The sequence below is a fragment of the Budorcas taxicolor genome, chromosome 11 (genome assembly GCF_023091745.1).
Source record: "Budorcas taxicolor isolate Tak-1 chromosome 11, Takin1.1, whole genome shotgun sequence".
NCBI classification, from domain to species: Eukaryota; Metazoa; Chordata; class Mammalia; order Artiodactyla; family Bovidae; genus Budorcas; species Budorcas taxicolor.
Window position 1 is genome coordinate 31,944,851 of NC_068920.1, and position 71,764 is coordinate 32,016,614.

General features: G+C 44.6%; 2 protein-coding genes across 3 annotated transcripts; one reads left to right on the top strand and one right to left on the bottom strand.

The window, feature by feature from the left end:
- Positions 1–11,105: 11,105 nt before the first annotated feature.
- TRIM26 (tripartite motif containing 26) lies at positions 11,106–29,021 on the bottom strand. Of its 2 annotated transcripts, none has more exons than XM_052648506.1 (8): positions 28,906–29,021; positions 20,595–21,082; positions 20,335–20,430; positions 18,842–19,072; positions 14,590–14,612; positions 14,027–14,142; positions 13,754–13,786; positions 11,106–13,162 (listed from the first exon to the last, which is right to left on the bottom strand). In XM_052648506.1, exons 2-8 carry the CDS (start codon positions 21,030–21,032, stop codon positions 12,474–12,476), a joined length of 1,626 nt encoding a protein of 541 aa, XP_052504466.1. In that variant the 5' UTR covers positions 21,033–21,082; positions 28,906–29,021; the 3' UTR covers positions 11,106–12,473. The 2 variants fall into 2 exon arrangements, with proteins under 2 accessions (XP_052504466.1, XP_052504467.1); XM_052648507.1 differs by lacking the exon at positions 28,906–29,021 and adding an exon at positions 23,594–23,610.
- An 8,330-nt stretch (positions 29,022–37,351) lies between these two features.
- LOC128055590 (tripartite motif-containing protein 26-like) lies at positions 37,352–58,374 on the top strand. The gene is given in 10 exon segments (XM_052648191.1): positions 37,352–37,425; positions 48,265–48,787; positions 50,608–50,703; positions 50,941–51,171; positions 52,696–52,718; positions 54,951–55,066; positions 57,193–57,225; positions 57,685–58,131; positions 58,134–58,283; positions 58,286–58,374. Coding segments are annotated over 10 exon segments (1,782 nt in total).
- Positions 58,375–71,764: the final 13,390 nt, after the last annotated feature.

Consider the following 71,764-nt stretch of genomic DNA (forward strand, 5'->3'; position numbering starts at 1 on the left):
TTCTAGGAACATAATCATCCCATGCAAGGTCTTCTTGTTTTATTTATATTTTCTTATGTATCTCCATTCTCACATTGTCTTCACCCCTGCAGGCAGTTACTCTCTAATGTTTTCCATGTATCTTTGGATACAGAAGAATCTTTGAATATATTAATAGTACTGTACTAGATCTGTTTCTTATTTTTTTTAACCCAGTACTATTATTTTTAAAGTTTAAAAATATGTTGTTGTTTATACATCTAGTTTATAGGTTCTAATTGCAGAATAGTATTCTACAATACACAGTACCATATTTTATCATATTTTATTTTGGCAAAGGGTTTCTGGGTTACCTCCATCTGCCTTTGACAATAAGCAACGTATGATGAACTTCCCTGGTGGTCCAGAGGTTCAGTCTCCGTGCTTCCATAGATCACTGGTCAGGGAACCAAGATCCCACATGCCGCAGTGTGGAGGAGGGTGGGGAAGCAATACTGGGATGAACAGCCTAATACTCCTCCCTGTGTAAGAGGCCTCAGATACAGCCTAGAAGAGGATGGCCGCTATTTGCACACTTAATTTCTTAAGTACCACCAAACTGCTCCCTAGATCTGTTACAGGGAAGAACAAAATCTGATTCCATGTTGGATCTGCTTCTTTTCATTTTAACCTTTGTTCTCCATTGCTTTTGTTATTATAACCACTAAAAGAATGCTGTCTATAGCTGTAAACATACATAATGCCCTATTTTGGGAAACCCAGCCCTTCTGCCTGAATGTTAAGCTAAAGTGCCTTTGTTCAGCTCTCAGGGAGACATTCAGACCCTGCCCACCTGTAAATGGTTGCAGAAAAGAAGAAATCAACACATTCCCTCCTTTATGCTGGTCTGGCCAGGAGATATTTTGTAAGATTTATGGCCTTTATATTTCCTCACCTCTTCCAGCTCTGTTCTATAAAACAGACTGGTGTCCAGACCCTGATAAGATGGTACTCTAGGACGTTAACCTTCTGGGACACCCAGCTTTCCAATAAAGTTGATATTCCTTGCCTCAACACATCATCTCCTGATTACTGGCCTGTCTTGCAGCAAGCAGACCAAGCTTCGATTTGGTAACATAACCGTTTACACTTCCACCGGAGGAGCTCTGAGAGTCTTGCTCCCCCATCCTCACCCTAAAAACATGTGCTATCAAACGTGCTAATTTCTGAAAATCTCCTGACTGTAAAGTGATCTCTCACTATTGTTTTTTTTTTTTTTTTTCTCATTTTCTGACTGCATGTGAGGGTGCCTATCTCTTCTGGAATTTTCTCTCAGGTCTTCTACTCATTTTTCAGTTTTCCATCTTTCTTCTGTTGATTTCCAGGAATTCCTTGCATATTTGAGACATTCATCTCCTGCTCATTTTAGACTTGAAACTGACTCATTAGCTCTGATAATGGTGTTATTCATTTGGTTAAAATCTTGAGTTTTGGTAATACATTTCATAAATTTTCACTTTGCGATTTATGTTTTTAAGGTCTTTTTCATCACCACAAGATCACAACTCTTACTCTTCAGGTCCTACCTGAGCTATTCAAACTCCAAATTCCAGAGAAAAGCTTTTTTGATTGGCTCAGTGCTGAATTTTGTGCCAGATTGCAGGTCACTGGAGAGTGTGTCTGGATGACCCTTGATAATGTTCGGGGAAGCACGCTGACTGAAACCACCCACCCTGGCCAGACTCTGCAATAACCATTCGCACGAGTTGTTTTACAACAGGAGGTCCTGGTAAGGAATACGGAATTAATTAGCCACCAACCAGAAGAGTTCAGGAAAGGTCAAAAGGAGACGCCACGTGTCCGTCCACTTCCCAGAATCCCTCTCACTAGCATCCATCTTGACTGAGCAATGCGTGTGCCACCAGGAAGGACTCTGAGTCAGAATGATTGGCCAAAGACAACCTGGAAACCCATCCCATCACCATAAAACCCAAGACTGCGAGCCACATGGCAGAGCAGTTCTCGTGGGTTCCCTTACCCTAGTGCTCTCTGCCCAGGTGCCTTCTTCCAATAAAGTCTCTTGCTTTGTCAGCACGTCTCCTCGGACAATTCTTTTCCTAGTGTTAGACAAGAGCCCACTCTTGGGGCCCTGGAGGGTCCCACTCTACCCCCCGCCTTCCTACAATAATAAGATAGCCATTCAGGGCCAATCATTGTAGCCAGGTCCCTGGTACAGTTCAAAGCCCTTTGGCTTCATTATTAAGAGAGTCCAAACTCTCATTCTGCCAGATGCAAGTTACTTAAGGCCTCTGAATCTTAGTCTCTTTAAGTGAAATAGATTTTATTTAAAAATGGATTAACAATATAATATGATTCTGGAATCTTATTGCAATGTGAAGTAGCAGCAGGGGTTTCAACACATCAACAATTCTCTGGACACCAGCTAGGTATCCTACAAGTTGGCTCAGTTCTGACACTATCTACCTGGAAATAGCATTGAAGGAGGAAACAGACAGAACAGGCTCCATCTTGAAAGCAGGACTCCATCTTGCGCCAGACTGTGGACTTTGAGATATATGCCTATTATCTATGGAAATGACATACCAATTGGCGAATCAGACCCCCAGGTTGGAAGAGCCCCAGGGCTCGTACCTAGACTCTCCATTGGCTAAAAGAATACCCTAATTATCTGTGTAACTGAATAGAATCATAAATTCTATTTTGCTTATTGGGGTATGACCACAGGTTGGTCCACTGTTAACTATCTAGGTTTAAGGCATACGAATCACGGGTTAACTTTGATTGTATCTTTCTTTTCCTTTGTTCAGACTAGTTTCAGAGAATTTGGGGAGATGGGTTTAAGCACATACACTTAGGGTATATAAGGTTTTCACAAAAACTGGTCGGGGTCCTTGGCTAACAGGAGAATCTGCCTTGGGCCCACTGGTGTAATAAACTGCACTCCACTATCTGCATTGTCCTTCTGAGTGAGTTTGTTTCCAGGAACGCGTGGCTACAACACTGCAAGACTGAAGACCCTTTCACTTTACTTCCCCGCTGCATCTCCCTCTCTATTCTGCCTCTTTAGTTCCTCTCTGATCTATATAAGCACGTGGCATCCAGACTCCAATAAGATGGTTATTTTGAGGCACTAGCCTGCCCTCTTCTTGGTCTGCCAGCCCATGGATTAAAGTCTCTTCTTTGCCTCAACACCTCGTCTCTCGGATTCAGTGGCCTGTCGTGTGGCAAGCAGAGCGAGTTTGGACTCAGTAGCATCACCAGTGAATATTATTTTTGTACATTCTCTCCCTCCCACCCCTCATTAGTAAGAAGACACAAGAGCTAATTATCCTTATGATGACAATAAAGCCATTGCCTCCAGCATCATCCCCTCATAGCAGTCTCTTTGTATAGGGATTCTGAGACTGGGTGAAAGGCCCCAAGAAGAGAAGAAACAGTGAATGCAAACAAGTCAAGGTACCCACCCAGGGAATGTGAAGGTTTCCTGTCCTGGTCTTGGTTCAGCCAATGACTTTGATCTTGGAAAAATCAACCAATTTGCCCAGGGCCTAAAGAGCAATGGGACCCCTTCCGAGACTTCGTGACTTACCTCTTATCCCCAGGGAGCTGCCAATCTGAGGGAGAGAAGAGTGAGTGCTGATTCTACCCCTTGTTTCTCATAGGAATGGGGACAGATTTCAGATTCTTCCTTCTAGGTCTCTTGGGAAAGCAATGACCTCATACCTTTGTGCTCAGTGAAAACCATGGGTTCTAGAAACAGGGACACCCCAATTCAGATCCTGACTCAGGTTTTAGCTGTGTGACCTCAGGGAGGTTTACTTTATCTCCTTGAGCTTGTAGACTCCTGGTCTGAAAACTGGGAACAAGAACCTGATTTCAGACGTAGGCAACGGCAAGCAGCAACGAGCAGTAGCTGGAAGACCTTTGTTCCCTGGACCGGGAGTCCTTACCACTGGACCACAGGGGTCAGCAGTTATGGTGTGAGTCTCTAGTTCTTGCCTGCTTTGTCAAAAACAAATGCAGGTGAGGAGGCAGAAGGTAAAGAGTTAAGTAGACAGTTTATCAAAAAGAAAATTATATTGTAGAAAGATAGGCGAACTCAGAGACAGAGACACACCTTTAGGAATTTAAATCTCTTATTAGGAGGCAGCTTTTCATATATTTGTCTTCTTTTGGCCAATTGTATTTTTTTGACCCCATGGTTAATTTGCCTATGGACCCTCCCCTGGATATTCACGCATCCTTCAGTTAAGATGGATCCCCTGGTTGGGCCAGTGAGGGCTACTCTTTAGTTGCAATACACAGGCTTCTCATTGCGGTGGCGTCTCTTCCTGTGGAGCACGGGCTCCAGGGAGTGTGGGCTTCAGTAGTTGCAGCTTCTGGGCTCCAGAGCACAGGCTCAATAGTTGTGGTGCACGAGCTTAGTTGCTCCATGGGATGTGGGGTCTTTGCAGACCGGGGACTGAACCCACGTTTCCTGCCTTGACAGGCGGATTCCTTACCAGAGCCACCAGGGAAGGCCCTGTTGCTGGTTTTTATATTGAGGGGTAGCTTGTGGAACGCTGCACCAAGGTCACAGGATAAAAATCTCTGGAACTGACCAAGCCCCAAAGCAACAGTTGCCATGAGCCTCCAGATCAAAACCAGCCAGTTCCCTGACCCCATATTATGTAAAATACCCATGCTACTATCCACCCTATAGCATCCTAACCAATCACCTGAAATTTTCTGTCTTGAGGCTATAAAAATTGACTGCAAGTCTTTGAAAGTGTTAGCTCTCCTTTGAGCCGGCCTGCTGTTCTAATAGCCTCTCCCACTCTAGTAAACTTTATTCTCCTCTTATTGTGCCTCATGTCTGGAAATTCTTTTCCAACCCCTACACAGACCACAACATAGATCTCAAAATATAGACAGGAGTTCAGTTACAAATACACAGTCCTAGGGCCCATTTGAAGCAGAAGTGCTTCAGGATTTGTAAACAGGGGGTTGCTGATGAATGGACAGCCTGGGACTCATCTTCTTCTCACCCCAGGTGTGAACAGGTGGCCAGTTGTAAATACCTAGCTTGAAGCCCATCTATCTCCTACCTCAAATCCACTTTAGGATTATCATCAGAAATCAATACATGTAAAGGTGCTGGGCACATTGCCTGGCGCAGTGTAAGTGTCAACAACGCTGCTGTGTGCGCTCAGTCATGTCCAACCCTGCAACCCCATGGACTGTAGCCCGCCAGTCTCCTGCCAGTCTCCTCTGTCCGTGGGATTTTCCAGGCAGGAATACTGGAGTGGGTTGCTATTTCCTACTCCAGGGGATCTCCCCAACCCCAGGGATTCTAACATCTGCATTGGCCAGGGAAGCCCTGCTGCTGCTAACAATGACTTAAAATCTTGGAGCTGGGAAGAACCTCAAGGGATGATCAAATCCAGGCTTCTATCTTCAGCCACAATCTCATGTCCATTTTACAGATAAGAATTGAAATAAAGAAAATTTAAGCGCTGAGAAAATGGGTATTTCCTCCAATAAATGAGACCTGTTGGAAAAAACAAACAAACAAACCTTTTTTCCCCCCTAAGGAAGTCAAGAGCTGTCGGGGCTGTGTTCCTCAAAGGCCCCCTTCTCTCCCACCTGGAGCACACACCATGATCATAGGGGCACTGTGGAATTGCTATGGGAGTTTTTGAAATTTTCATCTTAAATTTACACCTGATGAGTAGAACTCATCCTGAGCTTCACCATATTGTAAGCTAACCATTGTGTTAAAAAAACAAAAATAACATTTCTTCCAGTTGAACTGTGAGTTAAGTGGTCGGTTAGAACTGTTCTTTCAGTTTCACAAGAAAATAGATGAGTACACTGACATGCTCAAAGAATTTTCATTTTGCTCTTTAAATCCCTGGTGGCTGTGAGAAACGGAATATTTCCTGTCATATCAGTAGATAAGAATGTCAGTCACCAGTGACTACAGCCCTCAGATGTGAGCTGGTGAGCCCTAAAGGAACTCAGGAAGAATATCTGCTGTCTAGCAGCAATCAGACTACAGTCGCTCCCTGAAGTGAGCCCTGAGGAAAGGAAGCTTAGGATGTGAAAACGGGATAATGGCCCCAGACAGCTGAGGTGTCTATCAAAGGAATGATTTCAGTGAGTCTAGACTCTCGCATCTTTCTTTACTTCAGAAAAGTGCTAAATTCCTTAACTTGGGACATCTGGTTTTCTTTCATTAACAATAATCTTTTGATGTTCAGACTACTTGCTCTTTGTTATAAAACTTCTCTATATAACCTGGCTCTTCTCCTCGCCTCTCTGGAGCAGTCCTCTCAGGGTTACCTGAGATCCTGTCTCCCGGGCTTGGAGTCCTAAAAATTCCCATAGAATAAAATGTAACTCTCAACTTTTAGGTTCTGGAAAACTCACACTTAATGTCTCTTAAAATATTACTTCTCTCAATTTCTCTCCTCCCGGAACTCTTGTAACTTGTCGACATCTCTGGGAGGAGAGAAAAGAGGAATTGAGAGAAGTTAATATTTTAGGAGACATTAAGTGTGAGTTTTTCAGAACTGATAAAAGCTACCAAGCATAGATTCAACAAACACAGGTGCTAAACAGGACAAAGACAAACCTACCCCTAGAACAGAATGTGAACAAAAGACAGACAAGGAAATCTGAAAAGCAGCGAGAAGGAGAACATATCCCAAGGAGCAAGCAAGTCAAATGTCAGCAGACTTCTCAACAGCAACAAGGGAGTCTGCGGAAGAGTCCCTGATCTTCTGAAAGAAATGCCATTAAACTAAATGACCACTCAGTTAAACTCTAGCTCCAGAATAAGAAAAGAAACTGTAGTTTACCACAAACCTTTGCTGAGAGATCTCCTAACATTTTCCTCTTGGGAAGAGCAAAGTTAAACCCAGGAGGAAGAGGGAGGTGATACAAGAGGCAGCCATAAGCAGAGACAGAAGCAGAAGGAAGCATTAACTCTCTAGTAGAACAATGACATGGTGACTAATTAGGGGTATATTACAACAAAGTGTGTACAAGATTGTCTTCAGACATCACAGTTTAATTTCAGACATCAAAATATCAAAGAAAACCTGTATGGGAAGCGAAAGTATTCCGTTTACCTTATGACTCAGGTATAGAATCGCTTGGACATAACGTGATAAAGAACATAGTTAGTACTTATCTAACTGATGTTAGGCCTACACTGAAGGGATGGGAATAGGTGGTGAGTTTGTGTGTGTGTGTGTGATGACGAACAAGGAGAACAGAGCTAAATCTTCCTTCTCCACAGTGGAAAGCTAGATAGAGCCCCAAATCCATGCTGTTTACAAAAAATGAAGATGAACAGTGAAGCAGTCTGCCAAAAAGGATGAACTGGGTGACTGGGGAGAGGAATAGGGCAAGGCACTGTTTCATAAAAAACAACGTAAAAGTAAGAATACAAAAAGTTAAAAAATTCAAAAACAATCTGTTGAGTAGATCTTGCTGGCAACTTTCTGTACTAAGATGGCATCATACATTTTTATTATCACACATTTTTATTATTTTGCAAGGGTCTTATATACTGACAATTTATTTCCTATAGTTTATTTTAGACATACGACACTCATTAACTCATTACAACAACAATGACCTGAAGGCATTAATATTTTGCTCAAATGGAAATATTCCCTATTTAATAAGTATTAGCTTTTACATAGTAATCACTTTAGAAAGTTTCAAAAGCCTCGCATTGTATAAAAGCTCTTTTTAAAAGAGGATAAAAGGCATTTTGAGAATGATGAAATTACTTTATAAATAAAGGATCAGTAGTGTATTTTAGGGGACAGTTCATATTAACCAACAAAATTAATTTAAATTTTCAAGGATATGCTAGTAATCAGAGAAGACACATATCATATCATTTGCATGTGATTTCAGTTCAGTTCAGTTGCTCACTCGTGTGCGACTCTGCGACCCCATGAATTGCAGCACACAAGGCCTCTCTATCCATCACCAACTCCCAGAGTTTACTCAAACTCATGTCCATCAAGTCGGTGATGCCATCCAGCCATCTCATCCTCTGTCGTCCCCTTCTCCTCCTGTCCCTAATCCCTCCCAGCATCAGGGTTTTTTCAGATGAATCAGCTCTTTGCATCAGGTGGCCAAAGTAGTGGACTTTCAGCTTTAGCGTCAGTTCTTCCAATGAACTCCCAGGACTGATCTCCTTCAGAATGGACTGGTTGGATCTCCTTGCAGTCCAAGGGACTCTGAAGAGTCTTCTCCGACACCACAGTTCAAAAGCATCAATTCTTTGGTGCTCAGCTTTCTTTATAGTTCAACTCTGACACCCATACATGACTACTGGAAAAACCATAGCCTTGACTAGATGGACCTTTGTTGGCAAAGTAATGTCTCTGCTTTTTAACGTGCTATCTAGGTTGGTCATAACTTCCCTTCCAAGGAATAAGCGTCTTTTAATTTCATGGCTGCAATCACCATCTGCAGTGATTTGGGAGCCCAAAAAAATAAAGTCTGACACTGTTTCCACTGTTTCCCCATCTATTTCCCATGAAGTGATGGGACCAGATGCCATGATTGATCTTCATTTTCTGAATGTTGAGCCTTAAGCCAACTTTTTCACTCTCCTCTTTCACTTTAATCAAGAGGCTTTTCAGTTCTTCTTCACTTTCTGCCATAAGGGTGGTGTCATCTGCATATCTGAGGTTACTGATATTTCTCCTGGCAATCTTGATTCCAGCTTGTGCTTCTTCCAGCCCAGCGTTTCTCATGATGTACTCTGCATAGAAGTTAAATAAGCAGGGTGACGGTATATAGCCTTGACGTACTCCTTTTCCTATTTGGAACCAGTCTTGTTCCATGTCCAGTTCTAACTGTTGCTTCCTGACCTGCATATAAGATGATACAAATGAACTTCTTTACAAAGGCAGACTTATAGTCTTTGAAAACAACCTTATGTTTATTAAAGAAGGGATGGGGATGGATAAATTAGGGAGTTTGGGATTAACATATACACGCTGCTGCTGCTAAGTTGCTGCTAAGTCGCTTCAGTCGTGTCCGACTCTGTGCGACCCCATAGAGAGCAGCCCACCAGGCTCCCCCGTCCCTGGATTCTCCAGGCAAGAATACTGGAGTGGGTTGCCATTTCCTTCTCCAACGCATGAAAGTGAAAAATGAAAGCGAAGTAGCTCAGTTGTGTCTGACTCTTAGCGACCCCACTCTTAGCAGCCTACCAGGCTCCTCCGTCCATGGGATTTTCCAGGCAAGAGTACTGGAGTAGGGTGCCATTGCCTTCTCCCATATACACGCTACTATATATAAAATAGATAACTGGGACTTCCCTGGAGTTCCAGTAGTTAAGACTCTGCTTCCAATGTAGGGGCTGCACGTTTGATCCCTGGTTGAGGAACTAGGATCCCCATGCTGCAGGGTGTGGCCAAAAAAATTTTTTAATTAAAAAAATTAGATAATCAACAAGGACCTACTGTATAGCACAGAAAATCTACTCAATATTCTGTAATAACATGGGGAAATAATCTGAAAAACAAATTTATGTATAACTGAATCACTTTCATGAGAAACGCTGGGCTGGAAGAAGCACAAGCTGGAATGAATCAAGATTGCCAGGAGAAATATCAATAACCTCAGATATGCAGATGACACCACCCTTATGGCAGAAAGGGAAGAACTAAGGAGCCTCTTGAGGAAAGTGAAAGAGGAGAGTGAAAAAGTTGGCTTAAAGCTCAACATTTAGAAAACTAACATCATGGCATCTAGTCCCATCACTTCATGGGAAATAGATGGGGAAACAGTGGCTAACTTTATTTTGGGGGGCTCCAAAATCACTGATGGTGACTGCAGCCATGAAATTAAAAGACGCTTATTCCTTGGAAGGAGAGTTATGACCAACCTAGACAGCACATTAAAAAGCAGAGGTATTACTTTGTCAACAAAGGTCCGTCTAGTCAAGGCTATGGTTTTTCCAGTAGTCATGTATGGATGTGAAAGCTGGGCACTGAAGAATTGATGCTTTTGAACTGTGGTGTTGGAGAAGACTTGAGAGTCCCTTGGACTGCAAGGAGATCCAACCAGTCCATTGTAAAGGAGATCAGTCCTGGGTGTTCATTGGAAGAACTGATGTTGAAGCTGAAACCAATACTTTGGCCACCTGATGTGAAGAGCTGACTGACCCTGAAAAGAGCCTGATGCTGGGAAAGACTTTGAGGGCAGGAGAAGGGGACAACAGAGGATGAGGTGGTTGGATGGCATCACTGATTCAACACACATGCGTTTGAGTAAACTCTGGGACTTGGTGATGGACAGGGAGGCCTGGAGTGCTGTGGTCCATGGGGTCAAAAAGAGTTGGACACAACTGAGCAACTAAACTGAACTGAAATGAATCACTTTACTGCACACCTGAAACTAACATTCTCTCAAGATTCCAATGTGCATTAAGACTTTACTATAATTAATGCATAACATTTCTAGTAATCAAGACATTTTGCATATATGTATTTAGAAAGAAAAAATAAATTCTTTTAAAAACGAAAAACATTAATGAGTCCACACATGAGTTCAAGGAGAAAATATGGTCTTTGCCATTTAGTATAATCTTAGAGGTACTTTCTGTAATCCTCCCTTTCCTACCTTTAAGATGACAATTTTAAAAAAATCAAAAAAGAACAGACAAGAAATGGTGAAACAACTGAATGTCAGGAGGGAGAATTGGTTCTGTAGGTTATATCTCCGTTGGGGCACTCTTATTTTTCAGGGAAGGATTGTGGGGGTGCTGTACTGGACGTCACCCTTCTCATGGGAGCCCCTGCTCTACAGAAGCTGGATCTCAGCACCGGGTCACCACTGCAGGAGAGGAAGAACAAGCTGGAACCTTGGCATTGGCTGGTCTGTGTCCCAGGCGAAGCTCTTCTTTGGGGACTTCCAGCAATGACAGCATGTGTGTGCAGGCTGAGGGCAGTGAGCAAAGCTGCAGAGTTTTAAAGGACCCAGAAGGGGCACCGTAGAAAAACCCTGGCCTACTGCTATCAGTGGAACCTTTGCGTGGCCACAGACTGTGAAGGTCTGGTGATATCTGAGTCACAATTAAATATATATGAATCCAGGCTGTTCATTCAACAAGTTTTTATTGAGCACCTACTCTGTGCGCAGCACTGAACTAGGTGTCGTGGAGAATACAGGAGAAGTAGAAGACGTGGCATCCGTCCTCGATGAGCTTACAAAACCAGAGGCAGAACCAGAATGTACACGCGACTCAGGCAGCATGTGAAATACACAAAGAGCGCAACTTCAGACAACGAGGCAGCTAAGAGACCCCGAGATCCACAGCAGCTGGGAACAGTCTCCTAGGGCAGGGGAGGGGTTAAAATTAGTCAGCGGGAGATTGGCAGAATGCCTGGAATGGATAAGAATAAAGGCTGCGAGGTAATCCGGCTGGAGCACGAGCTTGTGCTAAACTGTGGGCCTGAGCGGAGCCTGGACAGAGGCTGGGACTGGGGGCTGGGCCCATGGGCAACGAGGATATGCTCTGATCCCTCCCTTGACAGGCAGACCTGAGGGGTTACGGGGGACCCTTGTTGCCCTTCTCACAGCCTCACTCCTAGGAAAATCTGGATGTTGAGGAAAGCTAGTGACAGCTTAATATCCTGCTGTAGCACCCACCAGGGCCTCCAAGGCAGGGGAGGTTTTGTTTGACTGAATACTTGCCTCGGTGCTTCTATATGAACTGACCAAGAGCAGGATATTCTGGATTCTTTTAGAGACTCTCCTCACAAGGACCAACTCACAGAGGTAATTTACTGACCACCGACCACAACTGTTAGCCCAAAGACGTATGTATCTAGATTCGTTCCGGAGACCACAGGTGGCTTCAGGGAGCCCCGCCTCCTAGTGATGGAAACCTCGGCCCTGGTCTCAGAGAAGCATGGACTCTGCCCTGTACCTTACAAGGAGATGCTTTCTACTTGCACTCCAGGCGGCTTAACTGACCTGGGACATTTTCATGTACATTTAACTCCGAGTTGGGGTGGAGGTACGCGTGCTCAAAGTGCTGCGGAGGCAGGCAGCAGAAGGGGATTTGGGCAACAGGGAAGCCATGGGACTGGAGGGCTGTAAAATGGCCTAGGGGTAACAGTCAACTGGTCTTTCCCAAGAACAGCTGGTACGGGATGCCATTTGCGGCGAGGGAGGGCAGAGCTGGGTCAAAGGCAGTGGGGAGGAGGAGGGAGGAGCCCTCGCGGACTTCAGGGTCAGAGGTCAGCACAGGAACCCCAGGGGCACGGAGAAGGGCCCCAGGGCAGGATGGGTGGAGGAGCACTGAAAGAGCGCCCGAAGGGACCACAGCCACAGGGAGGGAACGGCAGCGGACACGCGGCCCCTTCCCTCGCCTACTCCAGGTGCTCTGGCCAGACACCGCCTCTCCTGTCACAGAGCCCAGGGTTCCAGAGCAGAGACGCGTCGGCGGGTGTGGGGCCGGGAGCTGGGGCTCAGGGTCTCAGCAGGAGGCGTGTTCCCGGCCACTTGAGCCACAGGAAGGGGAGCAGGCGCCGGGTGAAGGTGGCAGTGAAGGTGTAGATGAGTTCTTGTGACTCCGCGTTGGTGAAAGTCACGGTGCCCCCTTCGTAATCCAGGGCGATGCCCACTCTCCGGGGCCGCAGCGCTGGGAAGAGCTCAGCCTCGGGGCTGGTGTTGGCCCAGATGCCGGCGGAGGAGAGGCGCAGCGCCCACACTCCGTCCTCCGGCCGCAGGGAGAGGTCTCCCTTCCTCTTCACCGAGTCTCTGGCCACCCCCACCAAGCAGCTTTCCAGAACTTCCTCCTCCTCCTCCTGCTCCTCCGCTTCTTCCTCTTCATCCCCCAGCGACTCCTCATCCTCGTCCGTCTCCCAGTCGTCGTATCCGTCCCGGTAGCCGGCCTCCTCTTCCTCCTCCTCCTCCTCCCCTTCTTCCGCCTCGTCCCCCTCGTCTTCATCCTCGGACCAGCCCTCCCTCTCCACCTCCACCTCCCAGTAGACCTTGCCCCAGGTGAAGCCCTTGCTGCCCAGCACCCCCGGCTCACAGTCAAACTGCTGGGGGTACAGGTACGCGCCCTGGTACAGGCCGCTGTAGGTCACGCACTTCCAGTCCTCCGACAGCTGCAGGTACCCGCTGGCCGACTGTGGGTCAAGGGTGACGCTCACTGTGGGGACAGAGGAAGAAGCAACGGTGTCACCAGCCGGCCGGGAGGGGACCCCAGTCTCCACGGCAGGGCTGCCACGCTGCATGCTCCAAGGGGTATGTGCCACACCTGCGGCAGGGTGAGCAGGCCCCTCGTGCGTCTGCAGCGAAGGCAGGGCCAGAGGGAGCACAGGTGGGGCCTGGGGCAGAGAGGTCGCTGGTCTTACAAAGCCACGGCAGTTTGCTCCGAATACAGGAGCCACGTGATCAGGCAGATGAGAAGTCAGTCACAGCGACTCAGTCAAAGGCCTGGTGGCAGGACCTCCGAGGACAAAATAACCAGCCTTGGGGCAGGAGGGGCCAGACTATCAAGCGGAGGCCTCTCCTCCCGCCTGAAGAGCAGCAGACGGGTCAGAAAATACAATCAGGGCAGTGTCCTGCTGGACGGGAGGGCGGGCGGGCGGGGGCAGCGGGACGCCGCCCTGCTGGACGGGCGGGCGGGCGGGCGGGGGCAGCGGGACGCCGCCCTGCTGGACGGGCGGGCGGGCGGGCGGGGGCAGCGGGACGCGGTGGGGAGAGCACTCTGTCTGAGAACAACCCTTTGGATACTCACCGGTCTTATATTCTAAGTCTCTCAGCAGCTTCCCTGGGGAGGAAAAATGGACAGCAATGACCCTTGAGCTCAGCAAACTTAGCAGCCTATTTCTCACAGTATTTGTCAGTACTAATTTTGTGCCAAGGGTCCATCCGTGAAGAAGACAGAGAAAGAAAACCCCAGGAGACCTCAGAGGAATCAGGTCAGAGACACACAATAAGGAGCCAGGTACCCTTTTCTCAAAGCAGCACCCAATCCTGATCCCACCACAAGACCCTCCCCAACCCTTACCCTGGAATTCTCGCAGGCCTCGCTGCAGAGATTGAAGTTTATCTGAGAACTCTCCTGTCTTTTTTTTAACTACTCGAGCAATGGGTTTCCCAATCCAGATCTTCTTCCGTGGATACCTGAGAAGATGACAGACAAGCCTGTTACTTAGCTCCTCTTACATTTCTCTCAATCTTCGTGACAATTTGTGAAGGAGGAGGGAAAGGTATGATTATCCCAGGTAACAGAGAAACAGGCCCTCAAAGGTACTCAGTCCAAGGCTGAGCCAGGACTCACGACCACCAGCAGACTCAATATCCAGAGCCCTTCTTTCTACCAAGGTGTGTACTCGCATGATCCTGTCCCGTCACAGACACGGCTAGTGGTCCCAGGAGTGGAGACTATACAGAGAACTTCTCAAGGATGTGTACTTGATTCCAGGAGACAAGGTCATTGTGATGAACCCTGTGATGTGGGTACCTCTGACCCCATATCACATGCTACTAATTCGGATCATGGCCAAGCAACAAGGGAAGGGACACGGGCACAAGGGAATGAGGTGCACCGTGAAAACAAAACTCTGTTACCTGTTTAAGAAGTCTCTGGTGTCCTGGAAGGGAAGAAAGCACAAGCATCAGTGTGAATTAAACACTTCGTTAATATGTATTAACACTATTAGAGACCAGGCTGCATCAATGAACAAATACGGTTTTTTCCTTATGAGGCTGACATTCTAGCGGCAGCAAAGGATAAAACAAAAAGAAAACAAACAAAATAATCACAGTGACAGAGCGAATGGAGGGGGGCCAGGGGATGACTGAGCCAGCTTCTCTGAGAGGATGACACTGTGCTCATATGTGAAGGAGAAGGTACTGGCCAGGTGAAGAGTGGGAGGAAAGCAGGGTGAGAACGGGCTTGGCAAAGGTGGCAGGGGCCGAATCATGCAGGGCTGGGCAGGCACAGTAAGGAGTTCAAACTCTGTGCCACATTCAGAAGAAAGCCACCAGAGCTTCAAATAGGGCAGTGATTGTATGTGATCTGCTTCACTGTGGCTGAGACTGCTAAGAACCCTCTACAATCCATTCTCCTTTCTTCCTTGTAGTAATAAAATCTGTGAAATAACAGCTGGGCAGAGCATTACCAAAGACTACATTTCCCAGATCCCTTTGCAACCAGGTATGGTCATGTGACTAAGTTCTAGCCAATGGGATGTAAAAGGAAGCAATGGCTATAATTTTGGGGTTGTGTCCTTAAAAGAAAAAAAATCCATTCTTCTTCCTCTTTTTGCTTGGTTCAGTTTTGGAAACAAGGGTGAGCCCAACTTTGGCTACACAGCTAAGGACAACATCCCTTGAGGTTAGTGAAGCCACCAGATGGAAGTAACCAGCTCCCTGGCTGACCACATGGACAGCTGCCCTGACAGCTCTAGACCCCTCGTGTCTGAACTGTCACTGGGAGAGAAATAACTTGTTTGGTATAGCAGCTAGCCAAAATCCTAAGTGATTAAGCTCTTGGCCATCCTGTACAGAATGGATTAAGAGAAGCAATGCCAACATGGGGGGCAGTCTGGAGACTGTTTTGTGGACCGGCAAGAGTTAACGATGCCCTGACTAGAGCAGTGCAGTGTGGCCAGGGAGGCAGCACACGCCAGGTGTGGGACAGACTGGGCATTCTGGTAAAGGACAACTAAGGACAGGCCAGTCTGTGCAGGAGGGAGAATGGTGCTGCCTGAGTGACGGGACATGGTAGAATGGGGAGGGGGTTCTTGTGAGAGGCTGGTCATTTCCTTTTTGTGAGTCTAAAGCCTCCAAAACACTTTGTATTAATTTTTGCTTTCCTTTCACATATTCCACAAATATTAAGTGCTTCCTGTGTGTCAGGTGCCACTCCAGAAGTGGGGATAGAGCAAGAAAAAAAAAAAGAGAGAGACACAAATCTCTTAACAGGGGGAAGCAGAGAGCAAAGAATCAACCTAACAAATCCATTAGATGCTGCCATTAAGTGTATAGGAAGAGAGGAGCCTGGAGGGGGACTGGGTAAGGGTGGGGGCAGAGTGACCTCTGAGAGTGAAATCTGGGAAACAAAGGAAATCACTGAATTGTGCCTACAGTGGACTGTTTCAGCAAATTCTCAGGAAGAACTTGGGGTCTTGCTCCCAAGAGGCCATCAAACGGGTGAGAGCTACATCGGTGTGCCACCGTGAAGCAACTTGTTGCCCTTCTACTCGGCCCCTCAAAACAAGTCCAAGCCAGTTCCAGAGTGGTGATAAATCTGAGACAGTATATGCCAGCAACTCTGCCAGGAAAGTAAAAGTCGCTCAGTCGTATCCGACTCTTTGCGACCCCATGAACTATACAGCCCGTGGAATTCTCCAGATCAGAATACTGGAGTGGGCAGTCTTTCCCTTCTCCAGGGGATCTTCCCAACTCAGAGATCGAACCCAGGCCTCCCGCATTACAGGAGGATTCTTTACCAGCTGAGCCACAAGGGATACGTGGCATAAAAAGGTAAATAAATAGGCAGGAGGTAGGCAAGATTAGGGAGCTACGAGGGTGGATGGCGGGACACAGGAGTTACTACTGCAGTCTCACAGAGAGAGACTGGGCTCATCTAAGGGCAGGCTGTGAGCCGCCCAAAGAGGACGGGACCCAGAGCACCAGTGCAGGAACCCTTTTCCCAAAGGCTGCACAAGGGGAGACCTGGGAGTCCCGAGATGACCTGCAGCCTCACACCCGGGGCTCCACAGGGAAGCAACGTGCCCACGGCTCCCGGAGGCCTCCCCCACCACCTCCAGTTCCTGGGGCTGTGGTGAAAGAGGCAGTCAGAGCAGCAAGCTTGGGGCAGGAATCACAGCAATGCTGGGTAGTAAGAATCCGAAGGTTCTTCATGGGTGTGGATGGTGCCCAACAGTGGAAGGCAGAGTCGCCAATTGCCACTTGACCCTGCAAGGCCCACCCTGGACTGAACCAAGGAGCTGGTTCCTGGTACCCTCGAGGTGCTCCCCACTCCCCCAGCTCCCTTAAACCTCCTCCTGACAGTGCTGCTCAAGAGATCTTTCCTGTTCTATCACCTCTGTCAAAGGCCTTGTATTTATCTCCTGTCCTGCTGCTTGTCCCTCACCTGTATTTATCTACCACATTTTGGATCAGGACCCCCATCTTAGTAGGGCCTCATCCTTACTGTCCACTGACAGTCAATCTCTGGAGAAATACTAACGCCAGGGCAGGAGTTAGCTGTCCAATTCCCTTCAGCAAAGGCAGACCCAAACAGACACTGACAAAACCCACCAGCGCCACCCTCCCACGCTGACCTCCAGCAGACACCCACTTTCTCTCCCTCTCTCCTCCCACCCAGCCCTAGGGGGGCCCTCCATCTGAGTGGAGGCTCTGAAGGCTGGGCCTCTGTCAGTCCACAAAGCTCTTCCAGGCAGACTGGGGAGAAGCTCCCCTCTGGGCAGATGCAACCGGATCCCCGCCCCCCAGCACCCTAGCTGTGCCCCTCTGTTCCACAACAAGTGCCCACCCACACGGTGGCAGGGGCTGGCGGCTGTGGGGAGAGGAAGGATGTGCACCCCTGAAGGGGAGGGGGGGAGGGAGAGGGGAGACAGCAAGTGACCTAGTCAGAGAGACAAACCTGAGGGAACAGAATGACAGAGGAGGAAAGGAAGGAGCCAGACAGACATTCTGGACAAAGTGAGAGAAAAGAAGACCAAGAGGCCGGAGGCCTGGGAGTCAGGACGCCCGGGCTGGAGCTCTGACTCACTTCCTGATCTGCCCCACAGCCTGGGATGAACTCTTCCACCCTCTGGTGCTCTGAGACTTCATCACTGAGGGCTGGAGCAGAAGAGTTCCCAATGCTTGAGTCAGAATCCACAATGACAGAGAGGCAGGCAGAGGCCACCTGTGTGGCACACACACCTGGGGGCCTCACCATCTCCCCCTATGTCCCGCCATCGGCTTGCCCTGCCACAGGCCAGGGCCAACATTTCCCTAGACGTCCTGGGTGGTCCCGCTGCCGACAGACAGGCCAGCCACCCCCCACCATGCAAGTGGAGGAGCTCATTATACAGGCCTTCTCCTGGCCTGTGGGGCGGGGGGCAGAGGGATCACACATGCTCCACCCAAAGGCAGTTCAAAGCCCTGTTGAAGGCAGTGTGACTCCTTTGGGAGGCTCCCGGTGGAGGGGGTTGTGGTGTCATTTCAACTTAGCAACCATCCATGATTCCAATCCATGACCCTCCCTTTTTCAGCATCAAAGCTGCCTCCTCCAGCAGGTGCTCCAGAGGCACCCTGCCTGCTTGCCACCCGATTCTCTGAGGCTGATGCCACAGGCTCAGAGAAAACCTCTGTTTTCTGACTCTCTTCCCCAGCTGCCCATCTCCTCCAGATCCTCTGGGTTCTTAAGTGAAGCCGCCCTTCAGCCATCCCTCAGCCACCCCCGACCCCACAGGCTTCTTCATCTCCAGAACCATAAAAAGCCTCCCCGGACCAGTATCTGCCAGTGACTTTGGAAGACAGGCTCGTGCCGGCAGTAATGAGAATGGAGGATAGTAATGAAAATACTAATAAGCTTCTCTTCCATTTCTACAGCACTTCTCAAGACTGTAAACTCTTGCTCGTAGAAAGTTTCCTTTTTGAAGGGACACCGTGCCAACGGTCTCATTTTACGCTCATGCAATCGCTGCAGTGAGTGGTGGGGATAAGGAGCATCGTCTCCATGCTTCAGATGAGAACACGGAGGCCCCAGGAAGAAGAGACTCTCCAAGCTCCCCTGAGGGAGAGGCAGGGCCATGGCCGCCGTCCTGGCCTCCCGGCTCCCTGCCCCGGGGAGGTCTCTCACCTGCATGAGCTCCGCAGCCGGCTGCTGCACCTTGCCCTCCAGCTCGGAGATGACCTGCGCCAGCCGGGCAAGCTCCCCGACGCCCCTGGTCTTGAACTTCTCCCTGCCCTCTGTGAGCTCCTGCTCCAGCTTCGCCAGCTGGCCCAGCAGGTGCTGCTCCCGCTCCCTCAGGAACTGGTGGCCCTGCTCAAACTCAGCCACGATGCACTGCCTCTGGTCCTGGAGCTTCTTCTGCAGGGATGGGAAGGGGGAGAAGGGAGTGGCACTGCCGCCCCAGAGGGGAAGGCCCCTCCGGGATCCGGCGTGGGGTGCACACGCTGGCTCTTCGCCCTCGCTGACCCCATTCATGAGTTCTACAGTGTCCAGGCTGGAAGGGGCTTGGAGCCTTCCTGGGGCAACCTCCTTTCCTCAGGGAAGACAAGGTAAGTCAGCCAGGTCAGTCCCCTCACGGGACTGGAAGCATGAGTGCCTACCATCAGCTGTTCTAGGTAAACCAGTATGTTCCGGGGCCCTCTGAGGAACACTATGAGCCAACAGTTTCCAACTGGTGTGTGCTGCCTCTTCCAGGACGTTTCCCTTGATTAATTTTATTCAAGCCTAACTAACCCTCTCTTCAGCATCCTCCCCAGTATGTGTAAAATACGTGCATACTATCCTTGCCACTATCTCCTCTTTCCTCAGTGAAACTCTGGAAGGTCTATGACCGGGACCACGTCCTTTCTTGTCTCCCAATCTCCCTGCTGGGTCCAGGCTGGGACCTGGTCAGCATCCTCGCACACAGGGCGCCTGGAGGCACTGCTCGGGTTGGGCCATGTCCTGCCTCACCATCCCTCTCCCAGGGCCCACATGCTCACCGCATGGACTGGCCCCAACATCCCTCCACCCTCCAGTGCCCGCTTCCCCAACAGACTTTGCCCCAGAAAACTGGAATCTTTATCAGTTTTTTCCCTTCCTGATCGCCTCTCTAACCAAGCACTCGATGCGCTGTCTCTGTTTCCTAACTACAGGCAACCACGGACTCCCTACACACAGCGTCCTCACAGCTGGCCAGGCCCGGCCAAGCCCACCCCTCTCAGTTCTCCTCTTGGAGCCAGTTCCCGCCTTCCAAACCCTCTGGCTCCCCTCACTCGCAGGAATCATGCCTCTCTCTCGCTCTTTGAAAGGAAGCATGAAGCCAGGCCTTCCTCAGTTCCTCACACCCTGACTCTGCTGAGCAAACAGGCCCTGCAGCTGAGGTGAATCACAGAAGAAGGACCTTAGCCGACATCCAAACAACCCCTTCACTTGTGAGATAAGGAAGCAGGCCAAGCCCGCAGACCTCAGCCTGGCAGGGTGTGGGCCAAAACCCAGGTCTCCCACTGCCAGTCCAGTCGGGGCTCCTCTCCCAGGGAGCCAGCGGCCGCCCAGCTCTGTCTCTACAAGCTCAAGAGCTCCTGCTCTGCACGGCCGATCGCCTGCCTCAGGGCTCTCTCTCCCTCGACAGCCTCACTTACCAGCGCAGCCAGGATATCAGCTTCGCCCTTGGCCTGAAAGCCCTGAATTTTGTCTCTGTCTCTCCTTAGGATACTCAGGTGGTTCAGGATTTTTTCCTGCAGAAAGACAAGCAGTGGGGATGCTCTGGGCTGAGGCAGGAGGGTGGGCTCGGGCCGAGTCCCGGGCCAGCGAGAAGCCTTCCGAGGGGCCTGCGCCAGGCCTCGCCTGCGGGTGGGCGCCGAGCAGAGGTTCCCTCCCTGCGGGGGAGCGGAGGGCTTACCCTGTGGGGCTGGGCCGCCTTCTCCACCAGGACGGCCGAGTGCGGCCTGTGCTCGCGGGACTCCCGGCACATGACGCACAGCAGCTTGCCGTCGTCCTCGCAGAAGTAATGCAGCTTCTCCCGGTGCCGCTCGCACAGCCTCGCGTCTGCCTGCTCCTGGGCCACCTCCCCCGGCTGCCGGCCCCCATCCACCTTCAGCCGCTCAATGTTCTCCACCAGGCTGGCCAGCTGCCACACCGGCCGGATATTCTCCTTCTTAAAAGGCTTCTTGCACAGGGGGCAGGCGGGGCGGCCCCCTGAGACGGGGCGGATGTCAGCGGTACAGCTGCGGCAGAAGACGTGGCCACAGTCAATGGTCACTGGGTCCCGCAGGTAATCGAGGCAGATGGAGCAGGTCACCTCCTCTTCCAGACTCCGCAGCGGTGCTGACGCGGCCATGGTATCCCGAGCTCAGAGGGGCCCCTGTTCACTGGCTGGGACTTCTCCTCCTTGGGGACCAGACATGGAGTCAACAGCAGGCCCAGCAGAGGGGCAGGAGTGGCAGCCGCACATGGGGCTGCATGCCCAAGCAACCGACCAGTCAATCGCAGCTCCTATGAGGCTCCCCCAGAATCAGAGGGAAAGGACCTTACTGATCCTCAAGTCCAACGCCCTCATTTTACAGATGAGGAAACTGAGGCCCAGAGTGTGTAGCCTGGAAGAAGGGAGAGCAGCACAGGTACCAGCCCATGCCGTACTCTTGGGAACACACTCCTACCTCCAGACCCTGTCCTTCCATCTGCTGGAAAATTGCTCTAATGTAGTGATTATGAGAACAAGACCCCAGATAACTACCTGCTGAACTGTCATAATATACAAATCCACAACACCTACTATGTGCACAGTGCTCCCTGACTTTGCTGCACATAGCCTGCACAACTGTTCATGAGGGGCCTTGACAGAGTCAAGAGACTCCTCTGTTTGCCCTGCAGACTTCAGGCTGCAAAGACTAAGTGCACTGAGGTTCTTTACCAAGACTCAAGGAGCATCAGGAGGTTGAGTTCCGGTGTCCTCCTTTATAGATGTTTCCTTGGGCTGTGTGAGTTTCTGACTGGGTTCACTTGCCCCAGAGAGGTGGTCCCTACCTAGACTCAGTCTGCTGGCAGAGCACTGCCAGGCCACAATGGACTCGTTCTCAGCTGTGCCCCTCCATGCAGCTGGCCTGGCCGCTCTACTGCTAACACGGGTGACTGAAACCAACGTGGGAGGAACCTTCAGGTGGTTCTGACAGGGATGTGTGGATGACAGCGTGGCCCTCAGAGGGAGCACATAAGTTGAGCACAGAGGACTTTAGTTCTGTTTACCTCCGCAGCCTTGGCGCACCTCCTGTCTGAGGTTAGGAACCTCAGCACACCTAAACCAACAGCTGCCTCCTGCCCTTACACTGTGTGACAAGAGAAAACTCATTTAAGTACTCTGAGCCTCAGTTTATCCATCCATAAAATGGGGAGTCATACTTACCTTCAAGGGGTTCCTACATGGATTGAGTAAAAGAATTATGCTAGAAGTATTAGGCATAAGCGTGATATTGAGGGGGAATCTAGAAGAGAATCCAGAACCCTTGGCTCCCAAATCCAGTGAGTATTCAAAGCACAAGTAAAGCAAGAGTGGAAATTTAAAGTGGCAGCAAGAGAGGAAGTAAGGATGAAACGCCACGGTGACACATGGGCTCCAGAGTTAGTCTCGTGGAGAGAACCCATGGTAGGCCACCAGAGCAGTCTCTGGGAAGACAGCCAGCAGACAGGGCACACAGGTAACTGCCAGGCTGGAATGAAGCCCTTGGAACCATAGGCAAATCAATCTGATTACTTATTATGTATGTGACAGTCCATTACAACAGAGTTCAGTGGCCTGGCCTTCAATTTCTTTCACGTACTGACATGAATGAGCTAGAAATAAAGCCCCAAAGAGAAAACAACACAGGAATACAAAGTCTATTTCTTGAGGATCTAATGCAGCAATATATAAAAAGTGCTTTCTAAAGTGAAAAGTACTGTACAAATATAAGGCATTATTTTACTACTGACAATGAACTCCAACCAGAAGCTCCAACAGATTTAGAGATGCGTGACTTTAAGAGATGTAACGGGTGTGGAAAAGACCTGTACCTACAAAGCTCAAATGAAATGATTATAATTTAACTGGTAAATGCAGGTAATAAACTTTTTAGTATGTTAATAAGGATGGTAAAAAGTCTAGGAAGTGCCTGGTGCAACTCCCTGGTTTGTCTGTTGAGGAAGTGAGCCTAACCCCGGAAATGTAACACAAGGTTCAGTTCAGTTGCTCAGTCATGTCTGACTCTCTGCGACCTCATGGACTGCAGCATACCAGGCTTCCCTGTCCATCACCAACTCCTGGGACTTGCTCAAACTCACATCCATCAAGTTGGTGATGCCATCCAGCCATCTCATCCTCTATTGTCCCAACACAAGGTTGGGACCGGTGGGCGGCAGTGTTGGTGATTCCTGTGGGCACTGGAGCCCTTCACCAATCACTTTGCTAGGGGCTTGAAAGTTCAAAGGTTGAGGTTATTTGTTTCTTTTGTTGTAATGGGGGATGGCATGTGTTTATCTTCAGGGTTGGGAAATTAATTCTGTTGCAAATGACTATGAAGAGCTTAGCTATGGCTCCCAGTCCACACAAAACCTGATACCCTCATCACCTGGAGCAGGGGTTCTTAACCCAGGCTCCATGCTGGACTTTGATGCATCTTTAAACCCCCAACATTATATGAATGATCGCATATGTACTAGACAAACCAACCTGTCCAGGGATTATGGAAGAACACCAGTGAAAAAGTGTAGGAGGGATAACAGAATTAGAAAAACATCATCTTGCAACCCTCACTATATAAGACAAGGATCATCATCTGACGCTAAAACCATGAGATGAAAGGTACTAGGGGACAGGACGGTTCCACGGTGCCAAGGTACCACCCAGTGGGTTACTCCCTAACGTACCTTGATAAGGGGGATCTGGTGATGGCTTCAGCCAGTGACCAAATCCAGCATATGGGACAGACTGGCATATGTTTCTCAATGTGGTGCCACATGAATTGAAAATGTCACCTTTGCAGCAGTCCTGCCAAAAATGTTTGACGACAATGAATCAAATCTTTCGACCTAACTTTCAGTTTAGCAAGAATACAAGGGATAGAGATGAGCTATAAACCACATCATCAGGAAGTAATCAGATAAATAGAGAACATGAGACATTCCCCCAAGACAACTGGCATGGTCTTCTAAAAAGTCAAGCTATGAAAAATAAAGCAGGATTGTTCTTGATATAAACAGACTAAAGGGAAATAACAACCAAATGCAAATACTTTGATTGGATCTGGGCTTTTAAAAAAAGTTATAAAATAATTTGGGGACAATTAGGAGAAACTTGACTAAAGACTGGGTATCGGATCATATTGAAAAATTATTATTGATTTTTAATGGCATTTATTCAAGTTATGTATGGGAATGTCCGTATTTTTAGGCTATGCATGCTGCAGGACTTAGGACTACACAGGGGCTTTCCAGGTGTTGCCAGTGGTAAAGAACCCGCCAAGAACTTTGCCAATACAGGAGACATAAGAGATGCGGGTTCGATCCCTGGGTCAGGAAGATCCCCTGGAGTAGGAAACGGCAAGCCACTTCAGTATTCTTGCCTGAAAAATTCCATGGACAGAGGAGCCTAGTGGCCTACAATCAATCCATGGGGTCACAAAGAACTGGACATGACTGGGCAAGTGAGCACTCATGCATATATGTATATAACACCAGTACAACTTGCTTTTAAATAGTTCAACAAGAGAAAATAAAAGGCAGAAAAATTCTGAGGTGAGGGGCTAGAATTTTCCATCCGTCTTAAAGTCATTTGTACAAGGGTCTGTAACTACCAAAGACCCTGAAAATCATAATAGAGAGATGTTTGTGTCTGACCCTTTGGAAGCTCAAGACACAGGTGCTGAACAAACGATCAGATTCAGAGGACCAGAAGGCAATGCTAATTGCACATGCATTTGTTTGACAGTCTGCTGAAACTAATAAAAGAAACACGGTACATTTCCATGTTCAATCCCATTGCTTCATTATATAGTCTCCATCGCAAATGCATAACAAATATTGAAGACAGCTTACTCTGGCATTGCTGAACACATGTAAGATCCAAGGTGTAAATCTTGGGTTAAATCCAGATTCGGGTTTGGGTTCAACAGCCTGGTGACTGACAACGTCTTGGTGACAGTATTTCTGTAGGACCCACCTTACTGGCCATTTACACACCTCACGTTATTTAACGCTCAGGATACTCTTCTCAGGAAACTGAGGTTCACGGAGGGAAGCAACTTGCCCAACAGCACGTGGCAAGGATGCAGTGTCTGGTGCTGATGCCTCGGCCCAGTCCACTACACTCTCTTGTTCGCCCAGGCAAACTGCAAAACTGGCCCTAATACCAGCTCCTTTGTCAGGAGGCACCGATGAGGTCATCTCAATGGAAGGGCTTTGTAAACAGGAGTGTGCTGACAGAAGTCAAGGGGCACGTGTTACTGCTGATGCTGATTGAAAGCGCCCTCTCCTCACACTCGACAGGCAGTGCGGTTCCTGTATGAGATGCGGGTGGACCTGAACACCTACTCACAACTCATAGCCAGCCCTTTCGAGCCAACGCAAAACTGACCCTCTCGCAAACCCCTCCCTAGCTTATCACGCTCCCCTGTGACTCTGCCCCTTCTATCACTTGTGCCTTCAACATAGCCTGGTGATCTCAACAGGTTTCCACAGTAAGGGGTAAAACTATCACTCTCCTTGCCATTCCCGGCTCTCGGAAGGACAGAACCATAGAAATAAGAGCCAGAAAAAGTCCTCACAATGACATGGTCCACCCTACTCCCTTTACCCAAATGAGGATTCTGAAACCTGAGGAAGTCATTTCATGATCTACCTTCTACCAGAGGCCATTCACCTCTGCTCAGGGTGGACAGGTCCTCTGTCCCTTCAATAAACCGTAAGCTGGCTGTGATTCCACCCAACCAGGTAGGACTGGAGATACCAGCGTTTTTACTGCGCAACATAAAGTCACTGCTGAGATCAAGAGTCACCAAATTGGTTTCTTTTGTTTTGACAACTGGCTATTAGGCAGGAAAAAACCAGTTTAACAAATTTAGTTTTTTCAAGATCATAAATGGAGTCAGTGAAATCAACAACTATGGGTTAGTGAGATGGAGACAGTCTTATTCAACCTCCAGAGGCAGGAGGGCCCTAAGCCACCAGCTAGGGAGTTACTACTTTACATCAAAGTTGAGACACCTATGTCATCACATGTTTGCATCTTTCAAATGTGGTCAATGACATACCATAATATAACTGGCAAAGATTTTTTTCTATGTGAAACAAAACAATGGATGACATCATAGATTTGATGAAATGTAGCATTTATCTTGTATAAAGTACTGCCAGGGTCATCCAACATGTGCAATTCATCCTGTCACCCTCCTGCTTCAAAACTCCTGAGGTCAAAGCTGTACTGCAGGACACTCAGGCCCCCTAGAATCTGGGCCCCACTTAACAACCAGCCCTGAATCCTGCTTCAGCCTAATGTTAGAGACAGTGAGCCAGAAAGACAGCCCCTTCTTCACCATCCCCACTCCCACCCCATGCTCCTGTACATGAGTTTGTCAGCTCCAGCTCATCCTTGAAAGCCTGAATTAGATATGCCCCAGTATCTGTGGTCCTTTCGGTGACCATCCCACCTCTGAGCTGAATGAATTCCCTCCCTCAGGAAGCTCCTACAGATGCTGTTATTATAGCTACAGTCACACTGCTTCCTAACTGATATTTTAGCCATCTTTCTCCCAACCAGGATGTGAATCCAAGGGTCACGCCTCACTGATCTTTTCCATATCTTCAATATCAAACACAAAGTCTGTAAATGTTTGTGAGGCTAAATGTTATCCTATGATTCCAGAGTCCCATATCTTCTTCATTCTCCCATCAACACACACCTCTTCCCACTTTGCAATCTCATTTCAGCAGGAGGCTCCAGGGCTCCCCTCCAATTAGACACTCCTGGCCACAAACACTGCCCAGATTTCCTCTCTTCACGCATATAGTTTGGGAGTGGGGGGGTGGGGAGGGTCACTTCTACCAACCTGGCAAATTTGAACTCACTCTGAGTGAGTGAGTGAGTGTTAGTTGCTCAGTAGTGTCCAATTCTTTGCTACCCCATGGACTGTAGCCCATCAGGTTCCTCTGTCCATGGAATTATCTAGGCAAGAATACTGGAGTGGGTTGCCATGGTTGCCATTTCCTTTTCCAAGGGATCTTCCTGACCCAGGGATCGAATTGGGTCTCCCGCATTGCAGGCAGAGTCCTTCATCCTGGATGCCAGCCAATAAGCCTTTGCTTTCCAAAATTAATTTCTTCCCATTCTCCATGTCTTTTTCTATTCAGAGCCTAGTCTGAAGTCACCCCAAGAAGCCTCGATTCCAACTATGGGCTCTCCACTAGCAGTCATAAGGTCTTCTGCAACAGTCTGAGCCCAGCCTGTCACTCCCTCCTCCCTTTGCGGGAAGTGACATCTAAGAAGCCACTTTCTGCTCCTCAGTTTCCTTACCGCTTAACAAGAAAGAATAATGTCAAGTTTGCCAAACTGACTTCAAGTGAGGTCACACAAGTCAAAAGTGTTCTCAACAGCAAAATATGCTACAAAAATACATCCTAGAAAGGAGCAGAGAAGCCAACCAAAAAGAGCTCCCAGTGGCTAAAGTTGCAACAAAACGAAGTAGTACTGAATTATAACCCTGAGTATAAAATCAATATCCATGAGTCCACACTGATACAAATAAATGAATAGCTTAATAAATAAGGCAAAAGAGACAAATCTCTCATGCAGAAGAATTGCAAATAACACAGGTACAGAGTTGCCCCTAAGGAGGGTGGAGCACACTCCCCACTCCCCTGCACAGGGTCTGACTACTTTCCAAAGAGTACAGTATGGCAGGGAGGAGTGAGGGAGGGGGGAGGAGAAAGCTTACAATGGAGAAGCCTGACAAGCACTACCTCAGCCAAGTAATCAAGACCAGCACCAAGTCATAAAGCATGTTCCCTTGATGCGAAGTGATGAAAATGGCAATCCACGTCTGTGGTCTTCCTCCCAACAACCCGTAAGCCAGTATCAGGGGCAGCCTATAATGTAACATAATATGGTATGTATTAGGAGTATTCCTCCAAACTCTCAAGATTATAAAAAAACTTTGAGAAACTGCCACAGCCAAGGGGAGCATAATGAGAACTAATTGGAATATGGTAACTTGGGTAGAATCATGAGACAAAAAAAGTACTTAGGTAAAAACTATAAAAATGTGAATTCAGTATGTATGTCGGCCAATAATAATGTATCAGTACAGGTTCACTAATCGTTAAGAAATGTTCCATATTAATGTAAGATGTTAATAAATGGATGGGGGAAAGGTTTGGGGGTACTGGGAACTCTGTATTAGCTTCCCAATTTTTCTATAAATCTAAAACTGTTCTAAAAAATAAAGTCTATTAAAAAAAAAACGGAATTGCAATTTGAGGTACAAAATAAAGTCAATTTTTTAAAAAGTTGATGCTTTTAAACTCGGGGCAGGAGTAACTCTAAGAATCATGATTTTTAGCTCAGGGTCCCTGACACTGATATTTGTTGTTGAATGAACCAATATCATTCTCAGGAAGCGCACACAAACCGTCGTAGTGCCAAACTCTGGAATGTACTGAGAATTTGGAGGTGTTTGCTTCTCATTTGCCCCACAAAGATGAATTTACACACTTTCTAAGGGTGAAAAGCAGCAGGGAAAATGCTCAATTACTAATGGGCCAGAGAAAGGCGTGAATGCAAAGCTCCAGGTATACGTGGCTAAACCGGTTTATTCTGACCAATTAGAAAAACAAAACAAAAAACACCATGACTTTGGTCCTGGGGCCAGACTGGCAGTTTACACGGCTCCAAGCAACGAGACCGTCATCTGGCCCCCATTACTTCTGGCTCTGGAGACAAGAATGGACGGGTGCCCGGGCTGAACACGCGAAAGCGAGGAAGACCCACGAGGAGAGAGCGAATGGAGGCCCAAGCAAGCAGGAGGATTAGGCCGGCAGGGAGGACGGCGCGAACTTCACCCCTCTCTCGAGCGCGCCAGGCGGCCCGGCCCCATTCTGCCCGCGCGGCTGCATCCGGCCGCTCGGACCCCGGGGCGCATGTGTGACTGCTGCTTTGCAGCATTTCTCACCGGGCACCCCCTACTCACCGGTCCCCAGCTCCGGGCCGCGAATCCCGAGCTGGGGTCGATCTTTCTCGCAGCGGTCAGTTCCGGGTCGAGCTCCTCCGCCTGCACCCTGGGCAACCGCACGTCCCCGCCTGGTAACCTCCCGGCTTTCCGGAGCCCTCCACCGAGATTTTTGCCCCCCGGACCAGCACCCGGATTGGTCGCTGCTGAACGCCGCCTCCCAATGGGAGCCTTATTTCCCTTACGTCACTGATCACTGGGCAAATCCCCGGGCCGTCGCGGGGGGTGGGGCAGCAGGGGCAGAGAAACCGAAACTGAAATGGTGCGGAGCCTAGGTTTAGCGGCTGCTGTATTGAGTTTGGCTCGTGGTGCGCGCACTTGCCCTGCAGGGTGGAAGGAAGCGAAACTTAAGGCCTCATGAGACCCCTTTGTAGGACTCTGCAATGGATGAAACCCTCCCCGCCTCCCTATTCCCGCCCCACCGGGAGGGCGTTTGGCATACAAGTTTCGTTTGCCAGGTGCTCAACATTAAATAGGACTTCCTGACCCTAAAGCTTCCTGGGTGGCTCAGAGGGTAAAGTGTCTGCCCGCAATGCGGGAGATCTGGGTTCGATCCCCTGGTAGACTACAATCAATGGAATCAGAAAGAGTTGTACACGACTGAGCAACTGCACTTCTCTGACCCAACCTGGCCTACGTTTGCTTCCTGCACGAGGCAGGATCTTAGCAAACGGATAGTCCCAGGTGTCTATGAGGAGTAAGACGCTTTTACATGAACTATCTTTAAATCAGGCAGGCATTTTTGTCCCCATTTGACAGAAGGGAAAACTGAGATTCCAAAAGCTTAGGGGCCTGAGCTGTTTCCCTCTTTGGTGCTGGATTCAGAAACCACAGAGCCTGAAAAACGGACGGGTATTCAGGGTCCCAGGATCCTTGGTGGGGAGATTTCCTAGAAGCTCATGCAAGTCCACCCCGCCGCCAGGCAGGGAAGCTGACCAGCCCCAGGGTCCGGGCCGCTCGCTCCACTGCTGTGCAGCGACTCCTATGCAGTCGTTACTGTGTCCCAGGCACAATCTCCCCTGGGCTGGCGGAACAGTCACCGCGGTCAGCACATAGGCCCTTCCAACTACCTACTCTTTTGGTTAGTGTTTTGGAAGACATGTTTAAAACGTTCCTTAAATGATTTCATGCTACTAATTTGTCCTCTCCCTGTCTCTAGGACTTCCCTGGCTGCTCAGACGGTAAAGCGTCTGCCTACAATGCGGGAGACCTGGGTTCAATCCCTGGGTTGGGAAGATCCCCTGGAGAAGGAAATGGCAACCCATCCCAGTATTCTTGCCTGGAAAATCCCATGGACGGAGGAACTGGTAGGCTGCAGTCCATGGGGTCGCAAAGAGTCGGACAGGACTGAGCGACTTCACTTTCACTTTCTGTCTCGAGGAGGTACTTGCCCCACCCACAGGCTGTTCTGTGCATCCTCCAGCCACAGAGGTCCTTTCTCCTGCTTAAAATCCTCCGCATCTTCCCAGCCTAGAGAGGCAGGAAGGCCTCTGCAGGGCCTGGGGGGCTGACACAACCGGCCTGCTCCTCTCTCGGACTTCCCTCTTGCCGTTTCTCCCTAAGTCCCTGTGCTGCAGCCTCTCTAGTCTTGAAACTCTCTGCCATAGCCCCTGGCATGGCTGCCAGCTTCCTGTCAGTCATGTCTCTGCTCAGCTGGCATCATAAGGCTTTCCTCCATCACCCAGTCTAAATCAGTTCATGACACAGCATTCTGTTTCACTTTCTTTGTACATTTGTCATCATTGGAAAGCACCTTGTTCATTTCTTTATCACTCACCCCCAACCCACCAATGTAAGCCATGAGGGTGGAGACATCATCTGTGTTCCCTACACATGGTGAATGAATGGGCTCTGCTTGGGCATTTCTGGAATCTTTCTAAAGCCCTGTGGCTCTGCTTGGCTGCAGTGTCGCTTACACATTCCCCCCTCCCACCACACTACACCTTGGTTGATGAAGCTACTCAAGATCAAGTAAGGGCAATGGTGACTCCAAGACTTGCTTTTATTAATTAATTAATTTGCTTATTTGCACGGGATCCTTAGTTTTGAGATGCAAACTCTTAGTTGCACCATGTGGGATCTTGTTCCCCAGCCAGGGATGGAACCTGGGCCCCGTACATTGGAAACATGGAGTCTTAGACACTGCATCACCAGTGAAGTCCCTCCAAGGCTTGCTTTACAGTCAATGGCAGTTTTGAAGCAACACACAGAGATAACTGTCCCTGAGGCTGCTGGCTGCTCAGACTCACTGCCCCTCGAGTGTCTGAAGGCAGAGCCAAAATTCCTTCCTCCAGCTCTCCAGCCATACCACCTGAGACCAAAGCATCATATGGGGCTGGTTAGGAGTTTGGCTTTCGAGTCAAGTCTCTGCATGAGCAGAAATCCTCCTCTCTACCACTTTTTTCATGATTCTTGAAGTTGCTCAGCCTCTATGTGCAATAGATTCTTTCTCTGAAAAGTAGATATAATAATTATATCCACTTCATAGAATCATTGTGAGGGTTAAATGATATAATATATAAAGCCTGAAGCAATAAGTACTGACTAGTGCAAAGTATATCACTATTTGCATTTGAAAGGAGAGTCTTAAATCAAGCAAGATAATTTAGTAGATATGTTCCTACTATTTACAGTATTTATTGAGTTAAAATACGGCTTTCAGAAATCTCAAGGTCTTAAGAATATTAAAGTGCTTGGAAAGAGGCCTCTAAACCAGAATACTTAAAAATATGAAGCTCCCATGAGTTAAGAGGCAAAGAATTTGAAGCTTTTGTATGAAGGATACCTTGTTATCAGGGCCATGACATATCATGAATAAATGACATATCTAAAGGACAAGCTAAAAGTTATGTCAACTAAACAGGGCTTTAAGCCTAGATGTCTGTTTTCTAGCAAAGGTTTAACGAATAAAGAAATAAATATGTGCTAACAACTGACTGCTTTTGTACTAAGACCTGGCTACAGGCTAAAAACCCACAGGCGTCACTGTCCCTTTTCAAAGGAAAAAAAGGCATTTTGAATGCTAACAGCATTAACTGCTGGATTTTGAACTGAAAGAAGGTATAGACTGAGCCAATCTCTTATTTGACTTGAGTAGTTCTTTAAAACACTTTATATTCCATTTATATTTTATTTATATTTTAGGTATGTTTATATAAACATCTTTTTGTTCAAAAGCTAGTAAAAATATGCTGTTTAGTAAACAATGAGAAATTCAACTTTTAACTTTATAATTAAGAATTCTAAACCTTATGTGGTGAGAATACAGTTACCTCACAGTGTGAAGTAGAATACTATCATGACATATTTTTTGAAAGTATTATGGAATTTTTCAAACCTACATAAAAATAGAGGAAATATCATGAACTACTTGGCCTCAACAATTCTCAACATGTTCGTTTATTTTATCTATTCCTTCCCCCTACTTCCTTTTTTAACTCAAATATTTTAAAGCAAATTATAGACATGTTTTACTTTACTTGACCATATTTAAACTCCTTGATTTTCTCAAAGGTGTTTTTTGGCAGTTGAGTTGTAGGAAACTAGATGCAAACAAAGTCTATACTATTAAGGAAAAAAAAAACCCCAAACTTGGACATAGGCAAACTGATGACTGTGTGTCCTTTCTATGTAACACTGGAGTGTTTTCCAACAGGCCCATGGAAGAATGATCTCATTCTCTAGTGTAGCTTTACTGTGATTTGTTATTTTAGATTATATAGTGTACTCTTTAAGGGTAGATGTGAATTTATAGAAAAATGACACAGATGCAAATGCTTCTTGGTCAATAACAATGTAAATGAATATTGGTCAGTAGAGATGTAAAAGATGTATGTCCAGTGCCCACGTATGTTGAGTCTTTTGAATTCTTTGTGCAGTAATTCTTTTTTACTGTTTCCCTTTATCCTTCCTTGATAAATGCTCACTTGATATGTGTATAGGACCATTTTTTTTAAGTTTCTAAAAATTATACTTTGACAATACATTGTGTTTCATTATTATGTCTTTTAATCCTCCTCTTATTTATAGCAATCCACCCTCCCTCTAGCTTCATACTATTAGTTTGCTGAAGAAACCAGTTCATTTCTCCTGTAAAATGTTCCAGTCTGGACTTATCTGGATTCCTCATAATGTCTATTAACTTGTATCTCTGTCTTTTGTATTTCTTGTAGCTCATTCTTAGATCTAGAGGCTCTGTCAGATTTGGGTCCCATTTATTAGTGCTCCTGTACCTACTGCCGCACACAAAGAGGTATATGACCGCCACCCCACTTTGAATGATGGAAAGTTTGATGAAAGGTTCAGGTATTGTCATGCTCATCACTCCTTCCCCATGGGATTTGTTATGAATTTATTGTTTCTCAGCTCCAAAAACGCACCCGAGCCCTTTAAATATTTCCCTTTGCCAGCAGGCAGAGAGCTTTGGCACTAGAGGGCAGTAGAGAGTCATTGCAGGAAAACGATTTTGGCTTCCTGTGTTAACGTACCTTCTCAGAGTTTCTGGTTTTGATTTTTTTTGAAGAGAAGTTCTTCATTCTAAAGTAGCCAAATTTATCAGTCTTTATGTTGTGGACTCTGTGTCTAGTTTAATAAATTCTTTCCTGTCCTGAGATCACAAAAATAATCTCCAATATTGTTTTATAAAATTTAAAAGTTTTGTCTTTCAATTTTAAGGCTTTAGTATATCTGGATTAATTCATTTATGTTTGGAGCAAGATATGGATTTGTTTGTCTCTTTCCTTGATGGTTATCTGATTATCCCCGGACCCTCTATGGTATAGCTCTTCCTTGCCCCACTGCCAGCTTTAATCGTATGCTGTTTATCCATTTAGTTATTCTCCAATACTTATTGAGCACCTACTTTGTGCTAAGTCCTTTCATAGATGCTGGGGCTCCAGCAGAACAAGACAGACAAAAAGTTCAGGGGAGCTAGCATTCAACTGGGGGAAGATAAACAATGGACGACATATAAATTAAATATTTGTTATGCTAGGTGTTGATAAAAGAGCCCTATGGACAGTCCACACAGCAAGGGAAAACAAAATAGCCTGAAAGATGAAAAAAATGCTCAACCTAACTCATAATAAATAAGAAGCAAATAAAATAACTATACAAGGATTTTTTTTTTTTTTTTTTTTTTTGCTGTCAGAATGGCAAAAATTGAAAAGTTTGGCGTGTACTTGATTGGCAAGGCTGTGAAGAAACAAGCCCTCCTTTCATTTATTGCTTGTAGAATCCAACTTAGGACACACATTTAGAAAAACAATTGACAGCGCATGTCAAAATTGTAAATGTATATACCCTTAAACCCTGCAATTCCACAGTTCCGTTTCTTGGAATTCATTCTACAGATATGCTTGTATACATGCAAAACATATAATTTTGTTCATTGCAGTTTGTCTTAACAAAAGATTGGGAATAATCCATGCATCCATCAGTTTTAGACTGGCTAAAATTTTATGCACACACGCACACACACAGGAATACTATGCAATGAAAAACTAATCACAGTGCAGGAGTTCTCTGTGTACTTTTGGTAAGATCTCAAAGATATATTGCAAGTGGAAAGAATAAGGTGAAAAACTGTGTAGAATAGGTTATCTCTGTGTTTAAAAAAAAAAAAAAAAACAGAGAGATGGGAACCAAGAATCTCTTGATATTTTCATAGCAAGAAAGTACACAAGAAACTAAAGAAGGTGGTTCCCTGTTTGGGATTGAGGCTTGAACTGGATAGATGGTGGGCGGGATTGTAAGCAAGACCCTTCAGTGTCTCTACTGTGGAAGAGTGCTTCTTCAGGCAAATAAACAAGGGAATGGTGTCAGCATAATGTGGAATCTGCATTGTGTCGCGTGTATCTGTCCCAGTATGTGAATGTTTTGCGCTGAGTAGCAGCAGCTGAATGCAAAGTTCCAAATGCGATAGAGCCGAACAAGCTGAGGGAATATGATGCTTAGATGATGCCGTTCATCATGGCATCTCCTTCCTCTCCACTTAGTTGGACTCACTGTCTGTCTTGTAGTGCTTATGAAATAATTATCCTCATCTTCAAGAATTTGTTAGTAAGGTGCTGCTGCAGTCTGATTCTACACAGGAGCGGCAACAACTTTTTTTTGCTGATGTGCTCCTCAAAAGCACGGGATAAAAATGTCATCAGGCTGCCTTACAAGAGCTTTCCTAGGTGTCTTCTGCTGAGATGCATTTGTAGTGATAGAAAAAGATGCTTGTGGTGTGTAGTCTGTGCTTTGTGGGAGAAGATTGTATTTGGAACTCTGTAAGCTGATTCTAAATGAAAAAAGGTAGTCAGACAGCCCAGAAATGCTAGTGCAAAAGAAACAACCACAAACAATGAGCCAAAGCCACCAGCATCGGCACCTGCTTTTTATGCAAAGTCTCAGCTGCTTATCCTGCAGCTTCTGTTGGTGATAACCCCCTGCTTTGTTTCCATAAACCACCAGCTTCCATCTTCCCTCACCTAGTCAAAGTAGCTTTACCCCTTTTTGTTTTCAATAATGGTAAAGTCCTTTACCTCATATTATAACCTTTGTCTATTAGCTGTTTAACGAGTTTTTAAAAAATAATGCTAGTGTTTTTATTTGGATTGTTATGGATTGTTTTGTTACTGTGGAGATTCTGAGCTGTTTGGCAAAACCCTATTTTCCTCATAAACCCTGTTATTTCTGTGGTTTTATTTGTGTACCATCAGATCTTAGAATCATGTGAGTCCCTTGCTATTCAAAATTTTTAAACAAAGAAAATGAATAAACTATAGGAAGATTTAAAAATAAAAAAGTCTATAGTCCCACCACAGTAGAACTAAGACATGGCAGGATGAGAATGCCAAGTTGGAGAGGGACAACTTTCTCTTTGACCAGAGGATCAGCCTTCCTTGTGGCCCATGGACAGCTGGCAGCTGCTGTGCAAAGGCCTGTCCTGCTCCACAGGGAGAAAGTTCATGAGGTCCAAAGGCTGGGCGCTGGTAGGTGCTGGAAGAATCTCACTGCCAGAGACTCTGGGGAGGTTGGTTACAGGTGCCCAACATTCTGTGAGGCCTGAACAGGGCAGGGAGACCAATGGCAGGACTTTTTTATTTTTTAATATATATTTATTTATTTGGCTACCCTGGGTCTTAGAAGCAGAACGCAGGATCTTCAATCTTCATTGTGGCACACTGCATCTTTAGTAACAGCATAAGGGATCTATAGTTCCCAGACCAGGGATCAAACCTGGGCCCTCTGCACTGGGAGTGCAGAGTCTTAGCCACTGGACTGCCAGGGAAGTTTCAGCACTCCTTTACTGTTGCTTTTGCAACTTCTTGTTATTAATACCAGAGTCCCCTTCAAACTTTGTTATTTATCTGGGAATTTGGTAGAAATGTACTACCCCAATATCTAAACAGGTTAATCAGATACTGGGAGGAGGGTGAGGGCACTTTTTTTTTTTTTCAGTTGGAGTCTGTAGGGCTAACAGTTTATCCTTTCTGGATTGTGGAATGTCTCTTTGGGCTGTATTTAAATGGCTCCTCAGGAAGACACAGAACCCCGGGTTTTATCTTCACATGAGGCCCACCCAGCCTTAACCAGAGGCTCTAGGAGGGAGTTTGTTCCTTGTATATTCCAGCTTCTATTGATTCTAGGTGTTTCTTGAATAGTGACTGAGTCACCTGAAGCTCTGCCTCTGTCTTCACATTGCCTCTTCCTTTTCTCTGTGTTTCTCTTATAAGGACATTTGGATTGGATTTAGGGTCCACCCTGGTAGTCCAGGATGGTCTCATCTTAAGATGTTTTTTCCAAATGAGTTAAACTTCACGGGTTCTGGGGATTCAAATGTAGGCATGTCTTTTTTTTGCGGGGGGTGGGGTGGCCACCATTCAATCCACCTCCAGGAGGACAGCCCATAACAGGGAAGAGTGGGCCACTTCTCTAATCCAAGAAAATGCAGAGGAATATAAGCAGTCAAGTCTTTATCTGGCTTTGGTGGCAGGATAATGCTGGCTTCACAGAACTTGATTAGGCTGTCTGGTTTAAAAGTAGTAGAGATGTAAGTTTCATGCAAAAATGTTTCTTCATGACTACTCTGATCTTTTTTATCTTTTGTGCCCCTATTTGGTTTTGGGATTCATATTTGTCCTCACAAATCTGAATTCGATTAGGGAGGTTATATGTGACAAGACAGGATTAGTTGGTTATAGGGGACACTGCACTTTGCCAACATGCATGCTTCAGTTCAGTTCAGTTCAGTCGCTCAGTCGTATTCAACTCTTTGTGACCCCATGAATTGCAGCATGCCAGGCCTCCCTGTCCATCACCAACATGCATGCTTAGTCTGAGGTAAAAAATAATGGGGTGCCTGGCATCATATGAAGGCCCTAAGACTTCAGGGAAAAATATCGAATTCTGGGATATGGGTATGGCTGTCCAGATTGGTGGGACTCCAGTGGTCCATGAGCTCTTCAAAATGCTGGGATTTTCAAAGGGGCAAAGGTAAATGAATGGTGAAAACGCAAGAAGCACCTGCCTCTGGATGGATGAACCCCGCCTCGGGCGCCCCCCACACCTACCTCCGCAGTACAAAGGGAAAGATCTTCACTTTTAGGTCCAGGAAACCGGAGGCCTGCCTGGGAGCAAGGGGGTCCCGCGTTGCCAGGCGACCACAGGGCTCACCCGAGGTAGCCCACTGGGACTTGGTAGACGTGAGGGCTGCCATCTTGGCCAGTTGGTCTCCGCTGCATTACTTTTGTTCTTCTGACTAATTCGTAAAATAGGCCTACCAGTGTCTTTGAGCCCTGCCTCACAGGACTGTTGAAGATCACAACACGGTACAAACAACTTATTTTAAAAGCATTCGTAGCCAGTGAATCCCCCTGGTGTCTCTGGGTTTTCCTTTTCCCCACCTGACCTGGGTGCGAGAGGCAAGTCCGCAAACACTGGGGTCCCTGAGGAACCCTTACACCTTGTGGTCTGCCCGGTGGAGGCCTTTCCGGACGGTCCGAGAGGCGAGACTGAGGGGCTGGGGTCCCGGAGGCGCTGGCAAGGCTGGGGTTGCCTGGAAGGGCCTGGCAGTGGTCGCAGAGGCTCCAGCAGAGCCCAGTTACTGAGGTCTTGTCCGTGATTGCCTAGTGGCAGGCGGCCCAAGTGAGCGCGGGGTGGGCCAGGTGCTGTGCTGGTTGGGGGCACTGCAGAGGAGACAGAACCAGCATTCTGTAGGGTATTTTGCGCTCCAGAGTGATTTTCATTTATTTACCTGACCTCATTGAATCCTTTCTGCAGTCCTCTGGGATGTACGGGTTATTATTATTATCCCCCAGTATGGGAATGATGGTGGTGCTGGAGGAGAGCTTCATGGCTGGCTTAAGGCCAACTGATGCCCTAAGAACAGCTTTACAGTGGTGCCCCCTTGGCTTTTCCACGGTTTAACATGGCATCTTAAGAATACTGAGCCTATCTATCCTATTAATATAGTGTATTTCACCATTTACCTAGATTTCTTTCATGTTTTTTGTAATTTATTAGCTTATGGCATAAAGATCTTACACATATTTTGTAAGATTTGTATTTATTTCATGTTTTATGGTATTGTTGTAAATGCACTTTTAAAAAATTGTCAATCTTCACTAGTCCATTTATTTGTGTATATTAACAAACAATTTTTAAAATAGTGACTTTGTAAAACTCATTTATTCTGCTTCGTTTTTGTAGGATCTTTGGCATTTTCTTCTCCGCCCTCCCCCCCGCCCCACCCCCAGACTTTATTGAGCTATAATTGATACATAAATTTAAAGTGGTTTCCCTGGCAGCACAGTGGTAAAGAATCTGCCTGCCAATGCAAGAGACACAGGTTAGATCCCTGGGTTGGGAAGATCCCCTGGAGTAGGAAAAGGCAACCCACTCCAGTATCATTGCCTGGAAAATTCTATAGACAGAGGAGCCTGGCAGGCTACAGTCCATGGGTTCACAAAGAGTTGCACATGATTGAGTTGCACAAACAAAGAGTTGCACAAGTTTAAAGTGTACAGCATGCTGATTTGAAACATATTACAATGTGATTACCATCATTGTTAGCTAGCACCACCACTGTGTCACATAATTACTGTTTATTTTTTGTGGTGAGATTTAAGATCTACTCTCTTAGTACAGTACTGTTACCTGTGATCACAATGCAGTGCATTAGGCTCCCAGAACTTGTTCATCTTCTAACTGGAAGTTTGTACCCTCTGACCAACATCTTTCTGATCTCCCCACTCTCCTAGCCCCTAGTAACCTCAATTCTATACTCTATTTCTGTGAGTTGTGTTTTTTAGATTCCACATAAGTGATATAGTATTTGCCATTCTCTGTCTGAATTATTTCACTTAACGTAGTGCCCTCAAGGTCCATCCAAGTTGTCACAAATGGCAGGATTTCCTTCTTTCTCATGGCTGAATAATATCCTATTAGATATATTATACTGTTTATTAGGGCTTCCCTGGTGAGTCAGTGGTAAAGAACTCACCTGTAATGCAGATTCCCTGGAGAAGGGAGTAGCAACCCACTGCAGTATTCTTGCCTGGGAAAATCCCATGGACAGAGGAGCCTGGTGGGCTATAGTCCATGGGGGTCACAATAGTGTCAGACATGACTTAGCTACTAAACAACAACAAAATTTTATATTAATATATGGAGGGCTTCTCAGGTGGCTCAGTGGTAAAGAATCTGCCTGCCCATGCAGGAGACACAGAAGTGGGTTTGATCCCTGGGCTGGGAAGATCCCCTAAAGGAGGAAATGACAAACCCACTCCAGTATTCTTGCCTAGGAAATTCTATGGACAGAGGAGCCTGGTGGGCTACAGTCCATGGGTCACCAAGAGTCAGACATGACTGAGCAACTGAGCACATACACCCATTAATATATATATATCACACCTTCTCTATCCATTCATTCATAGAGGGACACTTAGGTTGTTTCCATATCTTGCCTATTGGGAATAATACTGCAAAAACATGGGAGTGCAGATAGCTCTTTGATATCCTGTTTTTATTTCCTTTGAATATGTACCCAGAAGTTGGATTGCTGGATCTATTGGTAGTTCTATTTTTGCTTGTTTGAGAAATCTAATAAACCAAGCTCATAGATACTGAGAACAGATTGGTGGTTGTGAGAGGTGAGAGTAGGGTGGGCAAAATGCATGAAGGTAGTCAAAAGGTGCAAACTTCCAGTTATATGTAAGTTCTTGGGATGTATTATACAGCATGGCAACCAAAAAAAAGTATATTCTGCCGCTACTGCACGTCTGTTACGTCCATTTAGACTAAAGTATGGTTGAAGTCCAGTGTTTCTGATTTTCTGTCTAGATGGATGATCTGTTCATTGCTTGAATATTGAAGTCCCTTGCTACTATTTTATTGTTGTCTCCCTTCAGACCTGTTAGCTTAACACATTTAGGTGCTTTGATGTTGGGTGCTTATATATTTATAGTTGCTGTATTCTCTTGATGAATTGGGCTTCCCTGATAGCTCAGTTGGTAAAGAATCTGCCTGCAATGCAGGAGACCCTGGTTCTATTCCTACGTTGGGAAGATCCTCTGGAGAAGGGATGGGCCACCCACTCCAGTATTCTGGCCTGGAGAATTCCATGGACTATGTAATCCATGGGGTTGCAAAGAGACACAACTGAGCAATTTTCACTCACTTGATGAATTGACCCCTTTATTATTATACAATGACCTTCTTTATCTATTATTGTTTTCAGCTTAAAGTCTATTTTCTCCGATACAAGTAAAGCTGCCTTCACTCTCTTTTGTTTTCTACTTGCATGGACTATTTTTTCTCCACCCCTTTACTTTAAGCCTATGAGTGAACTTACAGCTGAAAGTGAGTATCTTGCAGGCAGCTTATAGTTGAATTTTTTTAATCCATCCAGTACATTTTGACTGAAGAATTCTATATGTTTACCTTTAGGGTAATTATTGATATGTAAGGACTTACTGATACCATCTTATTGATTGCTTTCTGGATGTTTTGCAGTTCCTTTTTTTCTTGCTGCCTCCCTTTGTGAATTGGTATTTTCTGTGGTGGTATGCTCTGATTTTCTTCTCTTTTGTGAATCTACTGTAAGTTTTTGTGCTTTATGTTTACCTCAAGGCTTACATAAAACCTCTTGTAGATGTTATCAGTCTATTTTATACTGAGAGCAACTTAATTTCACTAACATGCAAAAACTCTACCCTTTTACTTCTCACCTATTTACACTTTTAATGTCAAATTTTACTGTTGGGAGCCAGCGTGAGGAACTCCGCCCATGGCAAAGGTCATGAGGAAGGAAGCTTAGCATACGCAAAGGCGTGATCAAGCCTCTGGAAACCCCCTGTTCCTGAGCATCTACCCCCAAAACCAGAGTACTTTACGGGGGGCTCTCCCCCATAACCATTTCTCTCGGAGAAGGAGTTAACTTGCAGCTCCAGTTAATAAAAATTCCTGGGCGTGACAAGAGTGTTTCACCTTACAAACTCTGAAGGTTCTCTGGCCTGCCTGATCAGGCTCGTCCGGCCACGTGTGATTGTTTACAGCCTCCCAACTGTAAGAGGCACGGGATGTTTTAAAACTTTCTAAATATAGACTCTTTTGAGAAGTTAGAAGACCATTAGTATAGTATTAGTGGGTTGATTAGGAATTATATTGGTGAAGGGTTTTTTCATTTGTCGTGCCAATAATTACTGTTAATTCCCTGCCCTGGGTGTGACCAGGATGTCTCAGGTCAAACCTCTCTGCTGACAGACTAGCTCGTGTGACAACCTCTCAACCATAAACAGCACAGAGAGTTTGGAGTATTAGCGTAGGGCTTTTTTCATTGATGAGTCAATGATTGCCATCAGGCCTCCATATCCTTAGGCACCTGGGAATATATTAATCAATGTATTTGGAATATAGAAAAGGAAATATAGTAGTTTTTTGATGTTAGCAATACTAGACTTTTTGTGTTAATTAATTTTCTCTTGTTATATATAGATCACTGTACTTTGTTATAAATCACTATGCTATGTAAAAATGTAACTTTATCACTATCTTAAGACAAAATAGATCTTAAGGGGAACATTGGTGAACGGTTTACATTTGTTGAGCCAATATTTGCTGCTAAATCTCCATATTCCTGCCCTTATAATGAATATAATTAGTATATAGGAGAACTAAGTATTAACCTTTAAGATTAATCATGTTAAACCTTAGGTTAAGTAAATTCCTTTCTTGATTGTAACTCACTACACCCTCACCCTATAGGAATGCAACTTTATTTGGAGGGTGGCGCCTGATTTAAGAAAAAAAATCACCCCTGGAAAAATAAGTTTTCTGGTTAACTGACGGGTATCAGAAAGGGCCATAAAATGTCAGCAGATCTCATGGCTAGAAGATGATGAAACTCATAAGACCTTTGTATAATTTTATATGAAGCACCTGATTGTGACAAGGGTCAGGTCTGCTGACCCCCGCGTGACTCTGTATTCATCCCTATGTATAACAAAAAGGTATATAAACAAACCTGAAAAATCAAGAGATCGGATCAGTTTCTGGAAAGACTGATTCCCCCATGTCGTTTCTTTCTTGCTCCCCGCTTTCCTGGCTGAATTCCCATCTGAAATGTGGGTACTCACCAAGCCTGCTAATTCTGCCTGGGATTCTAAGATCGGACCGGGGAGGCCTCAGTGCCTCCTCTCCCTCAGGAGAATGGAAAGACTCCTGTGGCCTACGTAGGTGGTGATTAGTATTCCATGTAAACCAGTTATTCAGCCTCTTTTCTCCATTAATTCTCCTACTACACTATCTGTTTCTAATCTCCCTCTATATCTGTAATTAAATAAGCTTTTTCCAGGACGCCGACTCCGTCCCCACCTTCGAATCACCCTGGATCCACCGGGGCTGGACCCTGGCATTTTACCTCTTTTGGTATTGTGTATTTATTAAGACATTATAGTAACTGTGTAGTTATTTTTAATGTTCTTGTCTTTTAACCTTTATGCTATAGTTAAGTGGCCAACACACTAGCATATTACAGTATGAGAGTTTTCTGAATTTGACTATTTATTCACTCTCTACCTATGTGTTCTATGTATTTGTATGTTTTCATATTACTAATTAGCATCTTTTCATTTCAACTTGAAGAACTCCTTCTAGCATTTCCCGTAAGGAAGGTCTGTGTTGTGTTAGTCGCTCAGTCGTGCCCGACTCTTTGCGACCCCATGGACTGCAATCCACCAGGTTCCTCTGTCCATGAGATTTTCCAGGCAAGGATACTGGAGTGGGTTGCCATTTCCTTCTCCAGGGGATCTTCCCAACCCAGGGATCGAACCCGGGTCTCCTGCACTGCAGGCAAATTCTTTACCGACTGAGCTACAAGGGAAGGAAGGTCTAGTGGTGAGAAACTCCCTCAGTTTTTGTCTCGTGAAGTCTTTCTTTTTTAAATAGTGTTTTGTAAACATTTCGTGTGATTATATTGTTTATTTATTGGGCTGCACTGGGTCTTCATTGCTGTGTTTGGGCCTTCTCTAGTTGCAGTCAGCAGGAGCTCCTCTTGGTTGAAGTGTGCAGGCTTCTCATTGCAGTGGTCTCTCTTGCTGTGGTATGCGGGCTCAGGAGTTGTGGCACACGGGCTTAGTTGCTCCACAGCATGAGGGATCTTCCTGGACCAGGGATTGAACCCATGTTCCCTGCATTGGCAGGTGGATTCTTAACCACTGGACCATCAGAGAAATCCCATCTGGTAAAGTCTTTTTTTTCCTTTTTGTTGTAAATTATGTTTTTACTTATTTTTTAATTTATTTTTTTATTGAAGGATAATTGCTTTACAGAATTTTGTTGTTTTCTGTCAAACCATCTGGTAAAGTTTTTGTTGTTGTTTAGTTGCTAAGTCATGTCCAAATCTTAGCAGCCCCATGGACTGTAGCCTGCCAGGCTCCTCTGTCCGTGGGATTTTCTGGGCAAGAATACTGGAATGGAGTACCATTTTCTTCTCCAGAGGATCTTTCTGACCCAGGGATCAAACCCACATCTCCTGCATTGCAGACAGATTCTTTACTGCTGCACTACCAGGGAAGCCCAAAGTCTTTGTTTCTCCTTAATAAAGGACAACTTTGTCAGATAGAGACTTCTCAATATGTAATTAACATCTAATTCTTGAATATATCATCCAACTCTTTCCTGGCCTATAGAATTTCTGCTAAGAAATCTACTGCTAGCCTAATAGGAGCAGCTTTGTAGTTTACAGTCTTCTTTTTTCTTGCTGATTTTAGGATTCTGTCCTTGTCTTACATTTTTGGCAGTTTTATTATAATGTATCTTGGAGATCGTTTCAGACTGAAGTAATAGGGTGATCTAATAGCTTTATGAACTTGAATACGCAAATTTCTCCCAGATTGGGAAAGTTTTAGCCATTGTTTCTTTCTTTATTTTTTTAATTTTTTAAAAATAATTTATTTATTTTAATTGGAGGCTAATTACTTTACAATATTATAGTGGTTTTTGCCATACATTCACGTGAATCAGCCATGGGTGTACATGTGTTTCCCATCCTGAACCCCTCTCCCATCTCCCTCCCCATCACATCCCTCGGGGTCATCCCAGCGCACTGGCCCTGAGCACCCTGTCTCATGCATTGAACCTAGACTGGCGATCTATTTCACATATGATAATATACATGTTTCAGTGCTATTCTCTCAAATCATCCCACCCTCGCCTTCTCCCACAGAGTCCAAAAGTCTGTTCTTTATATCTGTGTCTCTTTTGCTGTCTTGTATATAGGGTCATCGTTACCATCTTTTTAAATTCCATATATATGCGTTAATATACTGTATTGGTGTTTTTCTTTCTGACTTACTTCACTCTGTATAATAGGCTCCAGTTTCATCCACCTCATTAGAACTGATTCAAATGCATTCTTTTTACTAGCTGAGTAATATTCCATTGTGTATATGTACCACAGCTTTCTTACCCATTCATCTGCCAATGGACATCTAGGTTGCTTCCATGTCCTGGCTATTGTAAACAGTGCTGTGATGAACATTGGGATACATACGTCTCTTTCAATTCTGGTTTCCTCGGTGTATATGCCCAGCAGTGGGATTGCTGGGTCACATGGCAGTTCTATTTCCAGTTTTTTAAGGAACCTCCACACTGTTCTCCATAGTGGCTGTACCAGTGTGCATTCCCACCAACAGTGTAAGAGGGCTCCCTTTTCTCTGCACCCTCTCCAGAATTTATTGTTTGTAGACTTTTTGATAGCAGCCATTCTGACCAGCGTGAGATGGTACCTCATTGTGGTTTTGATTTGCATTTCTCTGATAATGAGTGATGTTGAGCACCTTTTCATGTGTTTGTTAGCCATCTGTATGTCTTCTTTGGAGAAATGTCTATTTAGTTCTTTGGTCCATTTTTTGATTGGGTCATTTATCTTTCTGGAATTGAGCTGCAGGAACTGCTTGTATATTTTTGAGATTAATTCTTTGTCAGTTGCTTTATTTGCTATTATTTTCTCCCATTCAGAAGGCTGTCTTTTCACCTTGCTTATAGTTTCCTTCATTGTGCAAAAGCTTTTAAGTTTAATTAGGTCCCATTTGTTTATTTCAGACCTTGTTTCTTCAAATAGTTTTTCTGCCTCAGTCTCCCTCTCTTCTCCTTCTGGAACACCAACAATTCAGATTTTGTTTCTTTTGGTGGTGCTGTTGCACACACGTTTGTGATTAGCATATTTTCTTGGAGAAATAACCCCTTTATCATTATGTAATAGTCTTATTTATCCCTTGTAACATAGCCTGTTCTGAAGTCTACTTTATTTAATATTAACATAGCTACTCCAGCTTTATTTTGATTAGAGTTTGCTAGATGGTACACTTTTTTCAATTCTTTTACTTTTAAAGATCTATATTATTATATTTAGTATCTAACAATAATATAGATATTTAGAGATCTATATTACTACATTTAACTTTCTATTTGGAGGTAGAACATAGTTTTGTCTTTCTTATAAACCATTTTGACAATCTCGTTTAGTAGGTGTGTCTAGACTATTCATATTTAATGTAATTATTAACATTGTTGAACTTGGGTCCACTATTCTATTATTTTTTTGTACCCTATTTTTTTACACTCTATTTCATTTTTCTTGCCTTCTCTTCACTTATTTCTAATACTTTTAAATATTCCAAGTTAATTACCTGTTAGCTTTTGACTATATCTCGTCATAGTATTTTTCGGTGTTGGTCTCTGGGTTACAGTATACAGACCTTAGAGTTAAAAAGCTAAGCAGAGTTAAAAGTTTGCAACTTCAAATAAAATGTTGAAGAAGCCTTACAACCTAAAAGAAGCCTTACAACCATATAGATCACTTTCCCTATAATTGTCTTATGTATTACATCTACATAATCTCTCTAATGATGTTACAATTTTTGCTTCCAACTGTCCTACATATCTTAAAGAACTTGTGAGGTATAAAATAAGCTACTGTATTTATCCAAATGTTTACCATGTCTGTTGCCCTTTCTTCTGTTCTCTTGTTATTCCTGAAGTTCCGAATGTCCCTGTGGAATTTCACATTAGCCTGAAGAACTTGCATTAGCAGTTCTTTTAGGGCAGGTTTACTGGTGATAACATTTTCTCAGTTTTCTTTCATCTGAAAATATTTATATTTTGCTTTCATTTCTGAAGGATATTTTACTGCTGTAGAACCCTGGATTGACAGGACTTTTCACAGCACTTTCCAGATGTTTCTCCCACTGTCTGTTGACCTTTATGGTTTCTAACAAGAAATGTGCCAGCATCTGACTCATCCTTCCCCTCATTGTGATGTTATTTTTTTCTGATTGCTTTCAAGAATTTTTTCTTCATCTTTGCTTTACAGCAGTTTGATGATGGTGTATTTGGGGTGGTTTTTCTTTAAGTTATTCTTTTTGGCATTTGCTGAGCTTCTTGAATCTGTAAATCTGTGTCTTTTGCCATACATACTTGAGAAGTTTTCAGCTAACTTTTTCTCTGTTTTTTCCTTTACCAATTTCTTTTCCTGGTACTCTAATGACATGAATGTTAGACCTTTTGATATTTCATATGCTACTGAGTTTCTGCTTTTTAGAAAAAAATTCTGTTAATAAGATATAAAATTTTTATTGCACCTTCTTCAAGTTCATTGACTTTTTTTTTTTTTTCCTGTCATCTGCATTCTGCTGTTAAGGCCATGCAGTGAAATTTTTATGTCAGATATTCTATTAATTCAGTGACCAGATACGGGAGGTGGTAGAGAAAGAATGAGGTGTCTAAAATCATGCCTAGGTTTTAGCTTGGGTAATGGGGTAGTTGTTGGTAGCTCTTACCAAGGAATAAGAACAATGAGGAAAATAATGCAATTGGAGATGTGAATTTAAGCTGCAAGTGGTGACACAATAGGCTTCTGTGGCTCCCTAGAGTTTGCATTTCTGGGTAGAGGTTAGGGTTAGTGGTAAAGTTGGTGTGGTTTAAATTAGGGATTTTCAAATTATCGATTGCAATGGCTTATATCATGGCATCAATTTTATGAGTTATAACCAGCATTTTAAAGATGGACTGCAGTTTTAAAAGTCAGAGTAAATGATATAGAACAAAACTCATGTTTTAGCATGTGTGTGCATACGCATGTGCATGTGTTAATTTGCTAGACTGGGATGTGAATGCGTTTCTAACTGTGATGTTTCCAGAAATGTTTGAAAACCATTAGTTTAAATCATAACGAGGTTTACAAGGCAGCATATGAATAAAAGACCTATGGTTGAACCTAATAGTTTCTAATAATCTAAGTCTCATGTTCTCAGATGAGTTTTAAAATATAGCCCTAACGTTTTTATAATTATAATTTTTTTGGCCACACTGTGTGGCATGTAGGATCTTAGTTCCCCAATCAGGGAACAAACCCATGCCCTCTGCAGTAGGACTGCAAATTCTTAACCACTGGACCTAAGCCCTAAATTTTTGTAATTCCTATTCTTTACTATTGAATCATTTACAGCAAATATTTTCACTAAAGCTGATCTACTTAGAGTGAGGGAAATTCCTTAGACTTTATTAGGTATTTACTTTCCCAATACTATAATCTTCTAGAATACTCACACGTATTAGTACCCTTTAAAATGTTTACAGAAAAGCTGACTGCCTGAAACTAATACCAGGGTAGCTTTGCAGGCTGGAATCTGTTCTGAACAGTGGTCTGGAAGGAACTTTGGGTTTGGAGGGAAAAGGTTGGGAACAGTTTGACCATAAAAACTATTTTCTCATGAGTTTCATTTTAATGTTGAAAAAATTCACAGTTTCTGTTTTTCCTTCGTATCTTCTTAGAAGGTCATTCTTCGTTTTGAGAAGGAGCGCTCTGCAGGGTTTCAGCACTGCAGTCAAGGCCGCTGCCTCTCCTCTGAGGAAACTGGAGGACGAGGTGCTGTGCTCTGTCTGTCTTGACTTCTTGAAGGAGCCCGTTACCATCGACTGTGGTCACGTCTCCTGCTCTCACCGCATCATTAAGGTCTGTGAATCTGCTCAGCAGCCATTATGTTGTTCTCTCTGCAAGACAGCCTTTAAGAAAGAGAATATCCGCCATGTGTGGCAGATGGCCAGCATAGTGGAGAACATCTGGAGGATGAAAGTAGATGAGGAGAGACAACCCAAGGAGGACCGACCACTCGCGCAGAGAGCGGAGCAGCTGTGCGGGCAGCATTTGGAGAAGCTGCATTACTACTGCAAGGATGACCAGCGGATACTGTGTGTCACGTGTCGGGAGTCCCGGGAGCACAGGCACCAGGCTGCGGTTCTGCTGGAGAAGGCTGTGCAGCCTTATCGGCTAAAAAGCTTGCTGGACCCCAGCTCTGTTCTTGGAGCCAAAAAAGTTCTATTGCACCTTCAGGATAAGGTCCAAAATTTTTTTAATAAACACTTTACTGAGGTATAATTGACACATAAAAAGCTGTCCATATATTTACTGTATGCAGCTTAAGTTTGGGGATAAGTATATCACTACCATCAAGGCCAGAGACATATTCATCACCTCCCAAAGTTTCCTCCCACCCAATTTATTATTATTATTGTCTTACTGTGTGTGTGAGAGAGAGAACACTTAGCGTAAGATCTATCCTGTTAGCAAATTTTAACTATACAACACAGTATTGTTATCTGTAAGCACTGTGATATAGAACTTACTTATCTTGCATAACTGAAACTTTTCCCCTTTGACCATCGCCTCCCCGTTACACGCCCCTCCAGCTGCACCGCCGTTCTGCTGCACCACCAGCTGCACTCAGCTGCACCACCATTCTACTCTGCTTCTGCGAGTTTTGGATTCCTCGTACATGTGAGATGATATGGTGTTTGTCTTTTGTGCCTGGCTTATTTCACTTTGCATAATATCCTCCAGGTCCTTCCGTGTGGTTGCAAATGGCAGGATTTTCTTCTGTTTTTAAGGCTGAGTAAGATTCCATTGTATGTGTATACCACAGTGTCTTTATCCATTCATCCCTTGGACATTAGGTTGTTTCCACAGCTTGGGTGTTGAGGATAATGCTGCAATAAACCTGGGAGTACAGATGTCTCTTCGAGATCCTGATCTTAGTTCCTTTTGATAAATACCTAGAAATAGGATTGCTGGATCAAATGGTAGTTCTATTTTTAGTTTTTTGAGAAGCATCTGTTGTGTTTTCCATGACTGTGCCAGTTTCCATTCTCGTTAATAGTGTACCAGGGTTTCCTTTTCTTCACATCTTCACCAATACTTGTTATCTTTCATTTTTTTAAAATAATAGCCACTCTAACAATTGTAAGGGGAAGGTTCAAATTCTGGAGCATGGTAAGTTCTTGGCAACATGTATTCTTCTAATTTGAATAATAAACTGGTTTGTTTTTATATCTCTCATAATAGCAAGTCTGTCCCACTGCCTTGATGTTTTAATTTCTGAAACATCTGATCAAGCCTCAACCAGCAGTGTGGAATACCAGTGCTCTTGATAGCTGTCTTGATACTTAGCTTCAAAGTGTGTGCTTCATCTGTATTATAAAAATATTTTTGAGAATATTGCATCTTATATGAATTACCTTTCAGAATTTAATTTCAGGGAAAATATTATTTTTTTCTGATGTACTAGTATTTTTCCTCCTGTCTGATAAAGGATTACATGAATCACTATTTCCCTTTTGTCCTTGGTTAACAAAATCTTAAAATCAATTTAGTCATTCACTCAGTGATTTGGAGTGATATATATTTTCTTTCATTAGTTTGTGTTGATTTTCTTTTTTATTTCTATGTTATCAGTTAATTTTAATATAAAGTATCCATATTTTTGGTGGAAAGAAACAGTGTAAATATAAAAACTACACTATAAGTCTTAGTAGCTGTAATGATAATAAATTTTATTTTATCTCACTTATTTTCTCCCAGTTTTATTGAGATGTAATTGACATACAGTACAGTATAAGTTTAACATGCATTTTATCTCACTTCTGAGAAGCTACTCTAAGCTAACATAGCACTCACTTTGTTTCTTCTTCATTAACTAGGATGAAAACTATTCCAACCTAGTTATCTTAAAATACTACATATCTGATTTCACTCTGAAATCATTTTGCAGGTGTCTTTTCTTATTGAGGGCATTTTCATCTTCATCTTGAGATTATTCATGTTTTTTTCCCCACCCATAGGGTAAAATTCTAAACGATCTGAAGATTCTGAAGGGAGACAGGGACAGGATTCAGAATTTTCAGTCTACAGGAAAAGATGAGATTCAGGCCCTGCTGGTACAAGAAGTTTCGAGTGAATGTTCTGTGTACCTGTGTTGGGTGGGAGAGAGAGAGAGAACTGTGTGTGTGTTTGTGTGTGTGTGTGTATATCTTGAGGGGAGGGGGGATAACGAGGGATGAGGATAAAGTGGGTGTGATAGAAGGGATTCTAGTTCTGAACTTATCCGCAGACAGACATTCTGGTGTTTTCCAGCCTCTCAGGAGAAATCCTCTTTGTCTTTCTGCCTTTACTAGGCAAAATTCCAGAGCCACAAGCAAGGCATAGCATCAGTGTTTGAGCAGGGCCATCAGTTCCTGAGAGAAAGGGAGCAGTACCTGTTGGAGTGGCTGGAGGGAATGGAGCAACAGCTCACTGGAGGGAGGAACAGCCACGTTACCAAGGGCTCTGAGGAGGTCATCCGGCTGGAGACCCTGATTTTTTAGTTAGAGAAGAAGGCTCAGCAGCCAGCACTTGAACTTTTGCAGGTGAGGGACCAGTTAAATTGTACCTCTTGCGCCATTAGCAGGAGATTTGGACCAGGAGTCAGGAGAGACAAGGTTTTGTTCTCATTTGTTGAGTTCTTGACAGGTTAATTAGCAAACCAATAGGTTGTAAGTCCCAAATCACAGTGGGCGGGAGACTGTGATATGCACAGATGTTACACTGAGATAGTAAGATCTGTCAGTCACTTCAGTTCAGTCTCTTAGTCGTGGTGACTCTTTGCAACCCCATGGACTGCAGCACACCAGGCTTCCCTGTCCATCACCAACTCCTGGAGCTTGTTCAAACTCATGTCCATTGAGTTGGTCATGCCATCCAATCATCTCCTCTGTCGTCCCCTTCTCCTCCTGCCCTCATTCTTTCCCAGCTTCAGGGTCTTTTCCAATGAGTTGTTTCTTCACATCAGGTGCCCAGAGTATTAGAACTTCAGCTTCAGCATCAGTCCTTCCAATGAATATTCAGGACTGATTTCCTTTAGGATTAACTGGTTTGATCTCCTTGCAGTCCAAGGGACTCTCAAGAGTCTTCTTTAACATCACAGTTCAAAGCATCAATTCTTCAATGCTCTGCTTTCTTTATGGTCCAACTCTCACATCCATACATATACATTTATAATTATAAGAAATAATTGAGTGTTAAATCTTATGATCAGACTAGAAGCTGCAGGAATTCTGGAAAAGGCTAGTCAGGGAAGGCTTCATGGACGAAGCAGCTCTTAATGGTAGACTTGAGGAAAATGTAAAGATTTGTGTTAGCAGGAAAGAGGAGTTGAACATTCCATTTGTGGAGGTGCATTGGTTAAAATGAAACACATGAATGTGATGATAAACTTAATGAGTGTGATAATTAAAAAGGTGGGTGCAGGTGCAGCATGCCTGTCAGTCCTGTCCGACTCTTTGCGACCCCACGGACTGTAGCCCACAGGCTCCTCTGTCCATGGGATTTTCCAGGCAAGAATACTGGAGTGGGTTAGCCATTTCCTCCTCCAGGGGATCTTCCTGACCCAGGGGTTGCACCTGAGTCTCCTGTGGCTCTTGCACTGACAGGAGGATTCTTTACCACTGAGCCACCTGGGAAGCCTGCAGGTGCTGAGGAAGAGCGTTTGGAAGATAGGAAGGTACATAGAGTGAAAGGGGCTCCCTTTCTGGAGGAGTCAGCTTAAGTGAAGAAGAAGTTAAAGGGAAGATGGGCTAGGTAAGATGGAGCCAGCTGAGTAGAGGCCTTCAAAGGCATTCTGAGATTTTAGTCTTAATCTGATAGACAATAGAAGTCAACAGATCAAGCAAGTTTTCCTGGAGAGGATATTCTAGACTCAAATGGAGGAAAGGAAGGGGAAACGTGTCCCCATAAACTGATACCACAGTGGAGAATAGCACAGGTCCAAGCCCACCAGAAAATTCTCTGTTCAGTCCTATTGTGTACCCATTCCCAGCGAGCTCATCATAAGGAACAGCGTCAGCTTCTGGGAACCTTATTTCCATGACAGTCTGTCTTCTCTTCCTTTCTAGGACCCAAGTGACAGAACAAGCAGGTAAGTGCTGCTTGCTTTATGTTTTTAACCACTCAGGTGTTCCTTTTTCTTTCTGTCACCGTAACTTATTGAAATTTGGCAAGGGCTGAAAGGGGTTATTTGGAAGAAGAGAGGTTCTTCTAGAAAGTGTAATATGAAAGGTATTCCACAGAATGTCCTAGAAAAATTATTGTCTTGGAACTTAGGATGATAAGAGGATAGGCAGAGTTGAAATGGGAGGAGATTGTGGCAGAGTATTTGAAAAAGTTTAAAATACACATTTGTTGCTAAGACCCAGTGTCCTTTCGTTCTTTTTATTCCTGTTTGGTTCCCAGCCACCTCTCCTGGCTGCACTCCCTCACATTTTGTAGAGCACATTTCTTCATCAGATTGCCCTCCATGCTTGTTAGTGATGGTTTCCTGCTCTCTGCTGGCTCATAAGAAGAAGACACTTATATGAGTCACAGGGATAATGGTTTCTTTGGCAGTGGTTCTCAGCCAGTGTGTTAGGCATTAAACACTGACAGTTTTCAAAAACCATACCCATAACGATAGGCAGAAGCTTTGAACAGAGATAAAAGCCAAGTATTTTGAGAATACACAGTTCATCCCAGAGACACCAGGACTGTTGGCATAATCTGAGCATTTACCATGGACCAGTTACCAGGTGGGGAAAGGAGATAGGCTGCCAGATTCTGGCTGGGGAGACCAGACAGAGACAGTTGGAGATGAGTGATTATATAAGAAATGAGGGTGATACAGAATGTGTGAGACTTCTTGCCCTAGAGTATTTTGTCTGATATCAGTAGTTATTCTAGTTTTCTTTTGATTAGTGTTTTCATACTATTAAACTTTTTATTCTTTAACTCTCAACCTATCTGGGCTGTTATTTTTATGTATCTCTTATAAGCAACATAAAATTTTGTTTTCTTTTAAAATAAATTCATCTGACACATTTTAATTGGAATATTTAGTATTTATAGCTCCTGGAAAACCACCACTTTCATTTATAATTTAAAAAGTATCTGCAGTGTTTGACAAATAATATCCTTACATTTTATTGTTTAGATCTGAATATGTTTTGTTTATATCTATTTTTGCCTTCTCTACTTGCCTTTCTCTTTTTTCCATTTTTAGTATATTTTTGTGTGTATATATTTAGGAGCCTTGTTTTTGAAATATGCTATAATTTCTAGTCCATAGTATTTTTTGTTGTTTTCTAGATATTTTAAATTTTTAAATTTCATTTGCTATTTCATATAAGATTTGTTTAAAAAAGAGGACATCTGTCAATGGTGCTGTGTTTTTGTTTTTCTAACAGCTTTATGTTTCATAGTTTTTATATTTTGTGATCAGACAAGTATGTTGCCATTTCTACTATTTTGGACTTTATCAAGACTTTCTATATTGTGTGTTTTAAATTTTTGGACAGTCCGACTCTTTGCCACCCCATGGACTGCAGCCCACCAGGCTCCTCTGTCCATGGGATTCTCCAGGCAAGAATACTGGAGTGGGTTGCCATTTCCTTCTCCAGGGGATCTTCCCAACCCAGGGATCGAACCCAGGTCTCCTGCATTGCAGGCAGCCGCTTTAACCTCTGAGCCACCAGAGAAGCCCCCTTTCACTTTCACTTTCTATGCACTTGAAAATAAGGTACATTCTTTGTGTTCTTGGAATAGGATTGATATATCTCCATGAGGTTTTCCTTAGTAATTTTGTTATTTAAGTATTTTGTTTTGATACTTAAGAGGGCCCAGATAGCTCAGTCAGTAGGTCAAACATCAGACTTTTAATCTGTTTAAGTCCCTGTTCAGGTATAGCTCTAGGATTTTAGGCTTCCTTGGTGGCTCAGTGGTAAAAAAAAAAAAAAATCTGCAGGTTGATCCCTGAATTGGGAAGATGCCCTGGAAAAGGGAATGGCAACCCACTCCAGTATTCTTGCCTGAAGAATCCCATGGACAGAGGAGCCTGGCAGGTTGCAGTCCATGGGGTCTCAATAGTCAGACACAACTTAGCAACTAAACCACCATAAATGACATGTTGGTGGATAAAGACTCCTTGGATCATGGCCCTTTCTTCAGATCTCTGTATTCTTCTCTCTCACTCTGATGTCGAAACCAGCCACTTGGAAAAGCAGCTTTTCCTATCTGCCTCTTTGGTCCATTATTGGTATTTGCTCACATGGGTATACTCTGACGGTGGGAAACCATGCCTTTCTCTCAGGAGTACTTACTGTGACTTCATTATCTCTAGATACCCTCAGAAGAAGTTCTGGATTGAAAAGCCTATCAGTCCTGCAATCAGAAAACGGATGGAAGAATTTTCAGATAAATGTCTTTGTTTAGAGAAAGGACTCAGAGGATTCCATGGTAAAGGAGGGAGTTCTGAGCCTAGAAAACCTCCTTTCTTTCTCTGAAATGTTTCTTTAAGTTTTGATCGTGGCTGCACCTTCTCAGAGTTCCTGCATGTCATTCACACCAGGCAGGGACAGTGGGGAGGAAATCTAAGTCCAAACCATGGAGGCTTCCATGTGATAGTCTAAGACTGTTCCATAATGTAGAATCATAGTTAACAGTTCTCAGAGTTGGTAGAAATATATTTCATATCTAACAATGACGTAAAAGAAGATTGGGAGGCTATGGAAAACAGTATGGCATTTCCACAAAATTTTAAACACATAATTACCATATGATCTAGCATTCCCAATTCCCAAAGAATTAAAAACAGGCACTCAAAGAGATATGTGCACTCTCATGTTCATAGCAACATTATTCACAATGAACAGGAAGTAGAAGCAACCCAAATGTTCATCACTGGATGAATGCAGAAATGGAATGTGGCATAGGCAGACAATTGAATACTATCCAGCCTAAAAACAGCAACCCACTCCAGTATTCTTGCCTGGAGAATCCCAGAGACAGAGGAGCCTAGTGGGCTGCCATCTATTGGGTCATACAGAGTCAGACACGACTGAAGTGACTTAGCAGCAGCAGCAGCAGCAGCCTAAAAAAGGAAGGAAACTGTGACACATACTCTAACATGGATGAACCTTGAGGACAAAATGCTAAGTGAAATGAGCCAGTCACAAAGAGACAAGTACTGTGTGATTCCATGTATATGAGGTCTCTAAAAAGAGGAGAGTGAAAAAGTTGGCTTAAAGCTCAACATTCAGAAAATGAAGATCATGGCATCCGGTCCCATCACTTCATGGGAAATAGATGGGGAAACAGTGGAAACAGCGTCAGACTTTACTTTTTTGGGCTCCAAAATCACTGCAGATGGTGACTGCAGCCAGGAAATTAAAAGACACTTACTCCTTGGAAGAAAAGTTATGACCAACCTAGATAGCATATTGAAAAGCAGAGACATTACTTTGCCGACTAAGGTCCGTCTAGTCAAGGCTATGGTTTTTCCAGTGGTCATGTATGGATGTTGGACTGTGAAGAAGGCTGAGCGCCAAAGAATTGATGCTTTTGAACTGTGGTGTTGGAGAAGACTCTTGAGAGTCCCTTGGACTGCAAGGAGATCCAACCAGTCCATTCTGAAGGAGATCAGCCCTGGGATTTCTTTGGAAGGAATGATGCTAAAGCTGAAACTCCAGTACTTTGGCCACCTCATGCAAAGATTTGACTCACTGGAAAAGACGTTGATGCTGGGAGGGATTGGGGGCAGGAGGAGAAGGGGACGACCGAGGATAAGATGGCTGGATGGTATCACTGACTCGATGGACGCGAGTCTGAGTGAACTCCAGGAGATGGTGATAGAGAGGGAGGCCTGGTTTGCTGTGATTCATGGGGTCGCAAAGAGTCAGACACGACTGAGCGACTGAACTGAACTGAAGGTAGTGAAATCCATTGGAACAGAAAGTGGATTAGCAGTTGCCAGGTTAGAGAGGAGGGGGAAATGAGGAGCTGCTGTTTAACGAGCATAGAGTTTAAGTTTTAAAAAATGCAAAAGTTCTGGAAACTGGTTGCACAAAAATTTAGATATACTTAACATTAATGAACTATACACTTAAAAATGGTAAAGACAGTAAATGTTATGTGTTTTAACGACAATTGAAATAAAATTACATAGTGAGAGAATGACTCTAAAGAGGTTTCTTTGAGAGTGGAGAGAAATAGTGTGGTTTAGGACTAAAAGTTTAGGATTTAGTTTAAAACAGGGTTCAGCACGTGTTGCCATGGATATTCACATGAAACTGTTTAGACTGGACAGCTGTGGGTGTCTCCTGAATTCCTCTGTTTCACTTGAACTTTGCTGATCCCCTGTTAATTGCTGAAGTTATATGAGATACCATAAGAGAGACTGAGAAGCTGTGGTGCCAGAGCTGCTTCCTGTCAAGAATTCCCAGGTGGTCCAGCGGGTAGGACTCCGTGCTTTCACTGCCATCGATCTGGGTTCAATCCCTGGTCTTCCCGAAAGCTGAGCAGTGTGGCTAAAGAAAAACAAAAAAACAAGAATTGCTCACTGTCCTTTTGTTCTTTTACTCTAGGAAAATTGATGAGGGATCTGGAATATAAGACAAGTGAGTATCTGGAGAGGATGAATAGTGGCTGAAGTATGCAAATTACCATTTTCCTGTGAAGCTTTTATTACTTATGGGTCAGCTCGTTTGTTTTAAAGAGGAAGGTCTTCATGTGGCTAATGTATCCAAATTCTTTTTTTTTTTTTTCCAAATTCTTTATCCTGAGTTCAGGACCATAAACATTTCCCCAGATTTGCTCAGCTGTAGTGATCCCAGTGCTTATCTTTTTTTCCTCTCCAGTCTCATCGCACTGCCTGAGGCCCTGAATTTTCTGTGTTTATAATTTCTAGATTGCTAGAAACTTTCTAGTTGCTAACAGTCTGAACACAAGGTCAAAGCAGTCTTTGTCCTGGTCCCCTGAGGAGTCTCCCACCGTTGTCATGAAGGCCCCAGAACCTACAGGACAAATCTCATTTGTATCTTTTGTGAGGCCACACCTTTGTCTCCTTGGCCCCACAGTGAGGAGCATCCTGAATTCCCGGCCAGCCAATGGCTACCTCGCAGTGTCTCCAGATGGGAAGAGTATGATGTTCACTGGCTGGTGGATGAACAAATGCCAGCATGGTCAGCAATTTGATCTGGAGCCTGGGGTGCTGGGCAGTAAGGGCTTCACATGGGGCAGAGTATACTGGGAAGTGAAAGTGGACAGGATCTGGTGGGAAGCAGAGGAAGAAGAAGAAACAATGAGATACAGGGTTGGAAGCAGAGGTGTGTTTGGCAGTAACGATCTTGGTGGATTTTCACGCATCACTGATGGGTATCCTTCTCCTGGATACAGAGAGGAGAATGAGGAGCTGGAGGAGGAATGGTCTCAGGAAAATAGAATATGGCCAAAATTCTGCCTGGTGGGGGTGGCAAGAGAGTCAGTGGTAAGAAGGGGATTTCTCAACTTCACCCCCGAGGAGGGGTCTGGACTCTGCAGCTGTCCTCAGCTTGGGTGTCTATATGCAGCAGCCCGGGGCCCTTCCAGATCCTGTCCTACTGCCCCTGGCAGATTGGAGTCGCTCGGGATCATGATGGTGGGAAGGTAACCTTTACCAATGCCAGAACTCAAGAGTTTTCTATGAATTCTCATCTGCCTTCACTGGGAGAATTGTCCCTTTCCTGTGGCTTAACTGTATGAGATCCAGACTTACACTGAGACCCTGAGAGAAGACCTCCTGGCACAGCCCCAGGTTTTGTCATTTCCCCTTTGTTCCTTTTCATCGTTCCCAGCTCTCTGCCTCAGCTGGACGGTCCTGCTGGGTTCTGATTGCTCTCAGACAACTGGAGCCTTATGGTAGTCATGACTCTCTTGTCCTCGCTGCTTTCTCTCTGAAATGGGGACGGTAATAGTTGATCTTCTTTCTCTAAGGGGAATGGTTGGAATGTCTTTAATGTACTTATTAAAATGTGTGTTAACTAATTTATCTCTCCTGTTGCCTTTTACTTGGTTCTTCACCCGCCACTGAGAAAAATGTATGAGAACGAGTGACTGTATTACAGAATCTCGGCTCCTGCAACAAACAGTAATTGATGACAACATCCATATTGGTTTCAGAAGCACCTTTTCTGTCCCATAATTTCTCCTGCCATCTTCTAAGCAGTTGTTGTTGTTTCATCACTCAGTCGTGTCTGACACTTTGCAACTCCATGGACTGCAGCACGCCATGCCTCCCTGTCCTTAACCATATCCCAGAGTTTGATCAAACTCATATCCGTTGAGTCAATGATGCCATCCAACCATCTCCTCCTCTGTCACCCTTTTCTCCTTCTGCCCTCAATCTTTCACAGCATCAGGGTCTTTTCCAAATCTTCTAAGCAGCTGAGAAAACGGTAAATATTTGGCAGTTCATATCTGTTTAACCTTTGATATACTATGAGATCTGAGATATCTGGCGTAAGAATGCCTTTATTTATCTGCCATGTTCTGATCATTTTTGCAGTGGGAAGGTGAGAGGGAAAACCATATAAGGTTCAAGTGTATATGAGTTTTTGGAAGTCACTTGCTTCTGAAGTCATGTCTAATGTCGGCTGTGTTTTGAGATGGTAGAAATAGATATGTAGCTTAATGTTAAATTAGTAATCTTACATATAAGTAGTAGAAAACAAATTGCCTAATTTTAGAAAAAGGAATATTAACTTTTAAAAAAGGGAAATTAATTAAACATCACGAGCATATGGAATGCAAAGAGGGAGGGGTGTGCCTGTCTGCATGCAAATTCTGGAGGCGCGTCCACGTGACCCCCAGAGAGGTGGGAGCTGCAGTAAGAGAGGGAGGAGGTGGAGTCAGCAGGGCTTGAGAGGATTGTTGAATTGTCAGCATATAAACAGAAGACATCATGCATGTGTCCAAGCTATTGGAGAGTGGATACAATCTGGGGGGGAACAGAAGAGGAAGATGTAAGAACACTTACTTACGGAGCCAGAGGTGTGTTTGGCAGTAGCTATCTTGGTGGATTCATAGACTCAACTGATAGGTGAAGTTTTCCTGGATACAGTGGTGAGAATGAAGAGTTGAAGAAGGAATGAGCTCAGGAAAATAGTGGGTAGAACAGGCCCTAGTTCTTCATGTAACTAACCCCTAAATCAAAATCTGCTATAAGCACACCAGAATAGGATGCCTGCCTGTGCCCAGCAACAAAAACGGAAAGTGTTTTCAGCTTCTGTAATAAGACACGGTCTCATCAAGACTCGTGTAGTTCAGCATTCTGAAGACATGGGAGCACATGCTAGTTGCCAATTAACTTCCCATACTTAAACTGCTGGGTTCAAAATGTGGGGAAATTTGCTCTCATAGCTCAGTCGTTTAAAAATATTTCGCTAGATGGCAGAAGAGACACAGATGTAAAGAACAGACTTTTGGACTCTGGGAGAAGGCGAGGGTGGGATAATTTGAGAGAATAGCATTGAAACATGTATATTATCATATGTGAAATAGATCACCAGTCCAGGTTTGATGCATGAGGCAGGGTGCTCAGGGCTGGTGCACTGGGAGGACCCTGAGAGATGGAATGGGGAGGGAGGGTCTGGATGGGGAACACATGTACACCCATGGCTGATTCATGTCCATGTATGGCAAAAACCACCACAATATTGTAAAGTAATTAGCCTCCAATTAAAAGAAAGAAAAGAAAAAAAAGCAATTTTTTTCTGATTGTAAACTGAATATAAATTCATTATAAAAATGAAGAGTTTTTTTTTTTTTTTAATCCCATAGTCTTTTTGTCAACAAAATATTTTCTCTATTAACATTTTGGTATATTACTAACCTTTTCTGGTGTATAAATTTGCATATTTCTTATTTTACAAAACTGAAATTGCATTATATGTACTCATAGTGTATACTTTTAACCCCATATCTGACCATCTGCCCACGTCATTAAATATTTCTGAAGATTGAAAAAAAAAATGTTTTGCTGAAGGACTTCTCTGATGGTACAGTGGATAAGAATCCCCTTGTATTCAGGTTCAACCCAGGGACATAGATTCAACCCTGGTTGGGGAAGATTCCAAGTACCTCAGAGCAACTGATCTCATGTGCTATAACTACTGAAGCCCCTGGGCCCAGACCCTGTGCTCTGCAACAAGGGAGGCCATGGCAGTGAGAAGCCTGTGCGCTGCAGCTAGAAAGGAGCCACCCCACCCACCCCCCCGCCCCCGCCCCTGCTCTCTGCAAGCAGAGAAAGGCCATGCGCAGAGACAAAGACCCAGTGCAAAGATAAAAATTAATAATTAAAAAACAAAGACAAAATCTTTCTCACTGAGGAGAGACAGCTTTCCCAGACTACAGCCCAGAAAGAAGCAAGCCTCTGATATGCAAACTAACCAACCTAGACCCCCACCGCGCCCACCCTCCCTACTTCCCCCCACCCTCCCCCCCCCCGCCCCTCCCCCAGCTGGCCTTTGTACCCTAAGAGGCAATATTCCTCTGCCTTAATAATCCCAGGGCCAGGTACCAGACAACCAAAGACCACTACTATAACCCAAAGCCTGGTGATACTTGTTCATACCAGCCAATCCTAACCTGTTTTCCCTGCCCTACACCTTGACTTTCCCAAGGAGATCTATTAAAGGTCTAGCCTTTATTTTCCTTTCATCTTTGCTGAGCTGACAGATTTTAATTTTTCTTTCCATTTTCCCTTTCACATTCCCATTTTCCCCATTTATTAATAATGAATTTATTTGGTATTTACATTTCTTCTTTTCCAAATTGTTTTCTGCTGCTGCTACGTCGCTTCGGTTGTGTCCGACTGTGTGACCCCATAGACGGCAGCCCACCAGGCTCCTCCATCCATGGGATTTTCCAGCCAAGAGTACTGGAGTGGGTGCCATTGCCTTCTCCGTCAAATTGTTTTCTGTAGTCTTTATTTTCCAATCTCAATGTAGCAATTTTAAAATATTGAATTTAAGGGAAAAAAAATCAGCCTCCTGACCCCAGGGAACAGGTGTGACACTCACAGCTAGACCTCAGAGTTACTTGAAGCTGGCCTGGTGCTCACAGCTAGGCCATGTTGTTCTCTTTGGAATAAATCATTTATAAAATAGAAACATCAAAGAAGGATACACTGAAATCATAATAAAGTGAAACAAAACAAGACAAGACTATACATAATTTCATTTAAGCTCAGAGAAACAGGGCGCTGTGCAATTCAGAAGGTACTGAACATCTCCCTATCCTGGATGGTTGCAAATGCTCCTTTATCCTTGCTCTAATCTGCCCTCCTTATAGATGTGATTGATTGGGACACCCAATCACGTAATTGACCATGCTTCCTGGCAATACTCAGTTTGAAGTAAACCCCTCTTTTCTCCAACCAAAGCCCAAATCCCACAATAACACATTATTTCTTATCCCCTCACTCTAAGATGCCCGGTGGTTCCCCACAGTATACACTCTCCCTTGCTGTATCAAGTAGTAAACACAATGTGTTCTACTAGGTCTGTTCCTGGTGGTCTTTAGGTGAAAAATATCGACACATGCTAATATTCTGTCTATTAGATTTTTTCAGTTCAGTTCAGTTCAGTCGCTCAATTGTGTCCGACCCTTTGCGACCTCATGAATCGCAGCACGCCAGGCCTCCCTGTCCATCGCCAACTCCCAAAGTCCACCCAAACTCATGTCCATCGAGTCAGTGATGCCATCCAGCCATCTCATCCTCTGTCATCCCCTTCTCTTCCTGCCCCCAATCCCTCCCAGCATCAGGGTCTTTTCCAATGAGTCTACTCTCCAAATGAGGTGGCCAAAGTATTGGAGTTTCAGCTTCAGCATCAGTCCTTCCAATGAACACCCAGGACTGATCTCCTTTAGAATGGACTGGTTGGATCTCTTAGCAGTCCCAAGGGACTCTCAAGAGTCTTCTGCAACACCACAGTTCAAAAGCACCAATTCTTTGGCACTCGGCCTTCTTCACAGTCCGACTCTCACATCCATACATGACCACTGGAAAAACCATAGCCTTGACTAGACGGACCTTTTTTGGCAAGTAATGTCTCTGCTTTTGAATATGCTATCTAGGTTGGTCATAACTTTCCTTCCAAGGAGTAAGCATCTTTTAATTTCATGGCTGCAATCACCATCTGCAGTGATTTTGGAACCCAGAAAAATAAAGTCTGACACTGTTTCCACTGTTTCCCCATCTATTTCCTATGAGGTGATGGGACAAAATGCCATGATCTTAGCTTTCTGAACGTTGCGCTTTAAGCCAACATTTTCACTCTCCTCTTTCACTTTCATCAAGAAACACCCCAGTTCCTCTTCACTTTCTGCCATAAGGGTGGTGTCATCTGCATATTTGAGGTTATTGATATTTCTCTCGGCAATCTTGACTCCAGCTTGTGCTTCCTCCAGCCCAGCATTTCTCATGATGTACTCAGATTTTTTAGGTATCTTTAAATTTGATTATGGACACGTGTTTGCAAGCTTATGAGTTAGTGGTTGCCATAGAAAAGTTTTATTTCTTCTTTGTGTTTTTTTCTCATATCTTTAGGTCATGCTTAGAAAATTCTTCATTTGATAATTGTGAAAATTTTATGTATATTTTCATTTAGGTAGATGAGCAGGAGGAGAATGGGGTCCAAGGGTAAAAGGAAACAAAAAACTGAAACTGGGGGCAAGTATCACTTTACACACACTATGGGGAGGAATAATATGTAAAAGAATCCAAAGGTGGTGGGAATTCTAAGGTTTTTATCTTCTGTTTTGTATTTTTATAATTATGTAGGACCAACAGGGTATTTTATAATGGGGCATTCAATAAATACTTTCTTGTGGCTAAGTGAAGATATAAGTGCTTGCTTATGTTTACCAGATTAACAGAAATGACATCAAGAGTCTCAATGTAATATAGATAAGAAATAGCTCCAAAGATGAGTGTTTTGAAAACTAATGACCTTGAGGTGATAAATTATGTGTAGCTTAATGATGTTAAAGAAAGTGAAAGTGGGTCTGACTCTTTGCAACCCCATGGACTATAGCCCGCCAGACTCCTCTGTCCATGGAATTTTCCAGGCAAGAATACTAGAGTGGGTGGATGGATAGCCATTCCCTTCTCCTGGGGATCTAGGGATCAAACCTGGGTCTCCTGCACTGGAGGAAGATTAAATTTTTTTGGGCCTCCCGTATTTTACAGTAATGTCTAAGATCCACCTAACTAAATGTATGAAGAGAATTTCAATGTACTTCAATCTATGAGTCATACAGTAACTTGGGAGAATGAAAACTAAACCACTTAGATATGCTCTGTCAAATACAGTAGCTACTAGCCACATATGGATATTTAAATTCAAATTTAATTAAATAAAAATTCAACTGCTCAATGATGTTAGCCACATTTCAAGTGCTCAATAGCCACATAGAGCTAGCACCTACCACATGAAAAGTACAGACCTAGAACTCTGAGTAGCACTATTATTGATGATATTAGTGGGCCTCAAGTAATGTACATTAGACCCATTCAAAACCAAATGGCCAATACTATTTCTCACACAGATTACATCAGATTTATTTCTGGGATATGGATAAATATTAAGCTGGTACCAACAAATCCAAAATGGGTCAGGAATGAATTTCTCTCTTGTGCCTTCAGGCACAGACTATTCCCATTCCACAGGGGAAACACCTGTCTCTGAACTCCTTCCTAGGTGGAGACACTCTGGCATCAAATTCCTAGGGTTAAGTTGACTTTTAGAAGAACCAAGAGGCAGAGCCCTAACAAGTAAAGGTTGGGAAGCACAGAGTGCAGCTCAGGAAGAGGGAGTCTAGAAGTGAAGAGGAGGCAGAGAGGTGGGTGCTAGCTTGTAGTCTCCCTGCTTTAGTCAGAACAGTAGTTCTCAAACTGTGGTCTGTGGAACCCTTGAAGTCTCTGAGACCCTACTATGGGATCCATGAGGTCAAAACTGTTTTCATAACATTACTAAATATTTATTTATCTTTTTGTTTAAAATATGTATTTCTTATTTTGGCTGCACTGGGTCTTCATTGAGGCATGAGGGATTTCTCTAGTTGCAGAGCATGGGCTTTATTTAGGCTCAGCAGTTGCAACTTGAAGGCTTAATTGTCCTTTGGGACATGGGATCTCAGTTCCCCACAGGGATCAAACACTTGTACCTGCATTGGAGGGCCATTTCATAAACACTGTTCCACCAAGGAAGCCCCTACCTTTTTCACTGTGTTGACATTTGCACTGAGGTAGATCATGGCATCTGATCCCATCACTTCATGGGAAATAGATGGGGAAACACTGGAAATAGTGTGACTATTTTTTTTGGCTCCAAAATCACTGCAGATGGTGACTGCAGCCATGAAATTAAAAGACGTTTACTCCTTGGAAGGAAAGTTATGACCAACCTAGATAGCATATTCAAAAGCAGAGACATTACTTTGCCAACAAAGGTCCGTCTAGTCAAGGCTATGGTTTTTCCGTGGTCATGTATGGATGTGAGAGTTGGACTGTGAAGAAAGCTGAGCACCGAGGAATTGATGCTTTTGAACTGTGGTGTTGGAGAAGACTCTTGCAAGTCCCTTGGACTGCAAGGAGATCCAACCAGTCCATTCTAAAGGAGATCAGCCCTGGGATTTCTTTGGAAGGAATGATGCTAAAGCTGAAATTCCAGTACTTTGGCCACCTCATGTGAAGAGTTGACTCATTGGAAAAGACTCTGATGCTAGGAGGAATTGGGGGCAGGAGGAGAAGGGGACGACAGAGGATGAGATGGCTAGATGGCATCAGTGACTCGATGGACGTGAGTCAGAGTGAACTCCGGGAGTTGGTGATGGACAGGGAGGCCTGGCGTGCTGCGATTCATGGGGTCGCAAAGAGTTGGACACGACTGAGCAACTGAACTGAACTGAACTGAACACTTGTGTAGTTCTAGTGTTGTATCAAAGATGAGTAGCCATAATTATCTGAAAATGTTATTCAAAGTATTTCCCTTACCTGTATTTGTGTGAGGCTGGATTTTTTTTTCATTTACTTCAATCAAAAAAAAATTAAATACAGAAGCAGATATCCAAATACTTCAGTCTTCTAATGAAGCATATAAGAAAAGAATTTAAACTTTTCAAAGAATGTAAAATCTAGAAGTCTCTCACTTCTCACTATACTATTTTATTTTTGAAAATAGAGACTTTTCATAAAAATATTTCTTTTAATGTAATGGGTTATTAATATTACAATTGAATCAATCGATTTCTGTTTTTTCACTTTCTAATATGGCCAGTGTTTCTAATATGTTTCTACTATGGCCAGTGTTCGCACTTAAGTGATACTGTCTTTGAGGTCCCAAGTCGTATAGTCATACACTGTGAAACCAAAAGTTTGTAAACTTCTGACTTACAGGGTCCTCCAGGCAGTAGGAGAGCGGTCAGGGCAAAGTCCCAGGTCCCCGGGCAAGGCTCTCAGGGTCTTAGACCAGAAGGTGATGTCTGGCCGGGGGAGTCAAACCTCGTGGGATTCCCCACCTCCCTGGGGTTTCACTTTCTCTCCGCTCAAACTGTGTCGGGTCTTTCTGCCTGGATACTCATGACGAGTTACCAGTTCTCACTCCCATTGCGTATCCGGTTTCTAGAAGCCAATCAGTGTCCATTCCTGGCTTCAGGGTCTCTACTGAGCAGCCCGGCCTGATTTCCTCAGGCTCGGATACTTTAGGAACTCAGGCACTTCGCTGTTGTTAGGGTCCCGGGGTCTGACTAAGATCTGGGCGAGGAAGATTCTGCAGGCGGAGGAGCAGGGGACTGCTTGCTGCGGCGCAGGACCTCCAAGCAAGGCAAATTCGCCGCACGCGGCCGAGACTCCACACTTACTTGGGCTAGGAAAAGCCTGCAGCGATTTGTTTTTTTCTTTTCGGGTTTTGATACAGAACCAGCTTAATCTGCGCAGCTGGAGACCTGGCTCAGCTGTAGCCTGTGGGGCCCTGGGAAGCCTCCCCTCTGGGACCCGTGACCCCAAACCTTGGGTCATCCTTGGGGCCAGAATTTAGATTTGGGTACAGGAGCTCAGAACTTTTTAATTTGAAGGTTTGGAGGTGGAGGGATCAGGCCTGAGGAATCCAGACAGCAGGTCTCTCTCTTTTAGGTCCATGAAGGGGATGAAGAGACAGGAGGCTAGGGTCCTGGGCTCTTAGGCCTGGGAGGAGAAGAAGGCACCCTGAAGCCTTCATAGGGTGGAGAGGGTGATACTTGGACAGGAGGGTCCACCCTTGGTGTCCTTGGTATGGTGTAGGTCTGGGAAGGAGGAATGTCGCTTTCATGTCTCAGGAAAATGTTAGGGGGACCCACGGCCCAGACTCATGACTGATGTCCTTGTCACCCTTGTGGCCTCCAGGCTCCAGTTGACATCCTGTCCTTTGATCTCCAGGAAGCACCTTCATGGCCGGCAGCCGGACAGGCCTTTTCCCAGGCTCTTGGGCCAGTGTATTTGGCACAGTGGTCCCTGCTGTCTCAGCTCATAAAGAGAGGATATTTAAGTAGCCCCTGACTGTGAGCTGAGGATTGGCTCTGCCTTCCTTAAGTCTCCCTGTCCCTCCCCCTCCCCCAGCATCATGTGTGTGGGGTGTTGAGTGGAGACTGGGGTGGGTGTATTTCTCTGGAAGAGAGGACTTCCTTTAACCACCTCTGTTCTCTCTTTTTCTCTTTTCCCTTCTTCCACATGTATTTGAGACATGTCATATCTGTAATTACAGAAAAATACCAAAAACATAAGTACAATTTCCCATCAAAATATGGAGCTGACACTGTGATTATCATCCAGGTGGAAAACAGCCTCTACCAGCACCCAGGCCAGAAGCCCCTGTGTCTCTCCCCACACACTGCCACCTCCCTGCACATGTGGCCACTAAGGACCCTCCCTCACACCTCTCCTCTCTGGTTCCTCCCCTCCACTCCTGTGGCCTCCATCCCATAATGTCACTGTTTCCTCCTTCTCCAGGAGCCTCCCCATATTTATAGGGGATCTCTTCTTTCTCCTTCCCCCCTCCCCTCCTCCTCCTCACCCCCCAACTCTTACACCCCATCCCAGGGATAGAGGTTCCAGAGTTCATTCCCTAGAGGAAGAGTCTATAGCCTTGTCAGTGGCCGGAAGAAGTGACAAGAACTTGGGGTTCAAGGTCGCATCCCGTGATAACTAGAACACCCAGTATGTCTGTGATCTCCACCCTGGACATGGGAACCAGGTTTTACAACCTTGATATCTGATCCTCTCTGAGGCCAAAGTCTTTGGTTGTTTAGTAGAGAGAGAAACATCCATGTCAACGTGTATTTTGGAAAACAACTCACACTTTGAACTTGACACTGGATGGACACCAGCTTGTGTGCACAGCACTGACCCACTGCTGGGAGCCCAAGGAGAGCCTGGGCAGGTCTCTGGTAAGGAGGTCAAAGGGGAGCTGAGGTGTCCAGTCATCAGCCCTGTGGCCACACAGGGGCATGACCACTCTTTCCTCTCCAGTTCTGCACAGGGAAGGCAGAGGATGCATTGTGGTCTGAGTCAGACAGAGATGGCTGCCCTGGCCCAGTGAGGGGGTGAAGGTGCTTTCTGAGCAGCTCTGGGGTCAGGCTCAGGGTTTAGGCAGGGATTGGAGGAGAGGAGACCCTGGAGCCCTCCCTGTATCTCAGGTCTCCATCTTTTCTCTCTCTGTCTCCTCTCTGCAGCTCACTGATGAAAGACCCTAGAAATCTCAGAGTCAGTAATTGATTCTTCACTCCCTGTTTGTTTCTGGTCAATATTAAAATGTGTTTTAATTTTAGTATACTTTGCAATTTACAAAAAAAGTAGCAAAGTTAGTAGAGAGTTACTATATATCCCACACTCAGTGTCTCTATGGAAACATCTTATACCACCATCCTACATTTGTCACAGCTAATGACCAATATTGACACAGTGTTACTGAACTCCAGAATTTATGTGGACTTCATTAGTTTTCCTTTAACCTGATCCAGGATCCCATCAAAGACACATATTAAGTCTGGGAATCGTGTCTCCTTCAGGCTCCTCTGGCTGTGACAGTCACACCGACTTCTTTTGTTCTTGATGACTTTGATGTTTGGGGGAGTACTACTCGGAGACACAGTAGAACACCTTTCGATCTGACTGGGGCACAGGGTATTGGGGAAGAGGACCACAGAGATGAGTGACAGTCTCCAGTCACCAAGGGGATACACTGTCCACTCGAATATCACTAATAAGTTCGCCTCATCACCTAGTTAAGGTAGCATTTCCCAGGTTTCTCCTTGTGAACTTCTATTTTTACTTCCCCACTTTCCACACTATAGTCTTTAGAAGGAAGTCACCATACACAGCCCACACTTAAGGGGTGCTCTTCTATCAGCAAGTTTTTCAGGGGGTTGTGCACAAATAAGTTTCCAAATGAGTTGAACAAGTACTAGATTGATGAACAGAGTGGATGGAGAGCTCTGAGTAGCTTCATAAGAGACTGCTGACTCGTTTCTAGTGGCTGCCCTGCTTTCTATTCCTGCCCCAGTGAGCAAGGGTTTCTGCAGCACCACATCCTGGTCAGCACTTGGCATCACCTGTTCTTAGATTCTAGATTTTCTGTTAGGTGTGATGATACATTACTGTCATTTTAAAATTTACATTTCCTAAAAACATAAGATGTTTAGCATCTTTTCATATGCATTTCCGTTGTTATGTCTTTCCGAAGAGGTGTCTGTTCAGACTTTATATTTAAAAGGTTACTGGTTACTGTTTGTTGAGATTAAGAGTTCTGTGTGTATTTTAAAACAAGTCCTTTATCAGATATGTGAATTTGCAATAATTTCTTGCAGGCTATGGCCTGACCTCTTTCACTGATATAGCAATATTCATTAATGAACAGATAGATTTTTCTGGGAAGAAAAAGTGAGAAATTTCTAACTGCAATCATTTCTGCGGAGAGGACTTGAGTGAATGGGGAATGAGGGGAAGAACATGAATTATTTATTTTTATACATTCTTAAGTATCTTTTCAATTCTTTTGTGGTAATAATGTTTTCAAAAATTACAGGGGATTAAAAATCCCTTACATTTGTAAACACTTGACAGTCACCTTCAACTAATACATTAGGACATACATTCTGATCCTCTAGCTGGGCTGGTGCTCACCACATGGCTGTGTTATTCTCTTGTTGGACATAAGTCATCCCACAGAAGACCAACATCAGATAAGGACATCTGAGTGCATGACACAGAGAGACAAAACAAGAATAGGACAGCATTCTAAGCACAGACCAAAGAAGTGTCCCTGTGCCCCTCACCATGTACCAAACCTCTCCCGGTGCTAATATTAGTGACTGCTCCTTTTTTCTAATCACATCTGTATCCTTGCTCTAGTCTGCCCTCCCTACAGGGAAGACTCACTGAGATGCCCAGTTATAGAAATGCCCCCACTTCCTAACAACACCCAATCAAAGTGAGCCAGTCTTGCATGTGAAAGTGAAAGTCACTCAGTCGAGTCCAGCTCTTGGCAACCCCATGGACTACACGGTCCATGGAATTCTCCAGGCCAGAATACTGGAGTGGGTAGCCTTTCCCTTTTCCAGGGGATCTTCCTAATCCAGGGATTAAACCCAGGTCTCCCATATTGCAGGTGTATTCTTTACCAGCTGAGTCACAAGGGATGCCCAAGAATGGAATGAGTAGCCTATTCCATCTCTAGTGGATCTTCCCCACCCAGGAATTGAACTGGGGTCTCCTGCATTGCAGGTGGATTCTTTACCAGCTGAGCTATCAGGGAAGCAGTCTTGCATAGATGCCCCTCAAAATCACCCAGCCAAAGTCCACATCCTGTCTGTCAGCGGTCCTCAGCATTTTTAGCACCAGGAATTGATTGCATGAGGACAGTGTTTTCATGGACCAGGGGAGGGGGTGGGGAATAGTTTCAGGATGATTCAAGCACATTACATTTATTTCTAATCTAATGTTGACACTGACAGGAGATACCGGCCCAAACCCAGAGATTGGGGACCCCCTGCTGTATATGTTCTAACATATCACAAGACATGCCATGGTCCCTGATGCTGTGTGATCTCCCTTGCTGTATCCAGTACAAATCCAACTTGATTGCCCACAGATTTGCTCCTGGTGGTCTTTGAAGAACACTGAGACATATTACCTGTTTCCCAAAATTTTTATGTGTCTTTCCACCAGAATAGGGGCATATGTTTGTATCTTATGAGTGTCTCCTTGACATAGGGAAGATTTATGTGTTTTGATGGCTTTTCATCTATGGGTCATAAAATGCTTCAATCCACAAGAGTACAAAATTCATGTATATTTTTGTCTAGGAGAGAGGGATCCAAGGGTGAAGGGAAACAGAACTGATTGAATTTGGAGAGAAAGTATAGCAGGATTAGTAAGTAAATAGTAATAAGGTGCTGAATTCTAATGTTACATCTTCTGCTTCATAACTTTACAAGTCCTACGAAGTATTGATATCTGTTGTGTTCAGTTGATAACTTCTGTGTGTCCTTATGTTTACCAGGTTAAGGAAAACACCACGAGATCAAGGATTATATCCATTTCTCACTATTGGACAACTAGCAGTGATGGGCAGTTTTGAACACTTACGACCTTAAGGTGATAAACTATGGTTTGGCTAATGTCTGAACACTCTATCTGTTAAAATATACATTAAAGAAACTTTCAGAGCATGCTGTATTTTAAAGCTATGTCTAAAACCTGCACAAACAAATCCATGACTTCAGTATTAAGATTATTTTAACGTGCATCAACCTATGAGTCACACAGGACCTTTTAGGGGAAAGAGACGGGAGAGTAATTAACAACATTCTAGATGTGCATCGACCAGTATGCTAGCTAGTAGCCACATATTGCTAGTTAAATTAAAATAAATGAAAGTGCTCAGCACAACAGATACTTTAAGGTGCTAAATAGCCTCATGTAGCTACTGGCTACCTGACCGGACAGCACAAGACATAGAAAATTCTTTCACCACAGAATGTTCTGTTGGAATGGACCACTCTTCATGGTTTGTGGGCCACGTGCATTAGACCACGTGAGATGAAAAGGCCAATAATATTTTTCTTAGACACTATCAGATTTCT

Coding starts and splice junctions, on each gene's coding strand:
- TRIM26 (XM_052648506.1), bottom strand. CDS start 21,032: ATGGCCGCGTCAGCACCGCTGCGGAGTCTGGAAGAGGAGGTGACCTGC. Junction 14,143..14,589: donor ACCAGAGACTTCTTAAACAG/GTAACAGAGTTT, acceptor TCATCTTCTCAG/GTATCCACGGAAGAAGATCT. Junction 13,787..14,026: donor AGGCCTGCGAGAATTCCAGG/GTAAGGGTTGGG, acceptor TTTCCTCCCCAG/GGAAGCTGCTGAGAGACTTA.